The sequence below is a fragment of the Castor canadensis genome, chromosome 2 (genome assembly GCF_047511655.1).
Source record: "Castor canadensis chromosome 2, mCasCan1.hap1v2, whole genome shotgun sequence".
NCBI lineage: Eukaryota > Metazoa > Chordata > Mammalia > Rodentia > Castoridae > Castor > Castor canadensis.
In genome coordinates, this window is record NC_133387.1 from 7,354,078 (window position 1) to 7,425,339 (window position 71,262).

Sequence of the window (71,262 nt, forward strand, 5' to 3'; positions counted from 1 at the left end):
GAGGGTTTGGGTATGGAGTTATTCTTGATCTAAGGAAGAGGGAGGCATCTATGTCCTATGTAGAAGGCAGGGAAGACTTCCAAGGCGGTATTCATTTGACTTCTCTTATGTAATTTTAGCCACCTAGAACTCAGAATTTTGATGGCGGGAAACACGAGGGAAGACAGTTATTAATGTGTGAAGGAAAACAGAAAAGATCCCCCAAAATTCTCTAGTCTCCTCAGCCATGCCCAGGAGCGAACATTAGTTGTTGGTCTATTACTTAACTATTACCCACATTAGCTATTTGACCTATTTCTTCCAGCTTTTGTGGAAGTCAAATGAGCTCCCATCAATTGGGTTTCCTTACTGAATGGTCTCATGAAGCATCTTTGGGAGCCTGGATCAGTTTCATCTTTTTCACCTGCATCATTGAATGGACCATCATCTCATTAACCAATTTTGCTTGACATAAGTCTAGATGATGTCCAGATTTCTGCTAATTCTAAAAGATGTACCAATCTCCACATACATGTGTCTTCACACACTTATGTGAGTATTTCTGAAATATAAAACCCTGAAGCAGGACTTTCTGGAACATAATTTTTCCCAAGTAACACTTTTTAGCAAAAGTAATATGCTTGATGTGAAAGAGTTGGAAGGTAAATAACAGTACCTTAAAAACCCTGACATCATCTATACTTCCACTCACAGTTTGTAATTTGCCTTTGCACACAGATGACATGAAATAGCTGCTCAATGATTGTTATTGTTGAAAAGAAATATGTGGATGATTTGAAAGATCTCTGCTGTACAAGTCAACAAAGGTGTCCTCAGCCAGGTGCACCAGAATTCATGGGGAAAGAAGGCCAGGTCATAAAGAAGGGAGAAGGCCAGAGTTCAGAGAGATAAGAGCTGAGCAGAATACTCCAACCAGCATGCTTGCCTTGCTTCTGGTGCCCTTGACTCATATAAGGGAGAGTTTGTATGCTTTTGGAGGCCACAGGGCATAGGTCAGGGGTAGAACATTTGATTGCAGATCAAGAGGGCACTGGATCAAATCCAGGTGTCCTCTGCTGGTCCTCACCTTTATTTACCTGAATTAGCACTCTCCTTCCAAGACATCCTCAGATTTCCCCAGACTACACTGTCTTCTCCTGTGTCCCTCTCTGGCACATTGAGGAGTGAGTGGTAGATTCGCTACTGTGCCCAGTACTTCACATCTCTGTGCCCATACCTTGTGCTTGGCAACATTTCGAACCCTGCCACACTGGTGAGATGCTCTCTACTCTTTCTGTATTGGCCAGATAGATCAGTCATACTTACGCAGGAGACAGACACCACTCAGTAATTTAAACACAACAGGTTTAGTAGAAAAACTATAATGCTATGAAAGGAGAGGCTCAAGAAAACTCAAAAGGATCCTCTAAGTGTCAGGGACTGAAGCAAGGACAAATTTGGAACAGGACCCCTCTCCAAAGTGAGAGTGCAGCCCTTATGGTGGAAGGGACTGCCACAGCCCACACAGTGCCTTGTCCCAGCCACACCTGGTCACAGCTCTCAGAGCAGTAAGAAGCTTTCCAAGGCACAGGTGAACCACGAGGAAGTGAGGCCTGAGGCTGCAGTGTCTCCCATGGGAACCAAGCTCCTGGCAGGACAAGCTGAGGCTGGTAGGCAGGGGTGGTCACTGGGCTGGCTGAGACTGTGGGGTCACTAAGGGACTTCATTCTCTGGTGGGTGCCTGGGCAGAGCAGCAGATCTGTGTGTGCACCACTGACAACCAGCAGCAAGGGCAGGAAAGCAAATGCATTAGGAGACTAGGAAGAGAGGACACTTTCTTCTAGACATTTCCTCCCCCGTCCCCTACTGACCAACTGCCAGTATCATGCTCGCTCATTGAAGGAGCAAACAAGAACCCAGTTCATTAAGGTAGAGCAGCTATGGAAGGGTGTTTGGAGCTGAGGGACAATAAATTGCTAACTGTCATGCACAGTGCAAATGTGCTGTCATGGCCAATGGAACGATAGCAAGCTTAGGTTGTTATCTGGCATGTCCACCATTACCAGGAGAATTAATTGTCTTTCAAGTGGCTACCCTTACAACTTGGGCCTAGAGTGAACGCATATGCCACGCTAGAGTTCATCTGGCAGTGAGGAGGCAAGGCCAGCTGGATCTGCAGCTTGAAGACAGGAAAATGGTTGGAACCAAAATAGAATCACTTAGGCTAAACCTTAATGAACTGGAGTCACGACCCATGAAGGAGGAGCTGTCACACACATGCCTGTGACTAAAACTGCTGCAAGGGCTCTTTAAACACCAAAATCTGGCTCAAAGCCCAGTGCAAATTTACACAATAAGTATTCTGTGCAGATGCCTGCCTAGCACCTGCCTCTTCAGCACCCCATTATCTCCGTTGTCTTTATGCGTGAATAAGTGCTTCACACAATGTACGTAACTTTCTCATTTCATCTATGAAAACTAGTGTTTTTCTCCCTTGGATGTGCTTTTGGGTCATCCCAGAACCTGTGTCCTGGATAATAATTTCTCTGCTGTTCCTGACCAAATTCATTTCTGTGGAGAGCTACTCTGTCATTATTTGAAGTTGACAAGCCAAGACACCCAGCAGAGCCCATCTAGACCACTCCATCCACACTCAGACAAAGACCAACGGGCATGAGAACAAATGCTTTTTTGTGACACCAGTTTTTTTATAGTACACTATGGGACCCCTGCATGTGGTAACACAGGGCTGAATGTGTCCCCCAAACAGCTCACACAAGTGAGGTTTGATTTCCAATACATCAGAAGTGGGGAATCTGGAAAGTGATTGAACCATGGGGGCTCTGACTTCATCATGAATTAATCCGTTGATGGATTCATAAAGTGATGGCATTAATGGGAGGTGGTGGAAATTGGGAGAAGGGCCTAGTTGCAGGAAGTAGGTCACTGGGGTGTGCCCTGAAAAGCTTTGCCTTATCCCCTGACCTTCCTGTCCACGTTCTGCTTCTGGGCTGTCATAAGATAAGCAGTTCTGCTCCCTCACACCCTCTTCACCATGATGCTCTGCCTCACCACAGCCAACAGCGATGGAACAAAGCCACCAAGGAATGCAACATCTGATACTGTGAAAAAACAAATCCTTCCTCCTTTTAAATTGTATCTCCAATGTATTTGTTACCATGTCAAAAACTGACTAATAAAAGAGCTTAAATATACTGAAGAAAATACCTAGGCAGACCAAGGGGTGTAGCTCATGGGTAGATCATTTGACTGCAGATCAAGAGGTCCCCGGTTCGATTCCATGTGTTTCCTGCTGGTCCTTTGCTTTATTGCAAACCTAGAGTGACCCTTTCTGGATTTGGGTTTGTGCTGCGTGGTCCCCAGTTTCACCACACTTCTAGTTCTTGTGTCAGTTTTCTCTGGTGACATCTCTAGGATAGCACAGGTCAAAGTCCTGTTATCAAGCATCTGTGTGTAGTTTCAAAGTTCTTGATTAGTTTTTCCTCAAAGGTTACATGATGGAGGGGCATCCAGAGTCAGAGGTGATGCTTTTGCATCAGCTTTACGGACTGACCTTATTACAAATAGAGATCCTCCCATTAATTCTGATTAGCAGCACTTAGGAAGAATCTGTAAACTTTATTTTGGTGGTACAAATCCCTAAGTCATCTATCCTTATATCCCATGTTTCTAACAGGCTGGAAATTGTGTTGGTATTTACAGCACTATGGAAGTCTAAATCACACTCTGGTGGCAAACATGACTGATGTTCCAGAAGTGTCTTTAGTCCACAATGAGGGATGCTGGGGTGAAGCCTTACAAGGCATTTGGGCTGCGATGGTGGGTGACTGGCAAACACTGACATCCATATGTAGAAGGGCTCCTGCTGTGACAAAGCAGTGTGATGTGGAGGTATGGGCATGGTGGCAGGTAGCCATCTTAGTGGCACATTAGTGCTGGCGCGATGGCCAATGTCATGTCGTGTTAAGCTCGGTCTGAAACATGCTCATTAAGCAGCACTAGTTGTTTCAGAGTAACCCTGTGGTGAAGTCACCAGTCCCTGATCACATCCCATGCCCCGTCACACTGAGCTTTGCGCACTGAGTGTGCCAGTAGCAAAGCTTTCCTTTGCCTCCTGGGCCCCTTCTGTTGAGTCTTCTGTGAGGAAGGACAAGAAGAATTAGGTGGGGTTTTGGGGCACTCCTCCCTATGGTCCTTTTGCCCGTGTGATTTCTCCCATCGGCCTTTAAAGTCTGTTCACTCTGGTCTCACTTTTCTTGGGTTGAAAATGCTCTTCTGTCAATTTCCTTTTTTTTTTGTCAACAACTTGTGAAACTTCTATCCTTCTGTCCATCTTTCTTTGTGATACTTGAATTTGAACTCAGGGCTTCCCACTTGCTAGTCAGGCTCTACCTCTTGAGTTATACTTCAGCCACTTGTCCCTGGTTATATTAGTGATAGGGTCACTCTTTTTCACATGGCTTAATTGGGTGAAAATCCACTTGAACTCAGGCTCCTGTGTAGCTGGGATGACATGTGGTTGCCATTGTTTTCTATCTTGGTTGACACTGAGGTCCAAAAACTTCTGTCTAGGATAGCCTCAGACTACAATCCTCCAGAACTTAGCCTCATAAGTAGCTACGATCGCAGATACAAACCACTGCTCCTGCCTTCTGTCTTCCCTTTCTGTCTCCCAAGTCATGTGTGCCTTAAAAGAATAGTCTTTGCAACTTTAGTGTTCAAAATAAAAGTCTAGCTTCCTCTTCCTCCCCGACTGTCCTGACCATCTGGGTGCCCTGCTATATACACATGCAGACTGAGAGCCACAAAGGGGCTTAATGTACCGCATCTCACACTGGGTAAGGCACAACACAGAAGGTCACAGTAGTTTTATTACTTACACTGGAAATGTATTTCTTAGCTAATCAAAATAGTTAAATGAATTGTTGTCCCAAGAAGATTGTCATCACCCTGACCATCTTGCAATTCACAGTGGGTTATGGCTTCAGCCTCATTGACTTCTTCCCACAACCATGCTCTCCTGCTGTGCCCCTTTGGATCATGATTCTTTCTTCAGATTGGGGCCTGCATGGTCTTGGCCTCATAAGTCTGGTTTCCAAGGGGGAAGGCTCACAAGGAAAGAGACCCCTGGTCTCATTTCGGTACGTCCTGGGCCTAGTTTGGGGTTGCTCCAATAGCCAGACTTTCTGCCTGGACTTTGCTGCTTTTATTTTCTGGTTCTGGGATTTGAACTCGTGGTGCTGCACTTGCTAGGCAGGGGCTCTATGACTTCAGTCACAACCCCAGCAATTGATACTCCCTCTTCCTTCTGTGCTTAGCTGACTGGGAGGAGCTTAGGGTCATGACCTCTCTCACAAGTAGTCTACTTTTCAAACCTAGAAATAGAAAATGAGAAGAGTCTTAAGAAGATCAGAGAAAAGCGTAAGACATGTCCTCAAGACACAAAGTGTAGAGGGTGACAGTGAGGTGGAGAGAGAGCAGTAGAACCTGGTGTTGGAGAAGACGAAACAGCAGGAGGTAGAAGGAGGGAGCAAGACACCAGCTCTCAACAGTCATCCTCCAAACTGAGGCCCCACACAGCTACTGAAGGGGAGCTGCTTCAGGGCGCTGGGCAAGGAAGATTTCTAGAAGGTCTTGGATGGGTCCATGAGGAAGGTAAGGGTAAGCTTACGTCTGTGTGAAGGAGGTCAAGTCAGTCCCCACTAGGACATTGGCAGGGAGGAGACATGGAACACACACTGGATCCCTGTGTGTGGTTAAACACAGCCAAATATTGTTGATCACAGTATTTCCTGGAAACAGGAAAGGCTATAATGTAGGGAGAAATCGTTTGCCTGCCTGTCATTCAGCTGCTGGTTCAAGACTGTCACTTTCTGGCTCTTCCTTGAATATACTTGATGTTCTGTGTTGTGCTCCAGGGACCACAGATCTCTGTGATTTCCACTTCAAGTCTTTTCTATGGGTTGGATCCTTTCTTCTGGTTTCTTCTTCTATCAACACATTGAGGATTCTGTAAAAGGGGAATAATAGAGACCAGGGAGGAGGGGAGACCAAGAAGGTTGGTCCCCTGCCCTGGAGTTTCTGGAACTCAGAGACCCTCTACTATAATCATTGATTATATGACTTGCTTATTAATCAGGTCTCTTCATTTGGGAATAGTTTTAAACACTGAAATTTTCAACTCTATAACATAAAAGGCACCACGTAAATCAATAGTACCAAACTCTGAGTCAGAGCTGTCCACAGAGCTCATTAAGACACACATCATCCCAGGTTCTCTACTCAGTTTCTGGTTAGGAGTTCTCAGGTGCGAACAAATGAGCTCTGCTTTTGCCCAGCCCTGCCACCCTCCCTTGCCTCCCCAGCATCTGACGAGCAGCCAAGTCCTTGAGTTGACAGTTCCAGGTGAGTCTAACGCTGTTCTGGCTCAGATTTCCATGAGTCAATGTCCTGCCCACCAGGAGCTAGGGAGGAAGTGCTGGTCACAGTGGAGATGGCCGTCAGGTGTGCAGAGTGGTTCATGACTAGTAGGAAGAAGCAAATGATGTAGAGCACTGCAGTGCACATCTGAGGATGGGGACAGTCAGGACATGGCCATGCAGGTTTAGAATGCTTATTAGACAGACAAACAGTGGGGGCATAGCTCAGGGGTAGAGCATTTGACTGCAGATCAAGAGGTCCCTGGTTCAAATCCAGGTGCCCCCTGCTAGAGTCTCCTTTAGGTGTCAGAGAGTAAAAGTCCTGAGGCATTCAGTAACAAAGCCAAATAACGGACCTGTCTCTCATATTGGCACTTAATCCCCCCATGGTGGCACAGATATATACTGCACCGTGGTCCCCTGTTCTCTGGATTCTGCTCAGTCCCTGCTGTGTCGTCCTCTCTGGATGGAGACAGCAGAGGGCCAGTTGTGAGGCCCACTGGATAATGGCCAGCCATGCTGTGACCCAGGCTTCCTCCAAGGCAGTGACTGAGAGTCACTCACTGAAAAATGCAGACTTCCAGAAAGTCTGCTGAGTGGGGAGATCACCCTGTCTCTTCCTCTGGCAAATCTTCCCTCTCACCTTCCTAACAATCCCTTCTGGTCTCCAGGTAGAGGGCTCCTTATCCCACAAGCCTCTGCTGAGCCTCCTGCCACTGCTGTGGAAACACTGGTTCACAGGTCTGTCTCCTATGTAGAATAAGAATCTTTCCAGAAGGAGAATAGTTTTACCTGTTCTTCTTATCCTTCTCTCCATAAACGATAGTGCTTAGTATCTAACAATTTGACAGGTGTGTGTAGGTTGAATGAGTGTTGGAATAAAAAAGAGGAATACTCTCCTGAGCCTATGGAATATGGAGGGTACTCTCTGGGATTTATGTGAGGTTCCTTGAAGGCCCAGGATCAGAAGCTCTTGTCCTACCCTTGTGTAGGACAAGCTCTTGTGTGTGGACATAGGGGAAATACCAGGGACGGGTATCCTTGCTAGGTCAAAAGATGGGACCTTCACCACACCCAGAGGGACAGGGGGCTGAGGGGGACAAGTTAAGTTTAGAGGGGAAAAGAGCAGGGTCGACTTCAGTGGAGAAAGCTCAACAGTTTCTGGAACATGCTGATGAGACAGTGGTTAGAAATATGCAGCTAGCCTAGGTGTGGTGCCATGGATGGAAAAGTGCTAATGAGAGGTTACACGTAAGTGGGAGAATAGCTCAGGGGTAGAGCATTTGACTGCAGATCAAGAGGTCTCTGGTTCAAATCCAGGAGATCAAGGCAAGGGAAAGGCCAATAGGGAAGGAAGTATTGTACTCATTCCACGAAAAAGGGTTTAAAGTCAGTTTATGGTAGCACGAGTTTCCCCAAGACAAGAATGAATGAAATTTATTGTACATTATGGGGTCTTTGGGTGTGGTAACACAGGTAACTGGCTCAGACATGAATTGTCCCCCAAAAGGCTCACATGCTGGAGGCTTTGTTCCCAATGCAGCAGTGTTCAGTAGTAGGTGTTTTGAAAGTCACTGGACTGTGAGGGTTCCGACTTCAGTAAGTTAATCCATTGATGGGTTCATAATTTGATGCATTACTGAAAGAAGGTGGAAATTTGGAGGAAGTAGGCCACAGTGTGCCCAGGAAAGCTTTACCTTGTCCCTTGACCCTCCTGTCTACTCTGATTCCCAGCTGTCATGAGATGTACCTGTCTGCTCCGTCACACCTTCTCCATCCACCAGGATGCTCTGCCTCACCACAAGCCCATAAGTGAAGAGGATAAGCCACCATGGGATGAAGTATCTGAAATTATGAAGTAAAATAAACATTTCTTCCTGTTAAATTGTTTCTCTAACATAGTGGTTACGGAGTTGAAAAACCGACTAGCACAACAGGTGAAATATAAGGAAGAGCCTCAGGTAGATAAGGGGGTGTAGCTCGGAGGTACAGCATTTGACTGCAGATAAGGAGGTCCCTGGTTTCATTACCACTCATTCCAGTTCTTGTGTCAGTTTTCCCTAAGTGTCATCACCAGCCTAGCACAGGTCAGGGTTATGTTTTTTAAAGTTATTAATTAGTTATTTTTAAAGGTTACATTATGGATGGACATGCAGAATCAGAGGTCACCCAGACTGCTTTTGTAACAGATTTAGCGGGTGTCCATATTACAAATACAGACAACCACTTTAATTCTGATTAGTAGCATTCAGGAAGAATAAGTGTGCTATAATTGGGAGGGGTATACTCTGCTACAATATCCATCCTAATCTCTAATAACTCTAAGTGGCTGGAAAATCACGTTGGTATTTACAGCACTGTAATTCTAAGTCACATTCTGGTGGTACGCACAAATGCCTTCAGTCCACACCTAAGGGAGGCTGGGCTGGGCTGGCCATAGATAGCCAGGTCTATAGTGGCAGGTGACTGTGGGCAAGGCCTGGAAGGTTGACATGGAGCTGTGGACATGGCAGAAAGGTGACCAATCTTAGTGGTACATTAGTGCTAGGGGTGATGGCAGGCCTAAGGTCCTGATGTCCAGTGTTAAAGCTCAGATATGAAATATGCTTGCTCATTAGGCAGCACTAATTGTTTGAGTAAAGCCTGTGATGACGGTCACCAGTCCCTGATTCCATCATGAGCTCCCTGAACATGGAAGTTGAAAATAGTTTCCTTTTGCCTCCTTGGTCCCCTACTATTGAATCTTCCTGGGACGGGGAGGTAATTAGCTCACTTTTTACAGTCCTTCTCCACACAGACCTGCTGCCCATGTGACCTCCTGCACCATCCTTCAAGTCCTGTTCATTCCTATCTCACTTTTCTTGTGTTGAAAATTCTGTTTTTCTTTCTTCTTAATTTGTCTACAGTTTGTGACCCTCTGCCCAAGTTTTGAATATCCCACGTGATGTGAGCCTTGTGAAGAACTGACTCTGCTTGCTGCTTCAGAGGCCGATGTAAAAGACTGCCTTCCCCTTGGTCCCTGCTACTTCTGCCCAGCCAGACGCCACTGCTGACACACACTGAAGACTGAATGACAGGAAGATGCAAGGGAGCTCAATTTTCTACACTGTATTCTTAAACCATATATGACACAATGCAGTGGTTCAAAGAAGTTTTATTATTTATACTGGAATTGTATTTCCTAGTTATTCAAATTAAATAAAATGTTGTCCCAAGAAGACACTGCTACAACCCAAATCATTTTTTGTAAACCACTGTGAATCTTGGGCTTCAACTTTCCTAACATTCTTCCCACAACTCTGTGTGTCCACCTGCTATACACCTTGAATTAAAGTCCCTTCTTCATTCTTGGAGTCTATGTGGTTTTGGCCTCATAAGTACTAGTTTCCATGGGCGAGGTCAATGAGGTCCCATTTTACTGCATACTGATTCCTGACATTGGGCTGCTCAAACACCCAGTATCCTGCAAGGCCCTCATTATGGTGGGGGTTTTTTCAGCCCTGGGGTTTGAATTCATGGCCTTGTACTTGCTGGGCTGGTGTTCTACTTACTTGAGCCACTCTCCCCAGCCATTGGGCCTTTCTCATCCTACTGTGCTTAGTGGATAGTTTGGGAAGCACTTGGAGTAATGACCTCTTTGGTAAGAAGTCTTTCCTTCAAACCCAGAAATAGAAAATGGGGAGTCTTAAGAAGATCAGAGTGAAAAACAGAGGACAAGTTCTCAAGATACCAACGTGTGGAGGCCATGATGAGTAAAGTGGAGAGAGAGCAGTATAACCAGGGATTCAAGAAGACCAACCTGCAGGAGAGAAGAGAGCAAGACACCAGCTCTCAACAGCGGTCCTCCAAACTGACACCCCACACCTGTACTGAGAATGAGGTGGCTACAAGGAGCTGGGCAGGGGAGATTTCTAGAAGCCCTGGGGTAGATTGATGGGGGACGGTCAGGACGAGTTCAAAGCCAGATAGGGGTTTGAATGAAGGAGGACAATCAGTTCCCATTAGGGCACTGCAAATGAGGAGACGTAGAACACATCCTGGATACTGTTGAACACAAAAGTGAAAACAGGAAAAGGATGATTTAGAGGCAAAGGATTTGCCTGCATGTCAAAAAGTCTTTGGTTCAAAACTCTATCAGCTGCTGCCCCTTCCTTCCATACTGACCACATGTTGGCACTGCTGTACTGTCACACCTCATCATTTTTCCATGGATTAGCTTACTTTTTCCTTTCCTTAGCTTACTTTTTTTTTATTCATTTATTCATATGTGCATACATTGTTTGGGCCATTTCTCTGCCCCCTCATCCCCCTCACTTCCAGGCAGAACCTGTTCTGCCCTTTTCTCCAATTCCGTTGAAGAGTAGACATAAGCAATAATAACAGACATAGCATTTTTTCTAGTTGAGATAAGGATAGCTATACAGAGAGATTTCTAGCATTGCTTCCATGCACAACTGTATTACAACCCAAATTGATTCATCTCTACCTGACCTCTTCACTACTTCCCAGTCACCTTCCCATATTGACCTCTGTCATTTTAAGGTTTCTGTATTAGCAACTCTGCAGTGAGGACATCAAACACTTTCAAGTTTTGGGTTTCCTACCAATCCCCATTCCTCCCATATGTGCTGTGACCCTTAGTGTGTGACCCATGTCCAACCACATTGCTGCATTTGCCCTAGATCTAAAGTCTGAGTATGAGGGAGAACAGACGATTCTTTTATTGACACATGGAAGGATTCTGTAAATGGGGAGAGAAGAGAGACCAAGGAGGCAGGTCCTCCCCCACCCAAGAGCATCTGGAGCCTAGAGACTGTAACACAATGGTGACTTCTGCTTATGACTTGGTCAGTAATCGGGTGTATTGGATTGGGACGTGATTTTAACCACAGTCTTTTTTTTTTTAAGCCTCCATAATTTGGAAAGGCAACACCTCCAAACTCTCTGGGAGTCAGAATTGTCCACAGAGCTTGTGAGAGACATACATCATCCCAGGTCTCCTCCCCAGAGAGTCTGGTTTAGGAGTTTTCAAGTAGGAACAAATAACTGATTTCGCCCAGGCCTGCCCCCACCTCACCTCCCAAGCATCTTTTGAACAACCAAGTCCTTAAGTCCGACTCTTCCAGGTGAGTCTGAAAGATGTTTGGCTGCAGAGCTCCATGGCTGAATGCCCTGCCTCACCAGGAACTAGGGAGGAAGGTGCTGGTCCCAGTGCAGGTGGCAGTCAGGTATGCAGAGTGGTTCAGGGCTGGGCCTAGGAGGAAGCATATGATGACAGAGCACAGCAAGCACACATCTCAGGATGGTGACAGCCAGGTGAGGCCACGCAGGTTTAGAGTGCTTATTAGACAGTTGTAAACAGGTGGGGGTATAGCTCAGGGGTAGAGCATTTGACTGCAGATCAAGAGGTCCCTGGTTCAAATCCAGGTGCCCCCTGAAAGAGTCTTTTAGGGATTAGGGTAAAATTCCTGAGGTATGCAGTAGCAAGGGGCCAAATAAAAGGCCCTTGTCACTCATTAGTTCTTACCCTAAATGGTGCCCCAAATATCCACTATAGTACATCTGGATTCAGCTCAGGCCCTGCCCGTGTCCTCCTTTTTGGAAGGAGACAGCAAGGCACTGGCCCTGAGGCCTATCAGCCATGTTGTGGTACAGGCTTTCCTACAAGGCAGCAATCGTGAGCCTCATTCACTGCACAAAATCGCAGCCGTCTCAGGACATCTGTGGTTACAGGAGCTCAGCTCTGGGAAATCTTCCTTGTCATCTCCCCAGGAGGCCTCTCCTGACCCCCAGGTGGAGTGCTCCTTTCTCCCTGCTCCACAGGCCTCTGCTTATCCCTCTGACACAACTATGGAAATGTGGTTCATTGGCTTGTCTCCGATTTGGACTAAGGCTCTTTGAAGAACACAATGTCTGTGGCCTCAACAGAGAAGACACGCACTGGCACCTAACACACTCCACGAGTGTTTGTTGAGTGAATGAGTCATGGAGTTACATACTGAGAACCTCCCGAGACTATGGAGTATGGGGGAGGGCTCTGGGCTATGTGTGAGGTTCCTTGAAGACCCAAGTCCAGCAGCTCTCATCTTGACACTGTGTGGGTTAGGAGAACACCAGAGTCAGGTACCCTATCAAGTTAAAGGCTGGGGTCTTCACTACACCTCGGGGACAGAGGGCTGAGGTAGACTAGTTACATCTGGAGAGGGGAAGAGATTGGGCAGGCTCAGTGGAGAAAGTTGACAGTTTCTGGAACATGCAGATGACACTGGGTGTGGTGCGATGGATCCAAAGGTGCTAATGAGAGGTTATATCAAAGTGGGGACAGAGCTCGGGGTAGAGCATTTGACTGCAGATCAAGAGGTCCCTGGTTCAAATCCATTTTCCCTCAATGAACATGACATTCCTCTTCCATATTTTTAAAGACACTCATCCAATATTATGAGGTGTTAAGAGAAAGACTTTCCAATACCTGCTGCTCCAAGAAACTCAACTTCTTCACGGCTGAGACATTCATAGGGCCCGTGGACACTTCTTTTTTGTCTCAGTCCAGGTCGAGACAGAATTGTGTCTGAGTAAGGAAGTCAACAGAGGCAGATGGGTGAATTGTATTAGTGTTGTCCTGAGAACTACGTTTGTGTCTGTGTTCATGTGTACAGAGATTTTAAGGTAGTGCCTCACACAGTTGTGTCAGACAAGTCTGCTTTCTGCAGGGCAGATGCACAGGCTGGTGACCTGGGAAGGGTTGATGTGGCAGCTGGAGGCAGAATTCCTCTTCCCCAGGGACATTCATCTTTCCTCTTAAGACTTCAGCTGACGCAGGAGGCCCATTTACCTTAGAGAGGGTAATGGGCTTTGCTCAAAGTCTGATTGAAATGTGAATCACATCCAAAGATGCCTTCACAGCAAAGACAGATGTGTGTGGCCAGACATCTGTGCACCATGGCTCACCAGGTGGGCACACAAAATTCACTATCACAACAGGTAATGCCTTAAGTTTGGCTAACTCCATGCCCTTAAATAAGACTGGGAATGCCAACTAAATTTCACAGAGACGTAAGTGGAGTTTGGAATCATCCTGGTGGTGGTGGAGCTCAGGCAGTGACAAGGGTCAGAGACGGTGGCCGGTATTCATTATGGTGGTGACTGCCTAATGAGGCTGGCTGAAGTCCTGGTCCATGGTTTCCCTTGGATCCCACCCTTTTTAGGAGCCTGGGTGTCAGGTTGCCCTGCTGTGCCATGAGCTCCTTGCCATCTCCTGCTTCTGTGTTTCCATTTGAGACAGGCTTTTCTTTAACCAAAGTACCCTGCTGCCACCAGGAACAGGTAACAGGAAAGAACTTCAGGGAAATGAAGGGGGTGTGAACTGGCCATTTAGTCTTATTGGACCTGAGGACAATGACAATTTAGGTAGGTCCTGGCAGATGAAAATGGCAAAGTACAGATCTTACAGAACAAAGGTGGGATTTGGCAGTACCCCAGGTACTAATAAATAGGAGGATCACAGTCCAGACCAGCTCAGGCATAAAGGGAGATTCTATCTTAAAAATAATCAAAGAAAAAGGGCTGGGAGCGTGGCTCAATTGGTAGAGCTCTTGGCCAGCAAGAGCAAGGCCCTGAGTTCAACCCCCAGTATGCACATCCCCCAAAAGAAAAGACTACACCCTGCATTAGCCCTGCTTACCCACCACCCCACCAAAGAGGACTGATTGTGGTTGCTTCTCTTGCCCAAAAGGCTTGTGCAGGTGGGTGCTCCCTACTCCATATCCCTCAGGCCTCCGCTTAGCTTTCTGCCATAAGTTTGTCTCCTACCTGGACTATGAGGAACAGAACAATGTCTTACCTCTCTCTGTAGCTCCAACATGGTATCAGGGATTATCACCTAACTCACTCTATGAGTGTTTGCTTAGTGAATAAGTGATGGTGTAAAATAATGGGTACCCTCTTTGAGAGCTTAAAGCATTGGGGGGCTCTCCCTGGGCTGTGTGAGAGGGTCTTTGAGGACCCAGTACCAGAAGTTCTTGTCCTAACCATTGTATATGGGTTAGGGGGAACTCCAGACTCAGGCATCCTTTTCAGGTCAAAGATTGGTGCCCTCACAATACCCAGAGAGATAGGGGGCTGGTAAAAGATTAGTTAACCATAGGGAGGGAAAGAAGGGAGGGCAGACTTCAGTGGAGAAAGCTTGGCAGTTTTTGGAACATGCAAAGGAACAGTGGGTAATAAATATGTAGATAGCTGGGGTGTGGTGCCATGGTTGAAGAAGTACTAAGGAAAAGTTACATATGAATGGGGGTATAGCTCAGGGGTAGAGCATTTGACTGCAGATCAAGAGGTCCCTGGTTCAAATCCAGGTGCCCCCTTTGTCCCAGTTTTAATCACTGAAGCACATCCTATGTTGTGCATTCCTCTCCAGCCAGAATCAGGATAAGGGAACGATGCAGCACAAACTCTGGCCCACACCCCAAGTGTAGACTCAGCAGCTCTCAGCTGATCTTTTGCACAATAGAGTTTATGAGGCACAGACTCCTGCTTTCTCTAGTTCTCTGGGTTCCACCTAGTTGCAGAAAGTTTCAGGATTGTTCAGAATTTTCCCCCAGACAAACCATGCGATTCACAGAGAATAAGTGACCCATATCTCCCCTCCTGTAGGTGTCACGTACCACTTTGCTCAGTCTACAGCAAATGCCCCTACAATAGAGGGGGTGTTCACTATGAGCTCAGCATGCCAGGCTGTAGTCAGAAGCCCTGGACCTTCACTCTTTTCCATGTCTGGAACTCCCATTTAGGACTGCTGCAGACTCATTGACCATAGGTTCATGTTCTGCCCTGCCCAGACCCAAGCCTGGGGGTGGTGTGAGGATCAGGGTGCTAAGAGGATGTCTGGGACTAGATCCCGGGAGTGAGATGAAGTCATCCAGGGCTGCTTAGAGGACTGCGTTGACTGACCCTCCTGGCTTCTTTTCTCTCTGTCCTCCCTGCAGACAGATTCAGAACCATAGGCTCCAGCAAGGAAAAGAAGCTGGAATCACATCCCCAAAATCAGTGAGTAAACATAAGGGCTGGTAAGAGAACCTGGGTTGGAACCTTTCAATCTGTCCTTAAAAGTTCATGTCAGTGTTGTCTAATGAAGACGTCTGATCCTAAGCCCACGTCCAGTACACTCTAAGTCCAGCAGTCCATAGCCAAAGACATCATAGAAAAGCCATAGAAGACCTTTGGATGAATCAAGCCTTACTCCCCAGCTGGAGTAAGGGCTGCCTGTCTCAGCTGTTGGTGTGAAATGCTGAGCACAGTGCATGCCTCTGTGCATGATGATTCCAGCCCCAGCGTCTGAGTCCTCAGCAGTGACTGACAAAAGGCCAAAGGGCTGTTAACAAGCTCCTCAGAGGGTCCCAGTGGGAACTGGGAACCTCCAAGTTAGTGCAGTGCCCTGGGGTACAGGATTGAAAAATAATCATGACACACGTCCAAGCGCACACACCTGGTTAATACCAGGGCTGGGACTGAATCTCACATGGCTGGTCCAGCCCTGGGCAGGACACGACCTGTTACCCACTCCCTGAAAGGCCCAATGAGCTTGACCTTCCCAAGAAATGACCTGAAAGACTTTTGGTGTAATTAGCACTAGATTGCCTAGACCCAAAAGGAGACAAAGTCAGACAGATAAACCATACGCTGGATTTGCACCATAGACATCTTAACCTGCAGTCAAATGCTTTTCCCTTGAACTGAAGCTTGCTTCAAACAGGTTCCCTAATTGACACCTTTTAATGACTGTTGGTTCCCCAGGCAGGGGTCCTACAGTAACTTGGGTGTGGTTCTGTTTGTTCCTGGTTAGGCCTCACAGCCTGGCTGACCCACCACATACAAACCAACTGTCTTCTTGTCATCATCCTCCTCCCCTCTCCTCCTGACCCCTCATTCCAGTGCCTGGAAACCTTCTCCACCTCCCCTGCCAAGTGCATCCTCCTCTTTGGTCTCCAGCTGGGTACCCTGGCTTTGGAATTAGTTCTCATTGGCACCCACAACCCTCCTGTCCACTCTCTCCAGTGCTCTCTTCATCACTCCCAAGGCCAAGTTTTGGTCATGGCCCCCCTGGAATGCAGCTCCTGGTAAGCAGTCCTGCTCTCTTGGAAGCCTCTTTGCGGTGAGTCAGCTCACTTGCAGAACAGGGGTTGGTCTTGAGCCTATCCCTCTTGAAGTTCAGAGTACAGGCCCAAAGGGACTTCTGAGCTGGGAGGAGGACCCTCCCTGTGCTGCTGAGCCTCTGAATAAGCCCCTCAGATCACAGGTGAACTATGACCTTCCCCCAAGGCACAACGCTGTAGAACACAAGTGTCCCCTGCTGTAATTGTAGGCTACATAGTGTAAGGGGGTGCTGTTTCTCGTGCTCCCTCCCCTGCTGGAGCGAGGTTTGCTCTCTCGTTCCTTGGCTATTACTGGACCTAACTGGGCTTAACTGGAGGCAACTGGAGATTTTAGAAAAGATACAGAATAGACAGACAGAAATTTGGGGTCAGGTGTGTTGTACGCTCGGCTGGAGACGCACAACCCTCGTTGCTTCTTTTATCTTGATTATTTAAGGCCTTACTCCTCGCAGTTCTTTAAAACCTTGCTTAAAACCTCTTTCCTTAGGTTCACACTGTGTTTGCTCTCAACTTATCTTTAGCTTAATTGCTCTTAAAGTCTTTTTCCCCCAGGCTTGTACTTTTTTTTTTTTTTTTTTTTTTTAGCATTCTCTCTTCAGCTCTCTTAAAGCCTGGTTGCTCAACCTTGTAAACCAGCAGCTGCACCTACAATCTGCATATGCATAACTCTTAAGGTGTCATCCTTAGACTCTCACTGTGCACTGTCCCCTGTCCTCTTTGGCTTTTCTTTAGCTTGCCTAAGGTCTATGTATGAAGTTCTTTCTCAGCTTTGCTTTCCGAAGCCTATGTTAAAGTTCTCGGTGCAGACTTTCTATCAACCCCTGTTTAGCATTTTCCCTTCCACAATTTTTCCCCTTTCCCTTTAGCATTTTCCCTTCAATAATTCTTTGCCCTTCCAAAAGCTTCCCACATCAAAAAGCCCAAAGTAAAGCCCCAAAGACAAAAAGCAAAAGGCAAAAAGCCCCTCTTCCTCCTTCAGAGGTCTTTTATAGCAGCAAACAAGGTGGAGCCATAGGGAAGGGTGTGACATTGCAACAGGAGAAACCTGCACTCCTGCTTCTCTGAACACAGCTTTGGAGACGCAGCTGTTTTGCCTTTCCCTGTTTCTTGTGGGGCTGTGCCTATCTCGGTCTACAGGTAAAAGCAATGAACTGCATCTCACCTTGCTGTGTCCAGTTCTCACAGGCTTTAATCCACTCCCCACAGCATAGATTCCAAGCTTCCGGCATAGAGGTTCTGCCCTCCTTGGTGTGTTCATTTGTCATAATGATGAATGGCTCCTAGCATTGGTGGGTGGAACCAGGGATGCTAGACATCCTATCTGCTGACTCAGGCCACGAGAGAAGAACAGACACAGCACAATAGGGTCACTGACAGAGCTCATCTGGGTCTACAAGTTACTGAGCCATTGAACCAGAACTAAAGGGTCCTCTCCTGTCTCATCTAGCCTCCTGGGAAGTTTTAATGTTAGGGATGACAATTGATTCAGGGAATAAAAAGCACAAGGATTAGGGAGCACCTGGATTTGAACCAGAAACCTTTTGATCTGCAGTCAAATGCTCTACCCCTGAGCTATGCCCCTCCTTGATGTGGCCTGGGTTTAGCACTAATAACTGGATGGCCCTTCTTCTCCCACACATTGTTTCCATCTGTCTTGGGCTGCCCCTAGGTCCTGGCACACAGCCCTGCTCTGGCCATGAACTCACAACACCCACCCCCACACTCTGTGCTTCAGGTGGACCCCAGGAGCCTCCTCTGCCATGATCTGAGGTTTTCCTCCCTCAGCACCTGTCTGAGGTCACCTTCCCTTCCAGAACCAGAGTTTGGATTTCTCTACCATCTCATTCTGTGGTCTTCTCTCATCCCATGACCAAGTTTGTGGCCTTGGCAGAGTCCCCAGAGACCTGCTTGATATGAGATCAGGTATTTGACCAAAAAGGCTGCAGTATCGCTGCTAGGCAAGGATATAGACTCAGCAACACCACAGGTCAGCACAGCTGGAGATCATACCCAACCATCCAGGAACCTAAAGAGTAGGCCTTATGGTCCGTGAGCTGGTGCTGAAGACTCCCTATCATTTACTGGCCAAGCCCTTGCCCTGCAGTGGGATGGACCAAACTGACAAATGTCTACCTGCTTTGAGGAGGCTCACCTGCAGTGCCTGATGCCATCCATGGACCCATCTGAGCACCTGAGGCACCTGGAAGATGCCAGAATCACAGCCACCAAAGAAGGCGGAGAACCATGGAAAGCAAAGGTAAGGCATGATATCCAGTCATGGTATTATACAGGCAAGTTCGATGAGGGGAAGGAGGAGGTGGAGAGAGAGAGAAAGAGACAAAGAGAGAGTGTGGAAGAAGAAGGAAGAGGAGGAGGAGGAAGGAGGAGGAGGAGAGGAAGAAGAAAGGAAAGAAGAAAGAAGAAGAAGGAAGGAAGAGAAGAACTGTTTTTTGAAAGTCTTACGTCAGTGCTTCCTGACCTGCGGTTGAACATTTATAGATTCTCAATAAATGCTAACCACTGTTAACATAGATTCTCAATAAATGCTAACCACTGTTAACAGTTGGGTTTCCTTTCTCCCAAATTAAAAATGCACATCCCTAGGTAGGGATTTCATCTCCTGCTACTGCAGGGGTGACTGCACTCCTAGGTCTCAAGCCGTCCCATCAGCTCCCACTCCATTCTAGGCTCTGTGTCCCTCTTAGCAATGCTCCTTGTCCTGCTCTGTAAAGAAAGGCATTTTGGACTTAATGGCAGGCATGTCTTCCTGTTATTTCTAAATTACTGCAATTCTTTAAAAAGGTGATGGGTACTTTCATACTTTCGTCCTGGTGGGATGTATTGTAATCTTTCCTGGAAGGCTACTTGCATTCAAAATAGCTAAAACATGCATTTTCTTTATTTAATATAAAAGTGGACAAAGTTGTACTACATGGCTGGTCACTGTGGTTTGCAAAAATGAACAAATAGACCATACAGACGGACGTCCTGCGTAAATGCTCGGAGCCCACGAGGACATGCCATGTACTGTATCTGCAGATTATTAAGGCAATCGCTCTACCTACAACACGGTAACAAAGGGTGACTTTTAGTCCCTTCCACTCTCTTCTTAAGAACCTTCTATCCTCCATTTGAATGAAAGGATACCTTTTAACTACAACATCTCACCAGTCCACAAACACATGCAGTTGAAATGGATCTCCAAGATGGTAGAGCTCCAATAAACGATGACTTTTTTTGGTATTGTTGGGACTCAGGTTTGAACTCAGGGCCTCTTGCTTGCAAAGCAGGTGCTCTATCCCTTTGAGCCCCTGCTCTATCCCTTTGAGCCCCACCTCAGACCTCCTGTTCATCTGACCATCTTAGAGATGGGGTCTAGTGAACTATTTGCCTGGGCTGGCCTCAAACCTTGATCCTCCTGATCTCCACCTTCCAAGTAGCTAGGATGACAGCAGTGACACTGTCTCCCAGCCACTGATACATTTCTAAAGCTTGGATGGAAGGGGTTGGTTTTTAAAGATTGTGCATGCATTGGAGGACAGAGACATGTCACACATTAAGTACATCCTACCTTTCACGGATTTCCAGTTTCATCAATCTTTGAGCAATTTTGATTTCCAGGCTTAATCACCAAGTTGGGCAAACAATAAAAATAAGTCCCAGCTTCCTCAGTTAAAACACTGAATCCAGAATTCAATAACAGTTCAGTGGAGTTTAATACATTTTTTTTACCCTCCTCGGTCTAGTACTATCAGGAATTCATTTGTACACACATACCCTAGAGTTTTTCTATTATAAATCAGTATCATTTGGTGATTATTTCTTATTTCAGCCTCCACCTGCAAGGTGTGACTTTGTAATTCACTCTCCTGGGCATGCTGATATTTTCTTAAGGTGTTGATCAAAAGACAGGCAGTGGGAGTAAGAGAGGAGAAGCAAAGCAGGAGTGGTGGGTGAGCGGGAAGGGCTTCTTCACTGGACAGAGGAAGTTTAGAAGCTCTTGCAGTTAGAATATTTTAGGTTCTAGAAATCTCATAAATCTTCATGACAATTCTTAGGGGTTTCACTCTTTCTAGACTACAGCCCTATGTTTTCACACTTAGGGGGGTATGAATTAAATTGACATATTTCAGCGATCTTCTAGAATCAAACTCTGCCAGTGGTTTTCTGCTAAGTCTTCCAGCTGCTGGGAATAAGAGATTTTGGTTCTTTTCATTGAGCTTATTATTATTTCTCTAAGCTATTCTAGTGCCCTTAGCATTGGTCAGGTCTCCCACGGTTTCTCATTCAATGACAAGCAAGTGGGTGTCTGGAAGGAAGCTTTGCCCTGAGTAGGTACTTCTTTTCAGGGGAGCACCAGCAATAATTACCAACCATTTTACCAGGACAAGTTATAGGTTATGCCAGATTCCCAGACTCACAGATTCATTTCCTATTCCGCTAGTCTCAGCCAGCTGAGATAACCAATACCATTTTCATGAGGCTCTGTTGCATGGAACCCATCCTGACACCATTGTGTGTACAAGTTAGGAAAGCTGGGTGCAGAACCGGAGACTACCTTTGTCTACCTGAAACAAATAAGGTGATCCTTGTCAGGAGCTCATGACATGGACAGGAAGCATAGAGGAGCGCTTTGACACCAGGCAGATCCAAGGGGAACACAGCCAGACTTCAGTCAAAGTCACAGCACAGCCGCATCTTGTGAGAATGTGTCTTTGCCCCATAGTCATGGCAGACCTATGCCACCACCACAATGAATTCCAAACACTTTCTGCCCCGTGTCTCACTCTCTTGATCATCGTCATCTGAGCAGCTGAATGTCGGGGATGGACTAGATTCTAGGGACAAGGAATAAGCCAAAAAGTTAACCCTTTTGGCTTATGCAGTGAGAAATGGAGCTGTGCCTTTCAATAATATTCATAAAACTGTGGATTCTTAAATGATGTGGAAAAGGACTTAGCTGGTGTATAGTTAAGAAAATAAAAACACCAATGTCCAGTCCATATGATGGAGTTCATGGACTGAGGAGGTCCACAGAGGCTGCAGGAGGGAAGAAACCTTCCTGAGGTCTGAACTGCCCATCCTCCCTTCCTTCTGAACATAGGTTGGAGATCAAGAAACTCAACAGAGGAAAGGAAGCAGGAATCCCGACACTCAGAGTCAGGATTTCAGCCTGGGATGGCTCCATCTGCTTTCCTGAAAAAAAGAAGTAGAGCTAGTGTGCAATGTTCACCTCCTGGACAAAATCCTGAACGTGAAAACTAAGGCTTGTGTTTCTTGTTTGGTAACCACTGGACAGACTATGCATCATAAACTGACCCCTCTCCCCCAGCTCCCACCTCTGCACACCTGGCAGCTTTCTGTGCCTACAGCCTTCCCAAGTGAAGTGCTGGTAACTGGCTTGCTGGGGAAAGAAAAATCAAATAGCTGGATCTGATGTAAAAATGGTTCCAACTTCCATGACATAAATATCCTGCTTTGGCTGATTGAGGGCTGACGATAATTTGACACTGGATAGCCCTTGGCTGAGGGCACCAATTTTGAAAATTATTGCTATCTATAGCTTCCAGTGCCTTTAGAATCATCTTGAATGGCAGTTCCTATAAATTGACCATCTCTCAGACACTTTGGAGGTAAGGAGAGACTAGCAGAAGGATGTAAAGTGTATCAGGATCCCAAAGAAATCTGAGTTCTTTTTTTTTTTTTTTCCCAGTATTGGGGCTTGAACTCAGGGCCTACACCTTGAGCCACTCCACCAGCCCTTTTTTGTGATGGGTTTTTTTCAAGACAGGGTCTCATGGAACTATTTGCCTGGGCTGGCTTCAAGCTGTTATCCTCCTGATCTCTGCCTCCTGAGTAGCTAGGATTACAGGCATGAGCAACCAGTGCCCGGCCACCTGAGTTCTTTTTGAAACCTCTCAAGTCACTTGGATGCATAATCAGGTTTGAGAAACACTGCTGAGTCTGGCTAACTGTTCTCACTGCCATCTTCCCTCTTCTAGCCATGAATTCTTCTTTCCCTTTCCCACAGACTCTTCTTTGGGTTCTCAGGGTCTCTCCTCCCCGTGGCCTTGCACTCTTCTGCACACTCTTGGCTGAGGGCCCTGGCTCCTAAGTCGTGGCCTGAGGTTGGTGCCAAAGTTCCCTCCTTCCTCTGCTTCTTCTCATGTCATACCCATCTTCACCCCTTTTCGGGATGCTGCCTCACCAAGGGCTTGTCATGGGCACCACTAGAAGGACCTATGGATGTCTCTCATGTCTCCTGCTGTCTACTCTCCTTCCTTCTTCTCATGGCCTAGTCTGCTTTGACGGGAGCCTCTGATAGCAGGGAGGCATCTGATTGGGAGGCAGCCCTCATTCCCCAGAGGTCAAAGGCTGATCTCAGCAGCTCAACACAAGTACAAGAACAGCAGGCACAATAGGTTCTCAATTGCAGGCATTGGACACTAATTTAAATGGCTTTTTTACTTCATAATATGGACCAGAGTATCACTTTCCACCAGTGATGAGGTAATCACTGTCTTCAGACCCCACCAAGTGGCCTAGCCAATTGATGATGCCCACCTGTGGGAGTCTAGCTCCTAGAATCACTCAGGGAACAGACACTGTGTCAATCAGGCAGTTTCAGGAGACAGAAAACAATGTAGGCAAAGGTAGTGCTTGTCCTTTCAATATACGTAGAATTGGGAGAACATAGGATGGGGGGAAATGATGCCAAGTACCAACAGACAATACCAACTCCATATGTGCCCTCCAAACCTGCTTGCCAGGCCAAGCACACCATCCCACTTGATGACAGGTGGCTGTTGGGCACGCTGAACTGGAACTCAGGATGAACGGCGTAGGTCCCAGGCAAGAGAACAGCTCCAGAACTGCCTGTTGCTCAAATGGCATGAAGCACTTCCAGAAGAGGAATTCTGCTACATTTCTCTACCAAACATGCCAACGACATGAAACAGCATCGCCATCTGTTACAGACCCAAGTGCCCCATGAGGTCAGTGGGGTCAGTAGAGCCAAGAGCAGCACCCAGGGATAGTCAGTGTGGTCTCCCAAATCCTCTTTGATGGGGTGCTAATGCAGGATGTAGTCTTTTCTGGGATGTTCTGATGTTTCTCAAAGGATGAGATCTCCAGAAGTTTCACGAGTACCAGACAACCAGTAGGAATATCTAGATAAATGGCAGAAGGAGCTTTTGGGGGTATCCAGCAGGAAGGTCCATAGCCTGTGACTGGATATTGTGGTTGGGTCCTTGTCTCTAGTTTAGATTCCCCTGTCATTGAGGGACTCATGGTCTTTGAGCTGATTTAGATGTGGGGAGTCACTGTGACTGATTGGATGAGCAAGTCACACATCATAAACCCACCTCAACTTTCCAGTCCCTTGAAGTCTTTCTACATGATACCAAGGAAGCCCTAGTATCTCAAGGGTATTTAGAATTGGCCTACTGGGAATCCAGGTTTACCTCAACCCACTGAGCAACAGGCTTATCTTAGCTGCTCCAATGGTGACGTTCTAAACAAAAGGTTAATTGGGTACATTTATGAAACTAAATTCAGACTTATTTAAATTCATACTTTTCCTGTTTTATAAAATACTCCAAGAATCCACATCTGTGCATGCTTGGTAGAATTGGCTGATATAAATAAGCTGATTGAAATGGTTTTGTTGGGTGTCTGCAGCATCCAGCAAATGGGGCTAGAGTCAGCAGAGCTCTGACTCTAGCTGTGGTCAGCAAACAGTGGGAGTGGGGATAACAGTGCCAGCCCTTAAGGGGAGAGCTGGCTTGATTGCCAAGGGAGATCCGGGAGAGTTGTCAAATGGTACAACTGGAGTTTTCCAAATACTCTCCTAATACATGTTGCCATCCCTGAAGTTCCACTGAACCTCATTTCCCTGAGGTTCTTCCCTGTTACCCATTCCTGGTGGCAGCAGGGTACTTTAATTAAAGAAAAGCCTGTCTCAGACAAATGGAAAACAGAAGCCAACCACTGGGAGGCGGCAAGAAGCTCATGGCATAGCAGAGAAGCCTGACCACCCTGGCCCATAAAAAAGGGCAGGACCCAATGGAAGCCATGGGCCAGGACTTCAGCCAGCCTCATTAGGCAGTTGTCACCACAATGACACACTGGCCACAGCCTCTGACCCCTGTCACTGCCTGAGTTCTGCCACCTCCAGGATGATTCCAAATACAACCTGTGTCTCTGTACAATTTAGTTGGCATTCCCAGTCTTATTTAAGGGTGTGTTGTTGGCCAAGCTTAAGGCTACCCTGTTCTGATGGTGAATTTTATGTGCTGACCTGGTGAGCCATGGCGCACAGACGTCTGGCCACACACATCTGTGTTTGCTGTGAAGGCATCTTTGGAGGTGACCCACATTTCAATCAGTAGACTTTGAGCAAAGCCCATTACACTCCCTATGGTGAATGGGCCTCCTCCATCAGCTGAAGTCTTAAGAGAAAAGACAGATGTCCCTGGGGAAGAGGAATTCTGCCCCCTGAGTGTCTTCCAACACCAGCTGCCACATTAGCCTTTCTGGGTCACCAGCCTGTGCATCTGCCCTGCAGAAAGCAGACTTGTCTGACACAACTGTGTGAGGCACTACCTTAAAATCTCTGTACACACACACACACACACACACACACACAATGGGTTCTGTTTTCTTAGGACAACACTAACACATCAATATTCTCACATGTGCCACTGCTGACTTCTTTAACAAGAGACAGTCCCCTGTCTCTACTAGGACTGAGACATTAAAGAACTGTTTGCCAGGGCTCTACAAAGCACATCAGACCTCAAGAAACTGGGTCTCTCAGGAGCAGCAGGTGTTGGGATGCAGGTGCACCTCACCTGCACCTCCTCTCACTGCCTTGAAGGCTAAGTGAAGGTTGGCGGAGTGGCCTGCCTAATAAGGTTGAGGCCCTGAGTTCCAGCCCCAGTGCTGCCAAAACAAACAAAAGGTCACTGAAGGCTAAATCTATGTGGTGAAAAACCTGGAAAGGGAACAATGTGTTCATTGAAGGAAAAAGTAGGGGGCACCTGGATTTGAACCAGGGACCTCTTGATCTGCAGTCAAATGCTCTACCCCTGAGCTATACCCCCACTCATATATAACCTCTCATTAGCACCTTTTCATCCATGGCACCACACCCAGGCTAGCTACGTATTTATAACCCACTGTCTCATATGTGTGTTCCAAAAACTGTCAGGCTTTTCCCACTGGGGTCTGCCCTTCTCTCTTTCCTTTTCCAGACTTCACTAGTCTCCCTCAGCCCCCTGTCCCTCTGGTGTGGTGAGGGTCCCAGACCTTGACCTCCAAAGGATGCCTGACTCTGGTGGCTTTCCTAAGTCCATACACACCAAGAGCTACTGGTCCTAGGTCCTTGGTCCTAGGCCAAGAGCTGCTGGTCCTAGGTCTTCAAGGAACTTCACATACAGCCCAGAGAGAGCCCCCCGCCACCGACTCCCCTACCCCTCACCATACTCCATGGCCTCAGGAGAGTACTCATTATTTTACTCCATCTTTCCTTCACTTAACAAACACTCACAGAACTGATTAGGTACCTAACCCTGTCATCCATGTTGAGGTCACAGAGACAGGTAAGAGATTGTCTTCGTTCTTAAAACAGTCTCAGTAATGGGAGACTGACCCAAGAACCACAAAATTTCCATAGTAGAGTCAGAAGATTAAACAGTGGCCTATGGGACAGGAGAAAGAAGCAGCCTGAATATCCAAGAAGGGTTTCCTGGAGTAGATGACAAACATTTGCCAAGAGAGGAAGTCAGACTCCTCAACCCTGCAGACCTCCTGGACAGCTGAATTTCCCACAGTAAGTAAGCCTCACGATCACTGCTCTAAAGGAAATCCATGCCACAACAAGACTGGCCGTGACCTGGATAGACCTCACGGCCAGCCTTCTGCTGTCTTCTTCCAGAGAGAACACAGGTGGGACGTGGGGAGAATTCAGAGGACAAGAGAAACAGAGTACAGGGAACATCTGGGGCACCGCTGGGGGTTAAGGTCCAATCAGTGACAAAGGTCTTAGTCTGGATCCATGACACTGACAACTTCAGGAATTTTACTTTCTGACATCTAAAAGAGACTCTAGCAGGGAGCACCTGGATTTGAACCAGGGACCTCTTGATCTGCAGTCAAATGCTCTATCCCTGAGCTATGCCACCACCTGTTTATATCTGTCTAATAAGCACTCTAAACCTGCATGGCCACACCTGGCTGTCACCATCCTGATATGTGCACTTGCTGTGCTCTGTCATCCTATGCTTCCTCCTACTAGGCCTGGCCCCGAGCCACTCTGCACACCTGACTGCCACCTGCACTGGGACCAGCACCTTCCTCCTTAGTTCCTATGGAGGTAGGGCATTTGGTCCTGGAGCTCTGCAGCCAGAAATCCGTAAGTCTCACCTAGAAGAGTCAGAAGCAAGGAGTTAGATGCTCAACAAATGCTTTTGGGGGACAGGGCTGGGCAAAAGCACCAGATATTTGTTCCCACCTAAGAACTACTAAACCACATTCTCTGGGAAGGGACCTGGAATGATGTGTGTCTTAATGAGCTCAGAGAGAGTTGGAGCTATGGGATAAATCTGTGCCTTTTCACGTTATACAAGTGAAAAAATGACCATGGTTAAATAATGCCCAAATAAAACACGCCCAATTACTAACCAAGTCATAACCAGAATTCACATTTATGTTAAGAACTCTTTGCACCAGATGTTTTGGAGCAGGGGGAGGATCTGCCTCCTTGGTCTCTCCTCTCCCCCACCTCTCTCTCTCTCTCTCTTTTTTCTTTTTTCTTTTCTGCAGTAATGGGGCTTGAACTTAGGGCCTTCACCTTGAGCCACTCCACCAGCCCTATTTTTGTGAAGGGTTTTTCAAGATAGGGTCCCATGAATTATTTGCCTTGGCTTGCTTCGAACTGCGATCCTCCTGATCTCTGCCTCTTGAGTAGCTAGGATTACAGCCGTGAGCCACCAGCGCCGGCTTCCCCCACCTCTCTTATTCTCCATTTTCAGAACCCTTTAATGATTCAATAGAAGAAGTAACCCGAAGAAATGATCCACTCCACAGAAAAATGATGAAGTAAGAATCAGAGACATCTAAAATCCCTAGGGTGTGACACAGGACATCAAGTGCCAAAATGTGGTCAGTATGGAAGGAAGGGGCAGCAGGTGATGAGGTCTTGAACCAGGGACTACTTGATGTGCAGGAAAATGATTGCCACTAGGTTATATCATTTTCCTGGTTCCATTTTTGTGATCAACAATATTTTGGCTGCATTTGACCACACACAAGGATCTAGTCTATGTTCTAGGTCTCCTTGTTTCCAGTGCCCTACTGGGAACTGACTCTGCCTTCACACAGACCCCTGTCTGGTTTTAAAATTACCCCAACCTTCTCCATAGACCATCCCAGGACTTCTAGAAATCTTCCCTGCCCAGCTCCCTACAGCCCCCTCTTTTTCAGTACTGGTATGGGGCCTTAGTTTGGAGGCCGGCTGTTGAGAGCCGGTCTTGCACTCTCCTTCTCTCCAGCAGTTTCATCTTCTCCAACCCTGGGTTCTACTGCTCTCTCTCCACCTCACTCTCACCCTCTACACTTCTCTCACTTTCTATTTACAGGTTTGAAGGAGATACTCCTTACAAGAGAGGTCATGACCCACACGCTTCCCAAGGTAAGAAGAGGGAGGACTTAGGGCTGGATTTGTGGCTCAAGTGATACAACACCTGCTTAACAAGTGAAGGCCATGAGTTCAAATCCCAACCAGAAAAAAAACTAATGGAGTGAGGTCCAGGCAGGAAGACTGGCTATTTGAGCAGCCCTGGCTCAGGATGCACTGAAATGAGAGCAGGGATCTCTTTCTTGTGGACCTCACCCTTGGGAACTAGTATTTATGAGGTCAAGACCACATAGACCCCAAGGCTAAAGAAAGGACCATGAGCCAAAGGAAGCACAGCTTGAGATGCACAGAGTTGTGGGAAGATGTCAGGGAGTTTGAAGCCCAAAATTCACTTTTTTTTTGTAGTATTAGGGTTTGAACTCAGGGCCTCACATTTGCTAGGCAGGTGCTCTTAGCACTTGAGCCACTCCACCAATCCCCAAAATTCATTATGATCTGCAGGAGATAACAAGGGTAATAACAATGTGTTCTTGGAAAAATAATTTATTTAGTTATTTTAAATAGCTAGGAAATACATTTTCAGTGTAAGTAATAAAACATTCTAAACCCTTTTATCCTGCCTTACACAGTTTAAGAATACAGTATGTAAAAATGTCAAACTGCCACTGAATCTTTGTGTGACTCAGTCTGGATGTACAGTGTTAGCAGGGACATTTGGTTGGGCCAAAGTGTCAGGGATGAGAAGAAAGTAGTCTTTTACTTTGGATGCTGAAGCCATAAAGACAATTCTTTACGAGGCTCAAAGCACTTGGGGCACTGAAAAGGTGAACAGAAGACAAGCATAGTGGCTCATACCTGTAATCACAGCTACTAAGGAGGCTGAGATCAGGAGGACTGTTGTTTGAGGCTATCCCAGGCAGAAGCTATTCTCAAGACCTCCCATGTCAACCAATACTAGAAGACAGTGGCAACCACCTGTCATCTCAGCTAGGAGAATTGTGAGCCAGTCAAGCCCTAGGAAAAAGCAAGACCCTATCTTAAAAACAACCAAAGCAAAATGGCTGGAGGCATAGCTCAAATGGCAGAGTGCTTGACTAACAAGTGCAAAGCCCTGAGTTCAACACACACGCACACACGCACACACACGCACACACACGCGCACACGCACACGCACGCGCACGCGCACGCGCACGCACGCGCACGCACACACGCACGCGCGCACACACACGCACGCACGCACACGCGCGCACGCACGCGCGCGCGCGCACACACACGCGCACACACGCACACGCACGCACACGCACGCACGCACGCGCACGCACGCACACGCACGCACGCACGCGCACGCACGCACACACACACGCACACACACACAAAAGGTGGACAGAAAATAGAAGGTTCACAAGCTGTTGACAAAATACAAAAAAAAGGAAAATGACAGAGGACACCCAAGAAGAGTGAGACAGGAGTGAACAGGACTTGAAGGCTGGTACAGGAGGTCACATGGACAGCAGGACTGTGGGGAGGTGAGATGCAAAACCACACCTAATTAGCTTCTTGTCCTTCCTGACAAGAAGACTCAACAGTAGGGGACCCAGGAGGCAAAAGCAAGCTTTCTTACTGCCAAGTTCAGTGAGCAAAAATCAGTATCCCAGGGAGCGTGTGATGGAATCAGCGACCTGTGACCATCACTGGCTTTACTCAGAAACAACTAGTGATGCCTAATGAGTGTATTTCATATCTGACCTTTAACACAGGACATCAGGTCCTTACTGATGACCTGGCATCACTCCTAGCTCTAAAGTGCCACTAAGATGGGTCACCTGCCTACCATGTCCACAGATCCATACCACCCTCCAGGCCTGGCCCACAGTCACCCACCATCTCCATCTTGGAGGACACTCCTGGAACATCACTCAGGTTTATCACCAGAATGTCATTTAGAATTACACAGTGCTAGGGCTGGGAGTTTGGCTTAAGTGCTAGAGAGCTTGCTAAGAGTGACACAGTGCTGTAAATACTGATGTAATTTTTCTACCACTTGGAATCACCAGATGTTAAGATAGACATTATAGGAGATTGTAACCTGCAAAATTAAAATGCACAGATTCTTTGTAAGTGCTACTAATCAGAATTAAAGGAGAGATCTGTATTTGTAATAAGATAAGTTAGTAAATCTGATGCAAAGTCAGCCTGGGGGACCTGTGTAATGTTACCTTTGAAGAGAAACTAATCAAGAACTTTTAAAACTACAAACAGATCCTTGATAACAGGACCCTGACCTGTGGTAGGCTGCTGATGTCACCAGAGAAACTGGCACAAGTACTAGAATTCGTGGTAAGGAAAGAAACTACTGATCACAATACCAAATCCAGAAAGGATCATTTTAGGTTTGGCAAAAACAAAAACCAATAGGGAGCATCCAGATTTGAACCAGGGACCTCTCGATCTACACGATCTATAGTCAAATGCTCCACCCCTTGCTAAAGCAGGATTCCTCCTTAGCATATTGTTACCTATCGCATTAGTCAGAGTTCACCATGCTGACAAATATGTTAGAGAAACAATTTTAAAGGATGAAGTATTTATTTGGCTTCACAATTTCAGATGTTTCATTCCGTGGTCTCTTGGCCCCATGACTTGTATGCCTGTGGTGAGGCAGAGCATCATGGTGGAGAAGGTCTGATGGAGCTGAGACGCCGATATCATGAGAGCCGGGAAGAAGAGAGTAGAGAGGAAGGGCCGGAGATAAGGTAAAAGCTTTCCAGGACAAAACCCTGTGGCCTACTTCTTCCAACTAGGCCCCACCTCCTAATTTCCACCACCTCCCAATAATGCCGTCAAATTATGAATCTCTCAATGGCCAATGTGTCCTGGGCAGTGGCCATTGCCCTTTTCACTGCCTGAACTCTGCAACTCACAGGGTGATGCAAACCCAGCCTTCGTCATGGCACAGCTTAGTCTCAATTCCCTGCCTTATTTAAGGACGTGTTATTGGCCAAGCTTAAGGCATTACCTGTTTTGATGGTGAATTTCATGTGTTGACTTGGTGAGCCATGATGCACAGATGTCTGGCCAAACACATCTGTGTTTGATGTGAAGGCATTTTTTGGATTTGACCCACATTTCACCCACTAGACTTTGAGCAAAGCCCATGACATCCTCTAAAGTGGGTGACTCATATCAACTGAAGTTCTAAGAAGAAAGACAATTGTCCCTAGGAAAGAGAAATTCTGCCTCCACAGTGTCCTGTAACACCAGTTGCCACTTAATCCCTTTCCAAGATTCCAGCCTGTGGGGCAGCCCTGCAAAAACCAGACCCGTCTACACACAACTGTGCAAGCCAATTTAACAAACTATTTCCCTGTATACACACTCACACACACACACACACACACACACACACACACACAAGTTCTCTTTTCTCAGGAAACACTAATGCAACAAGATTCACACATCTGCCACTGCTGACTTCCTCAACAAGAGAGAGGACCCTGTCTCCATCAGGATGGAGACATTGCATATGCACTGTGAACACAGCCAACCATTGAAATCATAGGGTCTCTCTGGAGCAGCAGGTGTCAAGAAGTCTTTCTCTTAACACCTGACCTATCTCTCCTCTCTCCACTGAAGGCTCACCAACGTGGTAAAAATCCTGGAAGGAAAACATCATATTCATGAGGTAAAACAAAGGGGGCACCTGGATTTGAACCAGGGACCTCTTGATCTGCAGTCAAATGCTCTACCCCTGAGCTATACCCCCTGCTGTGTAGAAGCTCTCATTAGCACTTCTTCAACCATGGTACCACACCCACTGTCTCATCGGGATGTCTCAGAAACTGTCAAGCTTTCTCCACTGAAGTCAGCACTGCTGTCTTTCTCATCCAAAGTAACTAGTCTTCTAAGCCCCATGTCCCTCTGGGTGTGGTGAGGGTCCCAACCTCTGACCTGGCCAGGAGGCCTGTCTCTGGTTTCTCCCCTAAGTCATCACATAGTGGGAATGCCAAGAGCTGCTGGTCCTGGGTCTTCAAGGAATTTCACATGCATCCCAAAGAAAGCCGCTATACTCCAGAGAGGGGATTCATCACTCAATCAATGTACAAACACTCACGGAACTTGTTGGGGGTCAGGACCTGTCATCCATGTTGAGGTCACAGAGACAGGTAAGACTGTGTCCTTGTTCTTGAAAGAGTCTGAGTCCAGATAGGAGGCTCAGCAGAGGCCTGAGTAGGAATGAGTCCTCCACCTAGGACCAGAAAGGGCTTTTTGCAAGGTGAGAAGGAAGATTTGCCAGAGGAATAGGTTGGTATCCTCAACACTGCAGACCTCCTGGAAATCTGGACTTTCTACAGCGAGTGAGTCTCACAGTCACTGCCTTGGAGGAAAGCCTGAGTCACAGCCTGACTGCCGTGACCTGATTGACCTTGCAACTGGTCCTCTGCTGTCTCCTTCCAGAGAGGAGGACACAGCAAGGACACTGTGTTCCCCTGTGCCCTGTGCTGAATCCAGAGCACAGGGGAACACAGTGCCAATGTAAGCGACACGGGCCTTTATTTGCTGCTTGTTACTGAATACCTCAGGAATTTTACTCTCTGACATCTAAAAGAAACTCTAGCAGGGGGCACCTGGATTTGAACCAGGGACCTCTTGATCTGCAGTCAAATGCTCTACCCCTGAGCTATGCCCCCACTGTTTGTCTGTCTAATAAGCACTCTAAACCTGCATGGCCATGTCCTGACTGTCCCCATCCTCAGATGTGCACTGCAGTGCTCTACATCATTTGCTTCTTCCTACTAGTCGTGAACCACTCTGCACACCTGACGGCCACCTCCACTGTGACCAGCACTTCCTCCCTAGCTCCTGGTGGGCAGGACATTGACTCATGGAAATCTGAGCCAGAACAGCGTTAGACTCACCTGGAACTGTCAACTCAAGGACTTGGCTGCTCGTCAGATGCTGGGGAGGCAAGGGGCGGGGGCAGGGCTGGGCAAAAGCAGAGCTTATTTGTTTGCACCTGAGAACTCCTAACCAGAAACTGGGTAGAGAACCTGGGATGATGTGTGTCTTAACGAGCTCTGTGGACAGTTCTGACTCAGAGAGTTTTTAGCTATTGATTTAGATGGTGCCTTTTATGTTATAGAGTTGAAAATTTCACAGTGGTTAAAAGTATTCCCAAATTTTAAAAACCTGACTATTACCCAAGTCATAACCAGAGTGCATGTTTATGCTAAAGGGTCTCTGAGCGCCAGATACCTTGGGGTAGGGGAGACCTGCCTCCTTGTCTTTACTCTCCTCCAACTTCTCTTATTTCCCTTTTACAGAATCTGCAATGTAACCAGAGAAAGGATCCAAATCATACAAAAGACTTGAAGTGGAAATAACAGAGATCTGTGGTCCCTGGAGCACAACACAGAACATCAAGTATATTCAAGGAAGAGCCAGAAAGTGACAGTCTTGAACCAGCAACTGAATGACAGGCAGGCAAACGATTTCTCCCTACATTATAGCCTTTTCCTGTTTCCAGGAAATACTGTGATCAACAATATTTGGCTGTGTTTAACCACACACAGGGATCCAGTGTGTGTTCCATGTCTCCTCACTACCAATGTCCTAGTGGGGACTGACTTGACCTCCTTTACACAGACGTAAGCTTACCCTTACCTTCCTCATGGACTCATCCAAGACCTTCTAGAAATCTTCCTTGCCAAGCACCCTGAAGCAGCTCCCCTTCAGTAGCTGTGTGGGGCCTCAGTTTGGAGGATGACTGTTGAGAGCTGGTGTCTTGCTCCCTCCTTCTACCTCCTGCTGTTTCATCTTCTCCAACACCAGGTTCTACTGCTCTCTCTCCACCTCACTGTCACCCTCTACACTTTGTGTCTTGAGGACTTGTCTTATGCTTTTCACTCTCTGATCTTCTTAAGACTCTTCTCATTTTCTATTTCTAGGTTTGAAAAGTAGACTACTTGTGAGAGAGGTCATGACCCTAAGCTCCTCCCAGTCAGCTAAGCACAGAAGGAAGAGGGAGTATCAATTGCTGGGGTTGTGACTGAAGTCATAGAGCCCCTGCCTAGCAAGTGCAGCACCACGAGTTCAAATCCCAGAACCAGAAAATAAAAGCAGCAAAGTCCAGGCAGAAAGTCTGGCTATTGGAGCAACCCTAAACTAGGCCCAGGACGTACCGAAATGAGACCAGGGGTCTCTTTCCTTGTGAGCCTTCCCCCTTGGAAACCAGACTTATGAGGCCAAGACCACGCAGGCCCCAATCTGAAGAAAGAATCATGATCCAAAGGGGCACAGCAGGAGAGCATGGTTGTGGGAAGAAGTCAATGAGGCTGAAGCCATAACCCACTGTGAATTGCAAGATGGTCAGGGTGATGACAATCTTCTTGGGACAACAATTCATTTAACTATTTTGATTAGCTAAGAAATACATTTTCAGTGTAAGTAATAAAACTACTGTGACCTTCCGTATTGTGCCTTACCCAGTGTAAGATGTGGTACGTTAGACCCTTTGTGGCTCTCAGTCTGCATGTGTCCTATAGCAGGGCACCCGGATGGTCAGGACAGTCGGGGAGGAAGAGGAAGCTAGACTTTTATTTTGAACACTAAAGTTGCAAAGACTATTCTTTTAAGGCACACATGACTTGGGAGACAGAAAGGGAAGACAGAAGGCAGGAGCAGTGGTTTGTATCTGCGATCATAGCTACTTATGAGGCTAAGTTCTGGAGGATTGTAGTCTGAGGCTATCCTAGACAGAAGTTTTTGGACCTCAGTGTCAACCAAGATAGAAAACAATGGCAACCACATGTCATCCCAGCTACACAGGAGCCTGAGTTCAAGTGGATTGTCACCCAATTAAGCCATGTGAAAAAGAGTGACCCTATCACTAATATAACCAGAGACAAGTGGCTGAAGTATAACTCAAGAGTTAGAGCCTGACTAGCAAGTGGGAAACCCTGAGTTCAAATCCAGGTATCACAAAAAAAGATGGACAGAAGGATAGAAGGTTCACAAGTTGTTGACAAAAAAAAAGGTAAAAAAAAAAAGGAAATCAAATCTCATTTTCAACCCAAGAAAAGTGAGACCAGAGTGAACAGACTTTAAAGGCCGATGGGAGAAATCACACGGGCAAAAGGACCATAGGGAGGAGTGCCCCAAAACCCCACCTAATTCTTCTTGTCCTTCCTCACAGAAGACTCAACAGAAGGGGCCCAGGAGGCAAAGGGAAGCTTTGCTACTGGCACACTCAGTGCGCAAAGCTCAGTGTGACGGGGCATGGGATGTGATCAGGGACTGGTGACTTCACCACAGGGTTACTCTGAAACAACTAGTGCTGCTTAATGAGCATGTTTCACACCGAGCTTAACACGACATGACATTGGCCATCGCGCCAGCACTAATGTGCCACTAAGATGGCTACCTGCCACCATGCCCATACCTCCACGTCACACTGCTTTGTCACAGCAGGAGCCCTTCTAGATATGGATGTCAGTGTTTGCCAGTCACCCACCACCGCAGCCCCGGCTGCTGGGTAAGGCTACACTCCATTGTGGACTGAAGACACCTCTGGAACATCAGTCATGTTTGCCACCAGAGTGTGATTTAGACTTCCATAGTGCTGTAAATACCGACACAATTTCCAGCCTGTTAGAAACATGGGATATAAGGATAGATGACTTAGGGATTTGTACCACCAAAATAAAGTTTACAGATTCTTCCTAAGTGCTGCTAATCAGAATTAATGGGAGGATCTCTATTTGTAATAAGGTCAGTCCGTAAAGCTGATGCAAAAGCATCACCTCTGACTCTGGATGCCCCTCCATCATGTAACCTTTGAGGAAAAACTAATCAAGAACTTTGAAACTACACACAGATGCTTGATAATAAGACTTTGACCTGTGCTATCCTAGAGATGTCACCAGAAAAAACTGACACAAGACCTAGAAGTGTGGTGAAACTGGGGACCACGCAGCACAATCCCAAATCCAGAAAGGGTCACTCTAGGTTTCAATAAAGCAAAGGACCAGCAGGGAACACATGGAATCAAACCGGGGACCTCTTGATCTGCAGTCAAATGATCTACCCATGAGCTACACCCCTTGGTCTGCCTAGGTATTTTCTTCAGTATATTTAAGCTCTTTTATTAGTCAGTTTTTGACATGGTAACAAATACGTTGGAGATACAATTTAAAAGGAGGAAGGATTTGTTTTTTCACAGTATCAGATGTTGCATTCCTTGGTGGCTTTGTTCCATCGCTGTTGGCTGTGGTGAGGCAGAGCATCATGGTGAAGAGGGTGTGAGGGAGCAGAACTGCTTATCTTATGACAGCCCGGAAGCAGAACGTGGACAGGAAGGTCAGGGGACAAGGCAAAGCTTTTCAGGGCACACCCCAGTGACCTACTTCCTGCAACTAGGCCCTTCTCCCAATTTCCACCACCTCCCATTAATGCCATCAATTTATGAATCCATCAACGGATTAATTCATGATGAAGTCAGAGCCCTCACGGTTCAATCACTTTCCAGATTCCCCACTTCTGATGTGTTGGAAATCAAACCTCACTTGTGTGAGCTGTTTGGGGGACATATTCAAGCCCTGTGTTACCACATGCAGTGATCACGTGGTGTACTGTAAAATTCATTTTCTTTCCTGAGGGAAACATGGGGCCCACCATAAACTGACTAGAAGAAAACCCCTCTTCTAGGCATGAGTACAATACCATCTTCCCGTTTCCCCTTCCTTTGTCTATAGTCTCTCTTCACTCTGTACACACAATCGGAGTTCCTTCAATAGACTGTGGTCTCAGCCTGTCCCCTCATTCAGTACCTGATGGGGTGTAGGGATCACAGCTGTGTAGTCAGCCACTCCCACAGTAAAGCTTCCCAACTAATCCACCCAAATTCAGCCTCATGCAGCAACAGCGTTTATTCTCCTGCTCATAGTTCTGCAGTGTGGGTGCCTCTGCAGTCCAAGTGTAGTTTGTGCTTTCCAGGTTTTCATGAGTCACTGTTTTTCCTGTCCCCAATAGTATTTTCCTGCCATTTTTTTAACTGACTCAGCTTGCTTGCCACCCACTACTTCTCTGGGAGCCATGCCATGTTTTTTGGCCTTTGTCACAGCAGGAGCCCCTTCTAGATACGTATGTCAGTGTTAGCCAGTCTTGTTCACAATAGTGATGTGTAACAAGCCATGGGAAAAACTGGTGCCACAAAAAAGCATTTGTTCTCACGCCCGTTGGTCTTTGTCTGAGTGTGGATGGAGTGGTCTAGATGGGCTCTGCTGGGTGTCTTGGCTTTGTCAACTTCAAATAATGACAGAGTAGCTCTCCACAGAAATGAATTTGGTCAGGAACAGCAGAGAAATTATTATCCAGGACACAGGTTCTGGGATGACCCAAAAGCACATCCAAGGGAGAAAAACACTAGTTTTCATAGATGAAATGAGAAAGTTACGTACATTGTGTGAAGCACTTATTCACGCATAAAGACAACGGAGATAAAGGGGTGCTGAAGAGGCAGGTGCTAGGCAGGCATCTGCACAGAATACTTATTGTGTAAATTTGCACTGGGCTTTGGGCCAGATTTTGGTGTTTAAAGAGCCCTTGCAGCAGTTTTAGTCACAGGCATGTGTGTGACAGCTCCTCCTTCATGGGTCGTGACTCCAGTTCATTAAGGTTTAGCCTAAGTGATTCCATTTTGGTTCCAACCATTTTCCTGTCTTCAAGCTGCAGATCCAGCTGGCCTTGCCTCCTCACTGCCAGATGAACTCTAGCGTGGCATATGCGTTCACTCTAGGCCCAAGTTGTAAGGGTAGCCACTTGAAAGACAATTAATTCTCCTGGTAATGGTGGACATGCCAGATAACAGCCTAAGCTTGCTATCGTTCCATTGGCCATGACAGCACATTTGCACTGTGTATGACAGTTATCAATTTATTGTCCCTCAGCTCCAAACACCCTTCCATAGCTGCTCTACCTTAATGAACTGGGTTCTTGTTTGCTCCTTCAATGAGCGAGCATGATACTGGCAGTTGGTCAGTAGGGAACGGGGGAGGAAATGTCTAGAAGAAAGTGTCCTCTCTTCCTAGTCTCCTAATGCATTTGCTTTCCTGCCCTTGCTGCTGGTTGTCAGTGGTGCACACACAGATCTGCTGCTCTGCCCAGGCACCCACCAGAGAATGAAGTCCCTTAGTGACCCCACAGTCTCAGCCAGCCCAGTGACCACCCCTGCCTACCAGCCTCAGCTTGTCCTGCCAGGAGCTTGGTTCCCATGGGAGACACTGCAGCCTCAGGCCTCACTTCCTCGTGGTTCACCTGTGCCTTGGAAAGCTTCTTACTGTCCTGGGAGCTGTGACCAGGTGTGGCTGGGACAGTCCCTTTCACCATAAGCGCTGCACTCTCACCAGCGTGGGGTTCTGGTCCAGATTTGTCCTTGCTTCAGTCCCTGACACTTAGAGGATCCTTTTGAGTTTTCTTGAGCCTCTCCTTTCATGGCATTATAGTTTTTCTACTAAACCTGTTGTGTTTAAATTACTGAGTGGTGTCTGTCTCCTGCGTAAGTATGACTGATCTATCTGGCCAATACAGAAAGAGTAGAGAGCATCTCACCAGTGTGGCAGGGTTCGAAATGTTGCCAAGCACAAGGTATGGGCACAGAGATGTGAAGTACTGGGCACAGTAGCGAATCTACCACTCACTCCTCAATGTGCCAGAGAGGGACACAGGAGAAGACAGTGTAGTCTGGGGAAATCTGAGGATGAACTGAAGCCAGTGTACTCATGAAAACATGGAGAGGACCACCGTCCTCCCAAGGCAGCTGAGGCTCACAGGAAAGTCAAGTGATGACGACTCTGGAAGAGGAGGTGTGCTGAGGGAGAGTGGAGGCACTGGAGGTGCAAGGGCCCCAAAAAAGTAAGGGAAAGGAAGGGGGAGGAGGCCTGTAAGGGATGAGTTCAGGAAAGCTGGCCACAGGAGTTAATGGAGGTATGAAGCGGGGAGTTCAAGGGAAAGGTGAGGGTCAGAAACTATCCACAGAGTAGCTGGAGGGCTGGCAGGACAGACAGAGTCCTAAGACAGGAAGGAGAAGTGGGAAGGAGGCTGACACTAGAGACATCTTCTCAAAGTCAGAAGGAGGTAGCCAGGAGGGGGACAACCAGGCCTATGCCAAAGTTCTGGGCATTCGGTAAACAGGAATAACAGAAAGCCATCTCTGAAAGGGACAGAGAAAAGCACAAGTAACAAAGGGCGGCAGCTTTAATGAAGGAACCTGTGAAACACATCACTGACGATACAAGTTTCCTTTTTTTCAGACACCGTTGTCATACACTGAGAAGTCAGAGGGCACAGAATGCTGACCCAGGGTTATCAGGATTAAAGTAAAGTGCTACTTGCTTAGACAAAGCCTCCAGTGAGACTTGGCTTGACCAGGCTCCATCTTAAATGGCTACTTCTCTACCATTCAGTGCAGAGATCAAGACTTCAAGCTGCCAAATAGCTTTATTACAAGAACCCATTTGTAACTCACCTAAAGCGTAAACTTCTGCTGTCCATGTAAATCTGAAGAGTCGTGAACTCTACTTGAGGTGGTTATGAAAAGTGTGTAGATTATGACTCATATGAAGCATAACAAAGACCATGGATTGTTCTTGAACATTGACCATGAACATGGGCCATCTGCCTGAACCCACAATGAACTCTCAGATTTTCTACCCCCAAAAGCATTTGTTCTCCAACCATGGAAAGCTATCACATTCTTTAGTTTTGAGATGGTGCTACAATTCACGGATCTCCTCTGCAGAGTTTTTCAAAGCTTGAATAAGATGTAACATTGAGTTTAATTCTTACACAAACTATGCAGAACATAGAACTTACTTACACTTTAAACTTGTTAAAATTTCATCCTTTGCAAACGCTCTTGAACTCACAAATCCAAGGACTTCCTCACTGAGCCAGAGATGCTGATGGTTGAGATGAGAAAACCAATTCCACTCCATTCCAGGGAGAAAGCCTAGCCAGGGAAAGGAAATGTTAAGACAACTAAGCAGGGCTGAGAAAGCAACTGTCCCTGGGAGATGCTGTTGCAGTGGAGTTATGTGTTCTAACCTAGCCTGTTGCCACCTAAGGAAGATGCACACATACAGACGCTACAGACACAGGCGCTGCACAGAGCTGTGATGAGGCAGCCTTGGGCTGGGAAGGCTTCCTGGAAGCTGGTTCTAGACTCATCTGTGATGTAGAAGGCGCTGGGAAGCTTTCACTGTGCCTGGGCCCCACCCAAGATGTTTGATAATTGGCCTGGGCTAAGGCCTGGGAAATGGCACTTTTATAGACTCTTTGCTGATTTTAATTTACATTTGGGATCAAGAACCACCATAATAAATACTTCCATTTGCTGTTTCCAGGGGAAAAAATGTTCACCATGATGTCTACTAAGGAAGAAGTTGAAACTGAGACATTTATTTAAAATGTTAAACCATAAGCAACTAGGGGGCACCTGGATTTGAACCAGGGACCTCTTGATCTGCAGTCAAATGCTCTACCCCTGAGCTACACCCCCTTCTATCAACCTGAGCCTTAATTAATATCTTTCACTCCAAGGCCACACCCAGACCACTAGTAACTTAAGAGTTGCCACTTCAGGATAAGAGCTCTTGGGAGATGAGTCAGGAAAACCTGTTCACTCTGTTGTCTTGGAAGAGATAGGCTTCCCTCCCAGAAGTCCATGAATAAGTGCCTCCCAGCCTTCAGCAGGGCAGCATAGATGCCAACAGCATGGAATCTGTAGCCAGGATGCCCCAGCTATCAAACCTTAGGAAGGTTGTCTCCCCTGCCTGAGCCTCAGCTGCACAGCTTATAAAATGGGGACAATGGTAATTTATGCTGGATGGATTGCTGTGTAGACAGAATGAGTTAATCTACATAAAACACTCAAAATGGGACTGGTGCACACTATGTTCTACAGACTATTTGCAGAACAATTAAAAAGCTCCCAAGGAAATCAACTGAATTCACAAGAGTAGAGAAAAAAATAACCTTGGTACCAAGCCTGTGAAGACCCCAAAATGAAATCACTAGAATAAATCATTTTTTTAATCCAATCCACCAGTTTGTGTCTTGATTGGAGAACTAAGAACATTAACATTCGAAGTTATTATTGAAATGTACATAATAACTCTTGCTTTTTTATTTGTTTTTTAGTATTTCATTCTTCCTTACTCCTCAATTACTGCTTGTCTAGTGAGATTTATTCTTTCCTGTATTTCCGTGGTTACATTTATCTTCATCTTTTGTGTATAGGATTCCTTTAAGTATCTTTTTGCAGCAGTAACTCAGTGGTCATGAATTGCTGTAGTTTTGTTTATCATGGAAGATTTTTATTTCTTCTTCAGTTATGAAGGATTTCTTTGCTGGTTATAGTAATCTAGGTTGACAGTTTCTTTCAGGGTTTGAAATACATTGTTTCATGCCTTCCTTGCTTTTAAAGTTTCTGTTGAGAAATCTCTTATTCTGATGGATTTGCCTTTGTAGGTGACTTGGTGCTCTCTCTTGTAGCTTTCAATATTCTTTCCTTATAACTGATATAGAGAGGTTCTTTTCTGCTCTTGTCTTCTGGAGTCCTAAAAGCCTCTTGTGCCTGGATGACCACCTCTTTCTCAAGATTTGGGAAGTTTTCTGCTGCTGTTTTATTGACTATCCCAGAGGTCTTTCATGTTCCATTTGTACTTTTTTAGCATTTTTTCTTTACCTTCACCTGCATGCTCTGATACATCCACTTTGTCTTCCAGCCCTGATATTCTGTCTTCAATGTTATCCAGTCTAATGGAGAGGCTTTCATCTGAGTTTTTTATTTGACTTGAGTTTATCATTTCCAGTATTTTGACTTAGAATTTCTATATCTTTATCGAATTCCTCTTTCATGCCCTGCATGTCTTTTTATTTCTTCCAGCTACTGGGTTTCTCTCTCTTTTTTTGAATTCAAGGGCTCACTTGCTAGCAGGCACTCTACCTCTGGAACCACACCCCACCCCTGCTCATCTCTTTATTTGAGTTTTCTTAGAATTCATTCAATCATTTATTCAGTTCCTCTTTAATTTCACTGATAATTCTTATAATCACATTTTAAGAATTATTTGTCTGAAGTTTCATCCACTTCACTATCATTAGTGTTTGTTACTGTGGAGTTGTTGAGTTTTGGAGGAGTCATATTACCTTGTTTTTTCATATTTCTTTTTTTTTTTTGAAGGTAAATCAACTTTATTTTATTTTTCTATTATTTTTTTATTCATTTATTCACATGTGTATACATTGTTTGGGCCATTTCTCCCCCCTGTTCCCCACCCTCATCCTCTCCTCCCCACCCCCCTTTGCTTCCAAGCAGAACCTGTTCTGCCCTTATCTCCAATTTTGTTGAAGAGAAGACATAAGCATAATAAGAAAGACAAAGCATTTTTGCTAGTTGAGTTAAGGACAGCTATACAGAGAGATTCCTAGCATTGCTTTCATGTACAAATGTGTTACAACCCAAGTTGATTCATCTCTAACTGATCTTTACACTATATTTCTTTCCGTTTTGTTGGGATTTGTGTATCTGAGGCCAAGTCACCAGTTGGAAGTTTTTTAATCACCTGTTGTCTCAGTTGAAATATCCTCAATGTTTAGGCAGGAGAATGTAGTGACCAGGCTGAGGTGCTGTTTCTCACCACTGGACTGGGACTATGACTCAGTACCCAAACATTTGCCCATATGCTCAGAACACTAGGCCTGATTCCCAGCACTGCTCTGATGGAGAAAAACTAGCTGGAGTCTCTTGTAGATAGATCAGTTGTCTACTTCTGGGCAACTGTCACTATGGAATAGTCCCTTCTTTGTCTTGAAAGCCACTGCTGGCTGAAGAGAGCCTTCCAGCCTGTGGACTGGGCAGGTTCCCACTTGCTCCATAAGCGCCCTCCCACCCCCAGTTTGTATCCTCATGAGCAACAAGTGTCCAAGCTTAGGGGTGATCCCTAAATGCATCAGAGTGTAGAAAGCAAACAGAGCACTGAGTTCTGCACTGGCAGGGGGAGAACTGAGGGACCTAGGCACTCTGTCTGCTGGTCTCAGTGCATACAGACCTGATCCAAAAGTACACCTCCCTGTGGAGAGCAGGAGACCATGGAAGTCTTATAATTCAGAGGGTCTGGACTTGGGGCCCTCAGTCCTACCTAGCAGCAAATACCCACTGGGTCATATTTCCCAAAAGTGAGTGTCAGTTTTTTCAGGCCTTGCCTAACATTTCACCTCCTTGTGTGGAAGAGGAAGCTGTGGAAGTCATGTGATTCAGAAGAGTTAAGTCCTGGGTCCTCTGAACCACCTGGCAGCAAAACACTCATCAGGATGCAGTTCTTGGAGGTGGGCCTTAGTTAGTGTTTTCAACCCTTGCCTTGCAGTTCACATCACTGAGAAGGAAGGGTGGCTATAGAAATTGTGATTCAAAGACCTGTGCTCAGGGTCCTCAGACCCACCTGGCAGCAAACACATCAAGCCAGGAGGCAGGTCTGGAGGTCGCTCACTGTGCCAGCCACAGGCTTCGTGATTTGTTTCCACTACAACCTTCAGGCGATGAGACTTGCTGCTCACCAGGAAGGGCAGGGCCTCTGACCACTGTGCCCTTCACCTCCAGAACTCCCTACTGCTTGAACGCCTCTGTGGGACAGCAGACCCTCTTCCTCTTCTCCAGCACTTCTTACGGCTGGCTCCCACCTGGATTCTGTGGCAGGATGTCCCAAGACTACTTAAACTGTGATTATTTCTTATTTCCAAGTCCCCAGATTAGCACAGTCTCAAACAATAGGCCCTCTCTCAAGATGGTGTCTTGCTATAGCTCTCAGAAATGAGGGAAGTGACAGAAAATATCCTTTTTTTTACTTAGGCTAGCCTTCCATATTGGAACAGTTACTGTCTCTCCAGATCTCCATACTGGGTTTAATGCTTGCGGGAGGTGTAGGAAATATCAGGCTAGACTTGCCAGTCTGTCACCAGGGCTTTCTCTTTGTAATTGCATCTTCAACTTCCCCTCTGCCTCCTGAGGAGCTAGGCACATGGCTTGGAACTGTTTGCTGGTTTTTTTATTTTCTTTTCTTTCAGTCATTTTTAAAATAGGATCTTCCAATTTTGCCTGGGGCCAGAATTCAACCATAATCTTCCTAAATATGCCTCCCATAGAGTCAGCATTACAGGCACACACCACCACACCTAGCCTGTTTGCTGTTTTTCGCTGTAACCTCTTTGTCTGTGCTTTTCTTCTGTCCTACACCATGAGGACAAGCATAATTTCCAGTGCTCTTCCTCTCTTTTTCTCTCCAGAATGTAGTCTCTCCCTTGTGACGATTCTTCTCATACATGAATTCCAAATAGCACATGCTGCTAAAGCACCATTTTGCCCCACCTCCTGGGCATTCACTTTTTTTTTTTTTAACCATATGTTAATTGTACAAAGTGATGTCAGTGTGATATTTCCATACATGCATATAATGTGCTTTGGTCAAACTCATACCTTTTATTACTCTTTCTTATTCTCCCTCTCCCCTTTTAAACAATTTCAATTATTTTCAATTTTCCATTTTCATACATGAGTGTAAACTACTCTGATCATACTTACCCCCTCACCCTCTCCTTTCACCCGCTGCCCTCCCACTGATTTCCATGCCCCAAACAGTCTTCATTTTACATTGCTGTCATTCAGTTTTAAGTTCTAGAGTCTGCATTGTGAGAGAACACATGCAATATTTGTCTTCCTCAGTTTAGGTTATTTCACTTAACATGGTAATCTCTAGTTCTCTACATTTTCCTCCAAAGGACATAATTTCATTCTTTATGGTTGAAGTGTTTATAAACACTTCACTTTATTTATTCATCCATTGGATGATGGATACTGGGCTGATTCAATAGTTTTGCTACTATGAATAGTGCTACTATAAACATGGATGTGCAGATAGCTCCATGGCATGCTGATCTACATTCCTTCAGGCATATGCCCAGGAGTGGATAGCAGAATTATATGGTAGTTCTTTTTTTAGTTTTGTGAGGAACCTTCACCCTGGTTTCCATAGTAGCTGCACTTATTTACATTCTCACCCATATTGTATAATTGTGTTGTGTCCTCACTAGCATTTATTGTTTGTTTTCCTGATGAGAGCCATTCTGATGGGGGCGAGATGGAATCTCAATGTTTTTTGATTTTCATTTCCCTTATGACTAAGGATGTTAGACATTTCTTCATGTATTTATTAGTCTTTTATACTTTGCCTCTAGAGGACTGTCTGTTCTACTCATTTGCCCATTTATTAATTGGATATTGGTTATATTTGTGTTTAATTTTTGGAGTATTTTACATATACTGGATATACTGGACATTAATCCTTTACCCGATAAATAGCTGGAAAAGATTTTTTCCTATTCTATAAGCTCTTTCTTGGTTCTGATAATTGTTTTGTTTGATTACACAAGTTTTTTTAATTTTACATAATCTCATTTATCAATTATTGTTCTTATTGCCTGAGCTCTTGAGGTTCTAGTCAAAGAGGCATTTTACCTATGCCTGTATCTTCTAGAGTTTTCCCTAGGTTTTCTGATAGCAGCTTCACATTTTAGGTAAGCTGATGATTTTTATACAGAGTAAGAGATAGGTATCAGTCTTCTATGTGTTTTCCCAACATCATTTGTTGAAGAGACTAACTTTTCTTGAACATAGTTTTTTGGGACCTTTGTCAAAAATCAGATGGTTGTAGCCAAGTAAGCTAAACGTTTTGCTTAAGGTTTTCTATCTTATTTGTCCTGCAGATTCTGGTTTCTTTTTATCTCCATTGTATTTCTGTTTGTTTGTTTTTTGAGACTATAGGAAGAGACTTTCACAGTTTAGAAGTGAGTTCTAATACCCCCTGAATGCAACTGGTAAAAACTCACAGTGTCTACTGAGCTCATGAATTCCTCTGCAGAGATCAGCAGACAGAAGCTACAAAGATGTACACAGGGAACCAATAACCTTGTCCACTCCTGAGAGTAACCTAGACTCCCTGAGCCAGGATCTAAATGGAGTAAAAATGTTGAGAGCTGCAGAATAAAATCCTTAGCACTTTCTCTGTGTTGACCTATGTGGGGCAGGTGTATCTGAGACACAACCTCTTCAGTGCCCAGAGAAGGTAGACTTTGGAGAGCAGCAGTCCCAGATCACATCTCGTCACAGGTGGTCTGACTTATGTGCTCAGGTCACAGGCTCATCAATAATCTATTTTCCTCCCATATTTCTGTCCTCTTGCTCAGCATTCCCAGAAATATTTCTCTTCAGCTCTGGCCCCTGCTCTTCCGTCTCCAGAAAAACACTCCCTCCTCCTTTCCCAAGCAAACTCTTCCTTTGTGCTCTTGCCCCAAAAAGCTGAATCAATTCAGTTCTTGACCTTGTTCCTCCCTAGGTAAGAGCGTGCTGAAGTCTCTATCCTCAGGTTAGGGTTCCCACTTTCCTGTGGCTACAGCTGCATTTCCCTCTGGGGACAGGGTGTTTTCATTATCCAACACGTTTTTCTCAATTTGTCCTCATCCTGTGCATCTGATCAGTCACTGAGTGCTATATTTTGCATGGTGGAAATTTCTTGGAATTCCATTCTCCTCTGCACTCCTTTCCACACTCTGTGTGCATATGGGGCAAGTTATTTAACTGTGTGGCTCCAGTTTCTTCATAATAAGCAGGACTCTGCTTCATGTGGCAAAGATGCTAACTCATGGTCAATGTATTAGCACATTGTAGGGCTCAAAAAATCATGCCTGTACCTTGTCCTTCTTGTTTGGCACACTGCAAGCCATTCTCTGCAATGTCTCCTGAGGGCTCTCCGGAACTGCTTGTTTCCACACATGGTGCAGGATGCACTGTGGCCCATAGAAGGAAGTCCATATTCCAAAACACACCTTGCAAAGACCCTCTGCAGACCCACCATCCACCAACGAGCCTGAGGCCAAGTCCCACTCCCTCTACCCTCTACCCTCCGCTCTGTACACTCACCACGCACAGGTGCCTCCGACTCACTTCAGATGCACACACACCTTTGGACCCAGCCAGCACTCCATAACAGTCTTCATTTCTTTGCTGAGTCTGTCTGGCCGGCCCCTCCTGCACACTGTTGTGCTCTCAACTTTATGACCCAGGTGACCCTCACCATTTCTGCCTGGCTGTTGCCAGCTTCACTCCCATAGAAATGCTCTCTCTGTGCTCTGCTCTTTTCTATCACATTCAATGTAATTTAATGTGCCAATCAGTCTTCCTCACTAGATTGAGAGCTTCTAAAAAAAAGGACAAGGGACAAAGTGTCATGAACAGATCTCCCTCATTTCTGAATACTTTCCACCCCAAATCCTGCCTTCCACTCAGTGCAATGATATTTGAGGAATTTAATTGTGGATTGACTAGCTGACTGCATGCAGGTCAGTAGCTGTCTGGGTATTGTTCTCACCCACAGAGAGATGAGGGAGAAAGGCAGTAGGGCAGCAGGCAGAGGACTCTTGAGGCTATGACAGAGGGAGGATGCAGCAGGAAGAGCAATTAGTTTTTAGTGGGCGAGGGGGCCTAATAGGTGCACCTCAGCCTGCTTCCTCAGGAAGGTGAAATCACAGTGTGGGTTCAACATTGAAAAGGTTCTGGTTAGGAAAAAATGTTTATTTGCTTGCTGGCTGACACAGTATGAAGCAGCTTGCATCTAGGCATTACAAGAGGACTGGATCAAACCTCCATGCCCAATGCTTATCTTCATTTTCTTCATTAAAATATTGTTAAACACCATGGCCCCTGATCCAGGTTAAGGGGTAAGAGAGATGGAAATCACAAGCTTCTGGACTGAGGCCAGGCTTCAGCTCTGGCTCCTTGTCTAAGTCAAAGTCCCATGGCCTTCACAGTGTCAGGCCACCTTTTCCAGGGGGCTCATCTCTCTCCCTGGGGGCAGTGGATCTGTTTGACACTGGGCTTTTATTTCTATGCCCTATTGCACCACAGAGACCTGCAGGAAGCAGTGAGTGACTTAGTCTTGGAAATGAGAGAAAGAGTATCAAAAGAGGAAAGGCAGAAGAAAGAGAAACACTGGGACTGCATTTCAAGCTGAGTGGGAGGTGTGTGGGGCCAGGAGACGGAACCTTCTGCCTGCATGAGGGAAGCCAAGACTCTGAGCAGCACAGCATCCAGTCCACGTCCTCTCATCTTGTACACTGGCTTCTCTACTTCTCTACTTGCGTGCTGTGTCCTAAGAATGGAGGTAACAGTGCAAAGTTCTGTTTCTGCACACTCCAGCACTGTCATATCTTGAGTCTTTGCAGAGCTATTCTTGCTGCCTGAAATGCCCCAGCCATTTGTAACCAAGGGAGACTCTAGGGGCAGCTTCTGACTGTGTCCCTGCTCCTCAAAACATGCAACAATTCGGCTTTCACCAATAAAACCACAGCACTGGGCATCCATGACCACCAGGAATCAAGGCAAACAAAAAGGATTCAGGTATAAGACACAATGCTCAACCAGGATCCTCTTTCCCTAATGTTTAAAGAAGGCTGCAAAGCGTGCTCTGTGTTTTCAGTGGCCTTTGAGTCCATGGGCAGAAATGATGTTGACTCAAACTGTATGAGTTTAATATAAATTTAGGGCTTTTTATTACATAAATTGCGCTTTGTAGGAAAAGTTCCTGCTACAGTTTAATTTTAAATGTTCCTCCAAAACCCATGAATAAATACTTGGTCTCTAGGGTGGTGCTGATGGGAGGTGGTGGCTGGCCCTAGTAAAGGGTCTTCAGGTCTTTGAGGATTCCCCTCAATGGGTATATCTGGGCCCTGGCACCCCCTCGTCACCTCACTGTCTTTCTCTTTCTGGCCAGATAGTGATCACCTTTCTCCACCATTTGCTCCTGCCATGATGGGTTGCCTAACTATAGGCCCAAAGCAGCAGGGACAACACACCATAGACTAGAACCTCCAAAACTGTGAGACAAAATAAACCATCTCCACATAAGTCAATCATCTCAGGTATTTGTTATAGAAATGGAAGCCACTAACACTTTTTTGGAGACTCAGGATGAGCAATTCAAGTAGTGTAAGATGACCTGTGAACTCTCTTCCTAGTCGGGAATCAGCTTATACGTTAGCAGAACTCCTCTGTCATGGGAAAAGGAGAACACACATCTCCTAATGAGGCCTGGTTACATTTTTGTTTTGGATTCATTAATGGTACAAGGGAGATTCATGTGGAAATTCCATATAGTTTGAGCTAAATCACCTTCTCTATTATTCTCTTAATCCTCTCCCTCCCAGGCCTGGTATTATAAAAGTCTCCAGTGTTGGTGTCTTATGTCTGCTGGAAAAATAAGACAACATTTAAAAAAAAGACAAAAACCTTTAGCTTTAGCAGAACTGCCGTAACAGCTACTTCAATGGTGAGACCTACCACCCATTCACTTATAGAGGGTAGACTTTTAAAGCTAACAGCAATATCAGATATTGGGGTACTCAACATTGTTGTAGATGGTTTAAATCACACAACAAAACCTATTTAATGGTACTATTGTCATCTCCCATTTTACAGTTGTGGAAACTGAGATGCAACAGAAGTCAGAACTTACCAGAGGAGACACTCAACTCATTTAGCTCGCCAAGCGTGCTGGGGACTATACCTCTTAGAATGATAATCCAACACCCCATGAGAACTTTTGACTTCTTCCTATTGCTGCTAGATATATGCAGGAAACGCGTTCCCAACTCAGCAGGCACACTGCCAGCACCTTTTCAGTAGATGACATCTAGTGAGTCAATGACTGTAACTCAACATTAATTCTTCTGACATCCTCAGCCTCCTTCAGGTCTGCACTCTGAGCTGTGCTTGTTCTCCTTAGCACAGCCTCACCTTCTGTCCACCAACTGCAGCCTCTCACTTGGGAATGTGGAAATTAAGAAACGGCTCGTCACTCAGTGGCCAGCTCTGCAGCGCACCAAGCACAATTGCTCCTTGCCTGGGAGCATGGCATGAACGTGGGATGTACAGAGGCGAAAGCAGGCAGGGTGTGGAGAGGAGGGAAAAGGCACTCCACGCAACAACTTCTGGGTTTCACCACGTGTCCAATGTGGGACGTGAGGTGGAGAGTTCCAAGTGAAGATGGGCTTTGGGCCTTTGGGTGATACTGGTTGGAGGATGAAATCCCTGTTTTAAAGGGACATCAATGTAGATAGAACTTTGATAAGCAGACCTGAGAAAGAGGCTCTTGGGTTTTTCTTGTACTCCTGATTAATGGAGACCTCTAATTTCATTGATCCTCCAGCTAAGATGCAGGTGGTAAATTAGCTAGCAAAACTTCATGAAAAGGGAGCACCGGGATTTGAACCAGGTACCTTGGATATGCATTCAAATATACCCGGTGTGGTCTGAATGTGACTAGTTAATTCCTTTCATCTGTGTGGAACACTCATCTCTGCAAGCTTAAATTATAGCTCAGGAACAGCTTTCTAGAAGCTGCCAGACTTGACTCACGTGACACCTTCCCTCAGCTCTACATCTATTCAGGTTTATCCTTGAGTGGAATCATGACCCGGAGAAGAGACGCTGGCTGCAGATCCGCCAGCCCATTGCCCATTGTCATTCCAGTTTAGCACACAAATTTGCCTACCGTGTTCTCTCTGGGCTCCAGCCTGCACACTTCACCTTCAATGAAGGAAGAATGGCTGTCATTCCAAAGCTCCCACTGAGATCCTGTACTTGGAATCCCTCTTTCCTGTCTGGTAGAGCAGCCAAGACACGCTCTTGGTCTTCAAGGTTGAAGCCAGTGTGCAGTGAGGCTCTGTCACAGGAGAAAGTTGATGCAGAGGTAAACACCCACCCTACACAGACAGCTAGGAGGCTGAGATTTGTCCCCTTGGGTCAGACCACCACTTCAGTGCACCTACCTGCTAAGCTAAGAAGGAAGGAGACAGAAATGGTTTAGGGATAGGTGTTATTGTCTGCTCCTGGGAAGCCTACTGTGTCTGTAGCTGTCTTGTCTGCCCTGGAAAAGGCCAGAAGAATTGTGCATCACAAACCTTGCCTTCCCAGGGAGAATCCAATAGAGATGGGGACATAGGGAGGAGGAGGGGAGCCAGACACCAAGCATATGGAAGACAGCCAGAGTGTGTGGGAAGAGAGGGAGGCAGTTATCTATGTACGTGGCAGTTGTGCAAGGCTGAACTGTAGCTTCCAGCTCTAGGGATCGCAGTTGGAACAGATGAAAGACAAGTAGGAAAGAATATGAACAATATCTCCTGTGAGAAAAAAAAAATGAGGGGGCACCTGGATTTGAACCAGGGACCTCTTGATCTGCAGTCAAATGCTCTACCCCTGAGCTATACCCCCACCTGCTTATAGCTGTCTAATAAGCACTCTAAACCTGCATGGCCACACCTGGCTGTCACCAACCTGAGATGTGTGCTTGCTGTGCTCTGTCATCATGTGCTTCCTCCTCCTAGGCCCAGCCCTGAGCCACTCTGCATACCTGACTGCCACCTGCACTGGGACCAGCACCTTCCTCCCTAGTTCCTGGTGAGGCAGGGCATTCAGCCATGGAGCTCTGCAGCCAAACATCCTTCAGACTCACCTGGAGGAGTCGGACTCACGGACCTGGCTGCTCAACAGATGCTTGGGAGGTGGGGTGGGGGGTGGGGACAGGACTGGCCAAAAACAGAAGTTGTTCATTCCCAGATGAGAACTCCGTAACCTGTGTCTCTGGGCAGGGGACTGGGAATGACATGTGCCTCTCACAAGTTCTGTCTGACTCATAGACAGTTTGGAGCTATAGATTTCATATGTGCCTTGTCCTAGCAGAGATCTGAAAAAAAAAGACTGATTAAATCATGTCCAAGCAAAACACACATTTAATGGCCAAATCTATGATGAAAGATCTCATCACACCAAGCGCTCTGGGATGGGGAGGACCCGTCTCCCTGGTCTCTTTTTCCCGCTAATTCTGCATTTGCACAATGGCTCATTGTATCAGCCAGAGGAAGACACTGGAGGAATATCAAACCCACAGAAGTGTTGAAGTGGGAACCAGAGATTTCTAGGATCCCTGGAACAAGATGGAGGACAGTGTGGACATGTCAGTGTGGAAGGATGGAGCGTGCACTGTGCTTTCTCCTCCCTTCTGGTGCTCTAGCGGGAACTGACGGGCCCATGTGGCCTGGGACCCGGTGAACAGGCAGCGTTGAATGGCTCTGCTGCTTTATCCCTGACAGCCTGGGCTCCCAGATACTCACTCCCGATGGGTCAGCTATATTTCTCCATTCCTCAGTCCCAAGTAGGGCAGAAAAGCAGGCCCCCATTCACCCCGTATTCCTCAGTGCCCTCTAATTGCAGCCTGTGATAATGGTTACACCAGCCTCCACACATTGCTTCAGAAACACCTACTGGTCTTTCCACTGAAACAGGTATGTCTGTCCTGTCTCTCTGTCAGAGAGCTCCTAATACCTTAAAAAAAAAATAAAGGACAAGAAAAAGTTGTTGCAGGCTTTTTTTAGTAGTACACACATGTAACTCCAGTACTTGGACCCCGAGGCAGACAATTGCGATTGCAAAGCCAGCTCAGTCAGATTAAAGACCATGTTTCAAAAATTTGTTGGACACTCAGGCTCCTGAATCATTTGGGTTCCAACCCTCAGAGTCAGGCACTCAGGCTGGTCACAGTGGTGAGGGGGCTGATGGATGACGCCAGAGCTCTGCCAAGCCTGGGATGAATTCCCAACTGCCTCTGCATCCTTCACCTCTGTAATTTCCAAAGAGGTCATTGGAAAATCTGGGCTTTACATTGTTGAGCATCTCACCCTGATTCATAGGGTGTTTTTACTTCCCAGGCAATCTTTATCCTTTTTGGCAAGTTGTTTGTGCCTTTGTCAATACAGCTCTCTCAAAAAATGTGTGGGTTTCCTATAGATTTTATTTTCCTTTCCAAATACACAATCATCATTCCTTTTGACATTACTTCCCACCTAGCTCAATTATGGGTATTTGGGTCATCACATTTATTGGGGACGACATCCTTAATGTTTTTAGGGGGACATTTTTCATCTGACAGAAGAAATTTCACCCGCTTTGATTATTTTAGTGGTCTTATTAAAGGGCATTCCAGACACATCATTGATTTGGTCTTTCTCTGTAGCCATGACTTACTGGAAGGCTCTGGAATTTCTCTTTTTCTAAAGTAATGTGGTGAAGCCTCCCCTTGGTTGTGGAGAGACCATTCTTGTTTTTCCAACTATGCAATTTCTGGGCTGTCCAGATTGCCTCTGAATTCTGTTCACAGATCAGTCTGTTCTAATTGACCCGAACATTTCTTGTAGCACCTGGTCAAAAGCAGCCTGTCACAAACAGCTCTTGCAGTCAACACTTTGACCTAAAGATCCATGGCTCTCAAAACTTTGAATATGTTTCCTGCCTTTATTTCATCGTGAACCAATGTTTTTCCTGCCCTCAATACAACTTTCCTTGCCATTTTCCAACAGTGAGCATCCTGGAGGTTCTGTCACTTGGAATGATAACCAGACACCCCATGGGAACTGTGAGGCCTTCTTAAAGCTGCCCGGCATACGTAAGGAACAAGTTGTCTTCCCAACTCAGAGCAGGGCACACTGCTGCAGGCACCTCCTCCGATGATGACATTTAGTGAGTAAATTCCTGTACCTCTCTTGTCATCATCAGCATCCTTTCAGTGTTCACCTCCAGGTTAATCTCCTCCTTGTTAGCACAGCCTCAGCTCCTGACCTTCAGCCTTGCCATCCAACATGGAACCTGGATCAGAAATGCAGCTCTTCAAGGGAGGTATGAGGATAGAAAAAAATTAAAGAAAAAAAGAAAAGAAAAGAAATGCAGCTCTTCACTCAGTGGCCAGCTGTGCCCCACATCAAGTGCCATTTCTACTGGGAAAAAGGTGTGGTGTGCAGTAGCAAAAGCAAGAAGGAAAGGCAGGGGGTGGGAAGGGCTTGTCACAGGACAGCTCCTGGGCCTACTGTGTGCCACTAATAAGATGGGAGATTTCAGGACAAGGCAATCTTTGGATCCTTGTCTGATTCAGAAGGCAAGTGGTACAGATAAAATGAATATCCACAGGGACCCATGTCACCCAATGTTGAGAAAGCCCTAAACTGCTTCTAGAAATCCCACCTAAGGAGACCACCTAACTTTATCCAGGACCTAGCTAAGATGTATGTGATTAGGTTAGCTACCAAAATTTCATATAGTTAAGAGAGCATCTGGATTTGAACCAGGGACCTCTTTAATCTGTAATCAAATGCTCTACTCCTGAGCTATAGCCCCTGGGATACCTAGTTAATCCTTTTCATCTGAGTGCTAACACTCAGCTCTGCAAAGTTAAATTACAACTCAGGAACAACTTTCTAGAAGCTGCCAGACTTGACTGGCAAGACACCTTCCCTTAGCTCTACATTCTTTCAAGCCTGCCCTTGAGTGTGATCACTGCCCAAATAAAAGCAGAGACGCTGGCTGCAGATCCTCCGGCCCATTTCCCATTGCCGTTGTGGTTTAGACCATGAATTTGCCAACTGTCTTCTCTCTGGGCTCCAGCCCACACCTCTTCTCCTTCATTGAAGACAGAATGGTTGTCATTCAGAAGTTGTCACAGAGCTCCCATAGCTGGCATTCACAGAAACAAAAGTGCAGGATCCTTCTTTCCCTTGATGGAGCAGTCAAGCCAGGTTTTTTGCCTTTGAGGTTGAATCCAGTGTGCAATGGCCTCTGTCACAGGAGAAAGCCATTCATGGAGGGAAATGTGCACTCTACACACACAACCCAGATGCTGAGATTTGTTTCCCTATGTCTGGCCACCACTGAAGTGCACCAAACTGGTGTGGCAGGAAGGAGGGAAAGAGAGATGATTTAGGGTTAGCTGGTACTGTCTGCTCCTGGGAGTCTGCTGTGTCTATAGCTGTATGGTCTGCCCTAGAAAACCCCAGAAAAAATTTGCATCACCACCCCTGCCTTCTCTTGAATAACCCAGTACAGTTGGAGACATTAGATATAGGCAGGGGAAGGGGACCCAGATAACAAGAATATGGAAGACACACGGAGTGCAGGAAGAAAGGGGAGGTGGTTATTCATTTATATGGCTGCTGTACAAGGCTGACCTGTAGCTTCTACAGCTAAGGATCATGATTGGAGTGGATGAATGAAAAGTAAAGAGATTATCTTAGCTTTTATGAATAAAAAGAAACATGAAAGGGGGCACCTGGATTTGAACCAGGGACCTCTTGATCTGCAGTCAAATGCTCTACCCCTGAGCTATACCCCCCTTTCCTGTTCTGGGTGTCTAATAAGCGCCTTTCACCTTCACAGTCACACCCAGCATTCCTATCACATCTTGGCAGTTCCTGCTCATCTCTAGAGAGTCAATAAGACCATCACTGGTTCCTCCATGCATACTCCCTGGAAAGATCATTCTTTAGTCGGTAGGGCCCCCACTCTGCCCCTGTTCACATGTCTGCACATTCCCCCTTTCCTTAGCCTCTAGCTGGGAGGAGCACTGGCACATACTGGAAGGGCCTTTGTCATTTACATGTCTGATGGCTCCTGTTCTCCACAACAACACGTCAATTCGAGGAGACCCTGCAGCTGCTTTTGAGAAGCATGCAGTTCCTGCATCTGAAGCCATCTCTGCAGCCTGTGGATCTGGGCATTAGACCCTAAGAGTGGTGGGTGGGGAACACGGTAAGTTTCCTAGACCCTGACTGGGATCATGGAGGAGTTCTGAGAAGAGTCATGAAGACAAGAAAGAATGAGGACACACAGGACCCCTGGATTTGGGCCAGGGCACACTGCACACACCAGAAAGCACTATCTTCACGGTCACCTCTATCTCTGCTACATGAATGTTTCAATGTTGCACATACTCTTCTTGCAAATTATCATGCACAATTGTTTTTCAAGTATTATTTTTAAAGCTTATAATTAAAAATAAACAAATTTTTGGGAGGATTCCAAGATGGCAGCTAGAGGGAGGAAGCAGAAAGCGTGCCTCCTATAGCGAAATCTTGGAGAGACACTGGAGACACACCTTGCAGGCAAAGTCACCGAGAAGAGGCAAAACTTTGACCCCTCCACACTCCAGCTTCTGCAGAGAATCTCCACTTCATGTTAAACAGAGAAACCAGGAGGGCCCCCGGGCCGCCAGATGCCCACGCCCAGATGGCTTGGGAAGACTTGGACTAATTTTGTTCTACTTTATGTTTCCCCTTTGATGAGACATCTACAGAACAACATCTGAGGCACCGTCTCCAGGATTGGAGGCTGAGAGACAGACACCAAAATTATTAAGACTGAAACTTCATTGCATTGGAACTTGGAGTTTTTTTTTAGTTTTTATTTTGTTTTATTTTATTTTATTTATATATATATTTTTTTTTCTTTCATTTACTTATTTTTATTTTTATTCTTATCTTTATTCTTTTTATTTTTTATTTTCAATCCTCTCTTTGTCTCTCTAATGCCTTTTCAGTTTACGATTGATTAGTACACTGTCTCTCCCTGTTTATATCTTTGAAATTTTTTGGTTTGTCTCTTTGTTTTGTTTGTTTTTCTACTTGATTATTTGTTTTTCCCTTTTCCTTTAACTTCTTTGCTTTCCATCCCCTCTCACCCTTCCATTCTAAATATCACTAGTGCTATTATTATAAGCCAGAAAATACTTAATTGCACACAGTACAGGGACAATAACAACACTAAGGGCAATGACAGAAAGACAGAAAAAACAGGGAAACCAGTTTCCCCTAAGCAAAAAATTAGTACAGGAACCAGAGGGAAATGAAGAAAACAGATACTCCGATCCAGACATATGAATAATAAAACAATAAAAATTTTAAAAAAAGAAAAGAAAAATAAACAAATTTTTAATATCCCTCCTGTTACCAGGGATAACTATACTCCATAGTTTTGCCTTTATGACTTTATTTTTTTCTTTTATTATTCATATGTACATACAAGGCTTGGGTCATTTCTCCCCCCTGCCCCCACCCCCTCCCTTACCACCCACTCCACCCCCTACCTCTCCCCCCCACCCCCTCAATACCCAGCAGAAACTATTTTGCTCTTATTTCTAATTTTGTTGTAGAGAGAGTATAAGCAATAGTAGGAAGGAACAAGGGTTTTTGCTGGTTGAGATAAGGATAGCTATACAGGGAGTTGACTCACATTGATTTCCTGTGCGTGGGTGTTACCTTCTAGGTTAATTCTTTCTGATCTCACCTTTTCTCTAGTTCCTGGTCCCCTTTTCCTATTGGCCTCAGTTGCTTTTAAGGTATCTGCTTTAGTTTCTCTGTGTTAAGGGCAACAAATAGCAGCTAGTTTTTTAGGTGTCTTACCTATCCTCACCGCTCCCTTTGTGTGCTCTCGCTTTTATCATGTGCTCAAAGTCCAATCCCATTGTTGTGTTTGCCCTTGATCTAATGTCCACATATGAGGGAGAACATATGATTTTTGCTCTTTTGGGCAAGGCTAACCTCACTCAGAATGATGTCCTCCAATTCAATCCATTTACCAGCAAATGATAACATTTCGTTCTTCTTCATGGCTGCATAAAATTCCATTGTGTATAGATACCACATTTTCTTAATCCATTCGTCAGTGGTGGGGCATCTTGGCTGTTTCCATAACTTGGCTATTGTGAATAGTGCTGCAATAAACATGGGTGTACAAGTGCCTCTGGAGTGAGCGTGTCACATTCTTTTGGGTATATCCCCAAGAGTGGTATTGCTGGATCAAATGGTAGATCGATGTCTAGCTTTTTAAGTAGCCTCCAAATTTTTTTCCAGAGTGGTTGTACTAGTCTACATTCCCACCAACAGTGTAAGAGGGTTCCTTTTTCCCCTCATCCTCGCCAACACCTATTGTTGGTGGTGTTGCTGATGGCTATTCTAACAGGGGTGACATGGAATCTTAGCATGGTTTTAATTTGCATTTCCTTTATTGCTAGAGATGGTGAGCATTTTTTCATGTGTTTTTTTGGCCATTTGAATTTCTTCTTTTGAGAAAGTTCTGTTTAGTTCACGTGCCCATTTCTTTATTGGTTCATTAGTTTTGGGAGAATTTAGTTTTTTAAGTTCCCTATATATTCTGGTTATCAGTCCTTTGTCTGATGTGTAGCTGGCAAATATTTTCTCCCACTCTGTGGGTGTTCTCTTCAGTTTAGAGACCATTTCTTTTGATGAACAGAAGCTTTTTAGTTTTATGAGGTCCCATTTATCTATGCTATCTCTTAGTTGCTGTGCTGCTGGGGTTTCGTTGAGAAAGTTCTTACCTATACCTACTAACTCCAGAGTATTTCCTACTCTTTCCTGTATCAACTTTAGAGTTTGGGGTCTGATATTAAGATCCTTGATCCATTTTGAGTTAATCTTGGTATAGGGTGATATACATGGATCTAGTTTCAGTTTTTTGCAGACTGCTAACCAGTTTTCCCAGCAGTTTTTGTTGAAGAGGCTGCTATTTCTCCATCGTATATTTTTAGCTCCTTTCTTTTTTTTTTTTTTTCTTGACAGTACTGGGGTTTGAACTCCCAGCCTTGTGCTTGCTAGGCAGGCACTCTACCACTGGGCCATGACCCCTTATTTTTAGCTCCTTTGTCAAAGACAAGTTGGTTATAGTTGTGTGGATTCATATCTGGGTCCTCTATTCTGTTACACTGGTCTTCATGTCTGTTTTTGGGCCAGTACCATGCTGTTTTTATTGCTACTGCTTTGTAATATAGTTTGAAGTCAGGTATCGTGATACCTCCAGCATTGTTCTTTTGACTGAGTATTGCCTTGGCTATTCATGGCTTCCTGTGTTTCCATATAAATTTCACGGTAGATTTTTCGATCTCTTTAATGAATGTCATTGGAATTTTGATGGGAATTGCATTAAACAAGTAGATTACTTTAGGGAGTATTGACATTTCTACTATGTTGATTCTACCAATCCATGAGCATGGGAGATCTCTCCACTTTCTATAGTCTTCCTCAATCTCTTTCTTCAGAAGTGTATAGTTTTCCTTGTAGAGGTCTTTCACATCTTTTGTTAGGTTTACACCTAGGTATTTGATTTTTTTTGAGGCTATTGTAAATGGAATTGTTTTCATACATTCTTTTTCCATTTGCTCATTGTTAGTGTATAGAAATGCTAATGATTTTTCTATGTTGATTTTATATCCTGCTATCTTGCTGTAGCTATTGATGATGTCTAGAAGCTTCTGAGTAGAGTTTTTTGGGTCTTTAAGGTATAGGATCATGTCATCTGCAAATAGGGATATTTTGACAGTTTCTTTACCTATTTATATTCCTTTTATTCCTTCTTCTTGCCTAATTGCTCTGGCTAGGAATTCCAGTACTATGTTGAATAGGAGTGGAGATAGTGGGCATCCTTGTCTGGTTCCTGATTTTAGAGGGAATGGTTTCAGTTTTTCTCCATTAAGCATAATGCTGGCTGTAGGTTTGTCATATATAGCTTTTATAATGTTGAGGTACTTTCCTTCTATTCCTAGTTTTCTTAGAGCTTTTATCATGAAATGGTGTTGGATCCTATCAAAGGCTTTTTCTGCATCTATTGAGATGATCAAGTGGTTTTTGTCTTTGCTTCTGTTAATGTGGTTTATTACGTTTATTGATTTTCGTATGTTGAACCACCCCTGCATCCCTGGGATGAAGCCTACTTGGTCGTGGTGAATAATCTTTTTGATGTGTTGTTGAATTCAGTTTGCCATTATTTTGTTGAGGATTTTTGTGTAAATGTTCATTAAGGAGATTGGCCTATAGTTCTCCTTTTTGGAGGTGTCTTTGCCTGGTTTTGGGATAAGTGTAATACTAGCTTCATAAAATGTGTTTGGCAATTTTCCTTCCCTTTCTATTTCATGGAACAGTTTAAGGAGGGTTGGTATCAGTTCTTCTTTAAAGGTCTGATAGAATTCAGCAGAAAATCCATCAGGTCCTGGACTTTTGTTTTTGGGGAGACTCTTGATTGCTGCTTCAATTTCATTTTGTGTTATAGTTTTATTCAGGTGATTAATTTCCTCTTGGTTCAGTTTTGGATGATCATATGTATCTAGAAATCTGTCCATTTCTTTAAGATTTTCAAATTTATTTGAATATAGGTTCTCAAAGTAGTCTCTGATGATTTCCTGGAGTTCCATGGTGTTTGTTGTTATCTCCCCTTTTTCATTACTGATTCTACTAATTTGGGTTTTTTCTCTCCTCATTTTAGTCAGGTTTGCCAGGGGTCTATTGATCTTGTTTATTTTTTCAAAGAACCAACTTTTTGTTTCATTAATTCTTTGTGTGGTTTTTTTGGTTTCTATTTCATTGATTTCAGCTCTTATTTTTATTATTTCTTCCTTCTATTTGTTTTGGGATTTGCTTGCTCTTGTTTTTCTAGGAGTTTGAGATGTATCATTAGGTCATTGATTTGGGATCTTTCAGTCTTTTTGATATATGCAGTCATGGCTATAAACTTTCCTCTCAGGACTGCCTTTGCTGTGTCCCATAGGTTCCAGTAGGTTATGTTTTCATTTTCATTGTCTTCCAGGAACTTTTTAATTTTCTCTTTTATTTCATCGATGATCCATTTTTCATTAAGTAATGCTTTATTTAGTTTCCAGCTGTTTGCATATTTTTTGTCTTTACTTTTGTTGTTGAGTTCTACTTTTACTGCATTGTGATCAGATAGTATGCATGGTATAATTTCTATTTTCTTATATTTGCTGAGACTTGCTTTGTGCCCTGGGATATGATCTATTTTGGAGAAGGTTCCATGGGCTGCTGAGAAGAATGTATATTGTGTAGAAGTTGGATGAAATGTTCTGTAGACATCAACTAGGTCCATTTGATCTATAGCATATTTTAGAATTTGGATTTCTTTATTGATTTTTTGTTTGGATGACCTATCTATTGATGATAATGGGGTGTTAAAGTCTCTCACAACCACTGTGTTGGTGTTTATATATGCTTTTCGGTCTTTCAGGGTATGTTTGATGAAATTGGGTGCGTTGACATTGGGTGCATACAGGTTGATAATTATTATTTCCTTTTGGTCTATTTTCCCTTTTATTAGTATGGAATGTCCTTCTTTATCTCATTTGATCAATGTAGGTTTGAAGTCTACTTTGTCAGAGATAAGTATTGCTACTCCTGCCTGTTTTCGGGGGCCATTGGCTTGGTAAATCTTCTTCCAGCCTTTCATCCTAAGCCTATGCTTATTTCTGTCAGTCAGATGGGTCTCCTGTAAGCAACAAATTGTTGGATCTTCCTTTTTAATCCATTTCATCAAGCGGTGCCTTTTGATGGGGGAATTAAGTCCGTTAACATTAAGTATTAGTACTGATAGGTATGTGGTGATTCCTGTCATTTAGTTGTCTTAGTTGTTTGAAGGTTTGATTGTGTGTACCTAAGTTGAGGTTACTCTCTACTGTCTTGCTTTTTCTTTTCCTGTGGTTTGGTGCTGCCTGTCTTTTCATGGTTAAGTTGGGTTTCACTTTCTATGTGCAGAATCCCTTGAAGAATCTTTTGTACAGGTGGCTTTGTGGTCACATATTGTTTTAGTTTCTGCTTATCATGGAAGACTTTTATTGCTCCATCTATTTTGAATGATAGCTTTGCTGGGTAGAGTATCCTGGGGTTGAAGTTATTTTCATTCAGTGCCCGGAAGATCTCACCCCATGCTCTTCTTGCTTTTAATGTTTCTGTTGAGAAGTCTGCTGTGATTTTGATGGGTCTACCTTTGTATGTTACTTGTTTTTTCTCTCTTACAGCCTTCAATATTCTTTCCTTAGTTTCTGAACTTGTTGTTTTAATGATGATACGTCATGGGATAGTTCTATTTTGATCTGGTCTGTTTGGTGTCCTGGAGGCCTCTTGCATCTGTATGGGTATATCTTTCTCTAGATTTGGGAAATTTTCTGTTATTATTTTGTGGAATATATTATGCATTCCCTTCGCTTGCACCTCTTCTCCTTCTTCAATGCCCATGATTCTCAAGTTTGGTCTTTTGATGGAGTCGGTGAGATCTTGCATTTTCTTTTCACAGGTCTTGAGTTGTTTAATTAATAGTTCTTTGGTTTTTCCTTTAATTACCATTTCATCTTCAAGTTCTGAGATTCTGTCTTCTGTTTATTCTATTCTGCTGGATTGGCCTTCCGTTTTGTTTTGCAGTTCTGTTTCGTTCTTTTTTCTGAGGTCTTCCATATCCTGGCTGGCTTCCTCTTTAATGTTGTCTATTTTTGTCCTGAGTTCATTTATCTATTTATTCATCATGTTCTCTCTTTCACTTTGGTGTTTATACAGTGCTTCTATGGTTTCCTTTATTTCTTCTTTTGTTTTTTCAAATTCTCTATTTTTGTTGTCTTGGAATTTCTTGAGTGTCTCCTGTACATTTTGGTTGACCCTATCCAGTATCATCTCTATAAAATTCTCATTGAGTACCTGTAGTATGTCTTCTTTTAAATTATTCTTGTGGGCTTCATTGGGTCCTTTGACATAGTTTATCTTCATTTTGTTGGAGTCTGGATCTGAGAACCTGTTTTCTTCATTCCCCTCTGGTTGTTGTACTAATTTTTTGCTGTGGGGAAACTGGTTTCCCTGTTTTTTCTGTCTTCCCGTCATTGTTTTTGGTGTTGTTACTGTCCCTGTACTGTGTGCAATTAAGTATTTTCTAGCTTGTAATAATAACAATGGTAATATTTAGAATGGAAGGGTGAGCTGAGATGGAAAGCAAGAAGTTAAAGAAATGGGAAAAACAAATACACAGACTGGAGGGAGAAAACAGAACAAGGTGTCAGACAAGAAGATTTCAAAGGTATAAACAGGGAGCTTTAGTGTACTAATCGACAGTAAGCTGAACAGACATTAGAGAGACAGAGAGAGGATTGAAAATCAAAAGTAAAAAAATAAAGGTAAGAATAAGAAAATAAGTGAATGAAAGAAAAATCTATTTATAAAAATGTATTAAAATAAAATGGAAAAATAGAAAATTTTAAAAAACCAAAAAACCAAAAAACCTCCAAGTTCAAATGCAGTGAAGTCTCAGTCTCCAATCCTGTAGATGGTGCCTCAGATGTTGTTCTGTAGTTGTCTCATCAAAGGGGATGCATAAAGAAGAACAAAACTACACACACACACACACACACACACACACACACACAAAAACCCCCACCAAATGTCCCAAGTTCAATTGCAATACAGTTTCAGTAAGTTTTTCCGCTTGCAGGTGTAATTCGGTTGTTCTCTCATCAAAGGTAGGGAGACAAAGAGAAAAAAAAAAAAGAGTCTGGAGACAGTTCTGAGAATGGTTTCTGCAACTGTGGCTTGCCTGCCTGCTGCTGTCAGTCTGCTGTTGCTGGCGGCGTTATTTATGCAGATCTCTGGGGTGAGCTTAGCACTCACCTGGCCCTGCAGGCTTTGTTTGCTCAGATTTCTCCTGTGTGTGAGCCTCTGCTACAAGCTTTCCCCTTTCCAAGCACCGGGAAAGGTGACACTGCACCCGCGTCCTCAGGCCTGTGTGTTTATTTACAGTTCATGTGGGAGGTGGGTCTTCCCCCCTCTCCTGTGCAGTTCTCCTCCCACCTCCACTTTCACAAGCTTTCCTGCTCCTGACTACTGGGAGGTGCTGCTGCTCCTGCCAGCTGCCATGTTTGTTTACAGCTCATGTGGGAAGTGGGCCTTCCCCCCTCTCCTGTGGAGTTTTCCTCTCTCCGCCACTCTCACAAGCTTTCCCACTCCTGGTTGCTGGGCGCACGCCCCTGCTCCCGCCAGAGGCTCTCCAGCCTGCCTGGCTTGTTAATTTACATTCCCGGGAAGGGTTCCCTTCCCCCAATCTTTGGTGCTTAGGGTGCCCCACCCTCTTTCCCACGTCTTTATTGCTCTTATTGCTTATTACTCAGTTTCTCTTTTTTCCCCAGGTGGAGGTCTGTCTGTCCAGGGGGCTATGCTGCTCTGGCCCAGGCTTGTCTGTGGGGCTACCGCGGTACTGCAAAGCTCACCTGGTCCGCATCTTCCCAAGCCATCTGGGCGCCGGTGACTGGTGGCCCGGGGGCCCTCCTGGTTTCTCTGTTTAACGTGACGTGGAGATTCTCTGCGCTGGCCGGAGGTGTGGAGGTGTCAAAGTTATGCCTTTTCTCAGTGATTATGCCTGCAAAGTGTGTCTCCAGCGTCTCTCCAAGATTTCACTATAGGAGGCTCGCTTTCTGCTTCCTCCCTCTAGCAGCCATCTTGGAATCCCTCCGCCTTTATGACTTTAAATAAAGTAAATATAATATTCTATGTCTTAATCATGTTTAGCCATCATTGACTGATTTTTGTAGATGAAGATTTTAATTCAGTGCTTTCTTCATTCTCATTTTTCTGCTATTTATTTCTACTTATTTATTTATTTTGTGGTACTGGAGTTTGAACTCAGGGCCTACACCTTAAGCCACCCCACTGTCACTTTTTTGTGACAGGTTTTTTTTAAGATAGGGTCTCACGAACTATTTGCCTGGGCTGGCTTTGAACTGCAGTCCTCCTGATATCTGCCTCCTGAGTAGCTAGGATTACAGGCATGAGCCTTTGGCACCTGGCTTCTACGTATTCATATTTCAACTTCTGGCTAAACTATCTCCCATGTTTTTATACCTATGATTTGTTTCTAATGCATAGCAAATCCACATAGTTCTAAGTAGAACTAAGGATTCTTGTGGAATTTTTTGGTTTTCTTGAAGTTATCGATAGCTATGTGCTTTCAATTGCATAGCTGTTTTTGAATATGTAAGATTTTCTATAACCATTAATTTTTATAAAACACCTTTTAAAGCAATTTTTCACATTTTGAAAACTTCAGATCATTATTGTTTGCACTTCTTGTTTTCTAGTAGCCATCAGGTTCCCGATCCCTTTCTTCTCTTTGCCATGGAAATCCTGTTGCAAAGCCAATGCCTTGGATTCTTCATCCTCACCAGGTCATTCTTTCCACCTGTCTCTCCTGTGTGGAAGGGCCTATTCCCTGGATCCAAGGCTTGAATTTTCTTCCTCATTTTGGCAAATGACATCCTCCAGCTCCTTTCTGTGAAAGGTAAATGGAGGCAAAAAATTTTAAGATCTTGTTTGCTTAATGATGTCTGTAATTGCAGCCTCACGCTTGATCGGCAGTGTGGATGGCACAGGTTTTTGGTACAATCGTGGCTCTTCATATCTGAAAGATGTTTCCCACTGTCTTCCACTATCTTGTGCTGAAAAGTCAGGTCCATTGAGATTCCCAATCCTGTGTGCATCACCTGCTTCTTTCATTCTTCAAGATTTTAGGATCATCCTTTTTGTCCTGGTGCTCTGTTATTACTCTATGATCACTTGGTGAGGATCACTCTTCATTTATTGTGCTGAACAATTAGAAAAGGGGTCTTTTCTAATGGAAGTCTCTGTCTTTCATTATGGGTAGTTTTCTTGCATAATACCCCTCCATCATTTTCTCTTGAATTTTTAGTAGTTGGTGTTTACACATCCTTATAGCATTAATTTTATAATTCGTTACCTTTTCTTTAGTCTTTTTATTTTACTTTGCTTTCTAGATAAATGCCTTAAGACTTTATCTTTCAAATTTAATCGTCAATTTTTATTTGTTCTGCTTTTTTATATCTACGAGATCTTTCTTGTTCAGTCCTTTAGGACATAGCATCCTCTTCCTGTTTTGCATATGGAGTAGGTTCCCATCTCCTCTCGGCATATTAGTTAGTTTCCTTTACTTCTGACTAAAGGGTTCTTTGCTGCAGATACTCTGGGTCAGGGGATGACCTGTCTCCTTGGTGTCCTCTCTCCCTCCCCCATATTCTCCATATTCAGATAACCTAAAGAATGGCTTTAAATCCATATTGGTGTGAAGTAGGACTCAAATAAATCCATAGTACCTGGGAATGACAGGGGATAACAAGTGCCAACATGGGCTCAGTATGGATGCATTGGGCAGCAGGTGACAGAGGCTTGACCCATGGACTACTTGATATGCAGGCAGTTATTCTAACTGCGAATTATACCTTCATCCCCGATTAATTCTCTAACCCGTGCTGCTGTACACAAAGGTGTTGGGGGAGTGTGATTTCTCCTCATTTCTATTGCTGTGGGGGGAACTGAATGACCTCCTTCACATAGACCTCAATTGCCTTTATACTGACCTTATCGTTCCTCATAGGTCACTGTCCTCCCACAATGGAAACAGGCTTTTATGAGCTTCTCTGGGATATTGGCCCCAGTTCATGTGTCTGCTGAAAACAATAATTAAACATCCAAAAAGACAAGATTAATGGGCATGGGATTTTGGGGTACACCTGCAATCTTGAGAGGTAAAGGTAAGAGGATCAAGATCCAAGGTCAGCCTGGACAAATCATGAGACCCTACCTGAAAAACAAAACAAAATCGAAAGGACTGGGGTCATGGCTCAAGTCACAGAAGGTTGCGTGTGAGGCCCTTGCTCAAGCCCCAGTCCTGGGGATGGGGAGGAATCAAAAGCTTTAGCTTTGGCAGAGCTTTCTAGAATAAATATTTCAATGGTAAGATCTCAGACTTACCTGAGAGTAGATTTTTGCAGCTGAGAATAACAACAGACATTGAAGACTCAGCATTCCTCTAAGTTGTTTAAAATCACACCAGAAAACCTACAAGATGGTGGTATTGTTGTCTCCTACTTTACAGCTGCAGATACTGACACACAACACAAGGTGACAACTTATCAAAGGAGACGCTCAAGTCATGAGTCCACCATGCATCCAGGAGGTTCTACACTTGAATCAAAATCACACACCCCATGGGAACTGTCCAGGTCTTCCTGTTGCTGCTGGATGTATTCAAGGAGCAAGTCTTCTTCCTAACTCAGAGCAGGGCACGCTGCTGGCACAAACTCCAAGGATGGCATTTAGTGAGTCACTGACTGTAACTCGACTGCACCTCTCCCGAAATCTTCAGTCTCCCTCATGTCTTCACCTTCATGCTAGGCTTTCCTGTTTATCATAGCTTCATCCCTTGTCCACCACATGTGGCCTCCCACTTGGGAACCTTCATTCAGAAATGTAGCTCATCACCAGTGGCAATCTCTGCAGGACACCAAACTGGGAGTGAGGGATGAAGGTGGGGTATGCAGAGGGGAAAGGAAGAAGGGGCTCAGGAAGGTGGGAAGAGCTCACCTCAGAGCAGCTTCTGAGGGCAATCTTCTGACCTGGAAAGGATACCTGACTCTGGTATATCCTCTTGAATTCCCCACACATTGGACAAGGCAAAGCTGCTGTTTCTGGATCTTCAATGAACTTCACTTGCAGCCCATGGGAGGCCCTCATACTTCAAGGCCTCAAGGAGGGTGCTTACAATTACACTCCTTCATTCACTCAACAAACATTCATGGAGCTTGTTAGGTGCCAGGGCCTATCATCCATGCTGAGGACAGAGACAGGTAAGACTTTGTCCCTCTTCCTCAAAGAGTCTTAGCCCAGATAGGAGACAGACCCACGAACCACAATATATCCATAGAAGTAGCAGAAGCCTGAGCAAAGGCCTGTGACAGGGAGCCAGAATAACCCCACCTGGGGGAGTCAGGTGTTGCTTCTTGGGGAGATGACAAAAGAGACATGTCAGAGGAAGAAGCTGGGCTCCTCAACCCCATGGACCCACTGCAAGACTGAATTACTGCATGGAGTGAGCCTTAACAGGATACTGCCTTGGAGAAGAACCTGCCCTGCAACATGACTGCCATGACCTGATGGGCCTCACAGCCTGTGCTCTGTTTTCTCTTTCCAGAGAAGACACAAGCCGGGTCTCAGCAGAATCCAAAACACAGGGGAATAAGTGTAGTCACACTAGGGATACCACTGGAGGGGAAGGGAAGGCATGCTGAGGGGTGAAGAGAATCAAAGTGTGCTGCATATGTACACGTGAAGCCGGCAAAATGAACCCACCAAACGCTGCTTGGAAGAGGGGGCGATATGAGGGGCCTGGGACGTAATGAGGGATGAACTGTGTGCATAAGGGAGTTCTCACAATGAAACCCTCTCATATTATTATTGCATGTTAACTCAAAACTAAAGTAAACCATTGGAAAAGATGGAATCCAGCATGGTGGTCCACACTGTAATCCCAGCTCATGAGAGACTGAGGCAGGGGAATCACAAGTTTGAGCTGCATAGCAAGACCCTGTGCCAAAATCCTGTCGGACACCCGTGCTCCTGAAGCACTGGCTTGCAAGGAGTCTGCAGAGCCAGCCCCTCAAGCAGGTCACAGTGGTGAGGTCACAATGGACACCGCCAGATTTCTGGCTGCCATGGGATGAATTCCAAGCTGCCTCTAACTTTCTGTCACTCAGCCTGCGTGTGTCCTGTGAGTTGGGGCACCTGACTGAGCCAGAGGTTCCAGGAAAAAGAGAAAGCGGCCTTTCCTTTGGCCTCTGAGGCTGCAAGCAGAGCCATTTCTTGACTGCATCACAGCAGTGGCCGTCCTCTGAACTTGGACGGAGAGTTCACTGTTTGGAGAAGGAAGTAAGGGGAAAAAGAAAACAACGCGGGGAATTTTCACCACAAGTGAGAACGGAGAACAGGACTGAATGGCTGGTGGGAGCAGCCACAGGGGTGGCAGGAGTGTGGTTTGGAGCGTGGGACAAACAGACCCACTACCCTTCACTGCTCCTCACAGGACGAGTTAGCATTCTAGAACCTGAAACTTCTCTACTGCCATGTTCACTGAGCCAAGACTAGCGTATGTAGGGAGCCTCTGACGTGGAACTGGGGACTGGGATCACCAGTCCCAGAATTTACTCAGAAAAAGCTACTGTTGCCTAATGAGTGTGTTCAACTCTGCAATAGAGGACGAGTGGCTTGTGGCCTGCCACCACTCCTAGCACTAATGTTCCACTTCATGGGTCACCTTCCTGTCATGCCAACAGCCCCAGGCCAGCCTTCCTCACAGTCTCCACCTCGCCACACCTTACCTGTCTATGACTAAGCCAGCCTCACACCCCCTAAGTCATGGAGTGGCAACACAGTTTGACCATCGTTGACGTTTACCCTCAGAATGTTGTTTACACTCGCAGTGTTTAATTTTCAAAATAATATTTCTGCAACTTAGAGTCATGGGATGTTCGCAGAGATTGTACACACCACAGTGAAAGCTCCCAGACTCTTCCTACATGATTCGAGAAGAATTTCCAGGGGTGATCTATGTTTTTAATAAGGTCACTCTGGAATTCTGAAGCAATGTCAGCCTGGGTGGCCTCTGATTCAGTGAGGCCCTCCCCAGTGTAAACTTTATAGAGCAACTAATTAAAAACATCCAGGATGCACGCAGCTCCTTACCAACAGGAACATGACTTGTGCCAGGTAACTGATGTCACCAGGGAAAACTGACATGACACTTACAAAGGGTGATGATGAGGGTGATGGTCTAATGTAGACCCTTGTAGGGGTGGAAATTTTAAAAGCTCACTAGGCATCGCCCATATTCAAACTGGGGACCTCCTGATCTACAGGCAAAGGATGTACCCCTGAACTACACCTCCTACCTGCCCAGGCTTCCTCCTTAGTATATTTACCCTGTGTTACCACACCCAAGGACGCCATATTGTATTGTAAGATTTACTCGTTATTAGCATACAGAAAATGGCAACCTAACATGATCTAACTGGGACTTCTTCTCTGACCATGCCCTCCTTTCTCTGACAGATTCTTTTCCACACTTCAGACACACTCTGACATCCTTCAGTAAACCCAAGTCTGCACAGCTCCTGTCATTCAATACCCAATGGATGTTGGAAGGACAGGCGTAGTGACAATGGCGTGTAGTCAGCCACATCCACAATAAAGCTTCCCAACTCATTCTCCCAAATTCAGCCTCATGCAGCAACAAGCATTTGTTCTCATGCTCACAGTTCTGCAGTGTGGGTTCAGTCAGGTGGTCTAGACTGGGCTTAGGTGGGTCTGCTTCAAGCTGTGGGTCCATCTGTGCTTGGCTTGTCTCTGTGAGGCGATGTTAAGCTTGTCCATGTGTGTTCATCCTGGGGACCCTGCTGGAAGAATAGCAGCTGGCAGTGCGCACTTCCATGGCAATGACAGAAATGCAAAAGGACAAGCCTACGTAGGTAAATGCATTTTAAGCCTCTGCCGTGTCACAGGCTACCAGCTCACTAGGCAGAGCCTTTCATAGGACCAAACCTAAGATCAAGGGCAAGGAAGCGTGTTCCATCTCTCATGGGCATTTGTGAAAAGGAATAAGTGAAGGACTGGGGCAATGGTTTCATCTCCTACAGTCTGTCCTCTTGCTACAGCCACATGCAAAATATGCTCACCTCTGTCCCAAGACCCCCAAAGCTCTTCCAATCTGAGCACAGGACCTAGGGATCTATATTAAATCTTGGAAACAGTTCTTCAACCAAGAGCTCTAAGAAACTAAAGGACTAGATATCTATTCTTCCCATACCTCTAAACAGGAGAAGTAGAAAAACAGACTTACTGCAGTAAGCATCGGTACTTAAAGACTGGACAAGATGAGAAGTATGGGTGGTCACAGAAACTGGCTGTGGAAATTGACAAGCTACAAAAAATCCGTGCTTTCTATGACCTCTCATTACAACTGACGCCCCTTCTAGTTACCAGTTAGAGTATTTTCCAGTCTTGTCACAGTCACATGACATGACATTCCCCCCCCCCATTCTGTAAAATACAACAAAAAGCCTTCGGACAGTTCCTGATTCAACCCTGCTTCTGTCACATTGGAGCTTCTCCCACGCAATGTTCTGTGTTCTGCTGGACTCCAGCCTCTAAGTATGTCTCTTTCCATCCTCCTCTGTAAATTCTGAGGAAAATCTGGGCTTCTGGTTACTGACAGTCCCCTCAGCCTCATTCATAGGCATGTTTTACTTCTCTGACAGTCTCGATCCTCTTCAGTCAGGCGTAAATGCTTTTGTCAATACAGCTCTCTCAAGAAACGTGGGTTTCCTGTGGTTTTGATTGCACTTTCCAAAAGCCATGATCACTTTTGTTTTCAACTTTGTTTTCTACCTAGGCCAATTAC

The 71,262-nt window shown here is 45.3% G+C and overlaps 11 non-coding genes across 11 annotated transcripts; 3 read left to right on the plus strand and 8 right to left on the minus strand.

Moving 5' to 3' along the window:
• The first annotated feature begins 6,633 nt into the window (after positions 1–6,633).
• Trnac-gca (transfer RNA cysteine (anticodon GCA)) lies at positions 6,634–6,705 on the plus strand. The gene has a single exon. It is a non-coding gene; the product is annotated as a tRNA-Cys (tRNA).
• A 5,078-nt stretch (positions 6,706–11,783) lies between these two features.
• Trnac-gca (transfer RNA cysteine (anticodon GCA)) lies at positions 11,784–11,855 on the plus strand. Its single transcript has one exon. It is a non-coding gene; the product is annotated as a tRNA-Cys (tRNA).
• A 2,852-nt stretch (positions 11,856–14,707) lies between these two features.
• On the plus strand, positions 14,708–14,779 carry Trnac-gca (transfer RNA cysteine (anticodon GCA)). Its single transcript has one exon. It is a non-coding gene; the product is annotated as a tRNA-Cys (tRNA).
• A 3,298-nt stretch (positions 14,780–18,077) lies between these two features.
• Trnac-gca (transfer RNA cysteine (anticodon GCA)) lies at positions 18,078–18,149 on the minus strand. The gene has a single exon. It is a non-coding gene; the product is annotated as a tRNA-Cys (tRNA).
• Positions 18,150–25,599: 7,450 nt separating this feature from the next.
• Positions 25,600–25,671, minus strand: Trnac-aca (transfer RNA cysteine (anticodon ACA)). Its single transcript has one exon. It is a non-coding gene; the product is annotated as a tRNA-Cys (tRNA).
• A 1,008-nt stretch (positions 25,672–26,679) lies between these two features.
• Trnac-gca (transfer RNA cysteine (anticodon GCA)) lies at positions 26,680–26,751 on the minus strand. The gene has a single exon. It is a non-coding gene; the product is annotated as a tRNA-Cys (tRNA).
• Positions 26,752–31,896: 5,145 nt separating this feature from the next.
• Trnac-gca (transfer RNA cysteine (anticodon GCA)) lies at positions 31,897–31,968 on the minus strand. Its single transcript has one exon. It is a non-coding gene; the product is annotated as a tRNA-Cys (tRNA).
• Positions 31,969–32,821: 853 nt separating this feature from the next.
• Positions 32,822–32,893, minus strand: Trnac-gca (transfer RNA cysteine (anticodon GCA)). Its single transcript has one exon. It is a non-coding gene; the product is annotated as a tRNA-Cys (tRNA).
• Positions 32,894–40,686: 7,793 nt separating this feature from the next.
• On the minus strand, positions 40,687–40,758 carry Trnac-gca (transfer RNA cysteine (anticodon GCA)). The gene has a single exon. It is a non-coding gene; the product is annotated as a tRNA-Cys (tRNA).
• Positions 40,759–51,507: 10,749 nt separating this feature from the next.
• Trnac-gca (transfer RNA cysteine (anticodon GCA)) lies at positions 51,508–51,579 on the minus strand. Its single transcript has one exon. It is a non-coding gene; the product is annotated as a tRNA-Cys (tRNA).
• Positions 51,580–55,450: 3,871 nt separating this feature from the next.
• Trnac-gca (transfer RNA cysteine (anticodon GCA)) lies at positions 55,451–55,522 on the minus strand. Its single transcript has one exon. It is a non-coding gene; the product is annotated as a tRNA-Cys (tRNA).
• Between the last annotated feature and the right edge of the window lie 15,740 nt (positions 55,523–71,262).